The sequence below is a fragment of the Pinus tabuliformis genome, chromosome 3_2 (genome assembly GCF_031772625.1).
Source record: "Pinus tabuliformis cultivar Carrire ecotype Pingquan chromosome 3_2, CPIR1, whole genome shotgun sequence".
NCBI lineage: Eukaryota > Viridiplantae > Streptophyta > Pinopsida > Pinales > Pinaceae > Pinus > Pinus tabuliformis.
The window spans coordinates 274,476,394-274,548,482 of record NC_142302.1 but is presented as its reverse complement, the minus strand read 5'-3'; positions in this window follow the sequence as shown (position 1 = coordinate 274,548,482).

The following is a 72,089-nucleotide window of genomic DNA, read 5'->3' as shown; positions in this document are numbered from 1 at the left end:
TAAGGTTGGAATCACTACCAGTAAGGATAATATCATCAACATAAAGAACAAGAATGATAAGAGACTTGCCCACTTTCTTGGTGTAGATAGTATTGTTAGAATGACACCTAGAAAAGGCAGTTTCTAAAAGAAAGCTATCCATTTTGGCATACCAAGCCTGAGGGGCTTGCTTGAGACCATAAAGGGATTTCTTAAGCCAACATACAAGGCTAGAGTCTGTTTGTATAAAGCCAATAGGTTGTTCCATATAGATTTCTTCATGCAAGTCCCCATGCAAGAAGGCAGATTTAACATCCATCTGATGGACTTCCCATTTGAAAGAGGCAGCAAGGGAAATAACAAGGCGGATAGAGTTCATTTTGGCAACAGGGGAGAAGATTTCAATATATTCAATGCCTGTGAAAAACCCTTAGAAACAAGATGAGCTTTATGTTTATCAACTTTGCCATCTGGTCCATACTTGGTTTTGTAAACCCATTTGCATCTAACAAGTTTTCATCCCTTTGGAAGAGGAATAAGATCCCATGTATCATTTTCCAATAATGAATGATATTATTCATTCATAGCTGCATCCCAGTCTGGATGGCCTGAAGCTTCTGTAAAGGTGTCAAGATCATAATTCGCTGAAGCTTGAGTCAGTAAAGAAGAGGCTCTATCAAACTGAGAACGTGTATGTCGTTGATCTGTAGGATCACTGGTAAGAGCACCTGCTGCATCCCGAGTAGCACAGACCCATTTTGGAAGCCGAGGAGATGAAGGAGAATCCTAAGAAGGTGGGGGAGGATTGTCATCCTCACTGTCATCATCTAAAGAAGAAATATTTTTAGAAGTAGAAGGGATAGAGAGAGGTGGCACATCTGTCGAACTAGGCTCGTAGGCTGATATATTTTCAACAAACTTTACATCACTTCTAATGATAATATTTTTGGACTTAAGTGGAATAAGTCTATATCCTTTGACATCTTCAAAATATCCAACAAAAATACATTTTTCACTCTTAGGTTCTAAAGTTTTATGTTTCTCATCTAGACTATGGGCCCATGCTTCACTTCCAAAAAAATGAAAGTGACTTACTTCTGGTTTAATTGAGCTCCATGCTTCTTCTGGAGTGATATTCTTTAAAACCTTAGTAGGAGTGTGATTTACTATGTAATTTGCACAGTTAATTGCTTCTGCCCAAAAATTAATACTAATTCCTTTATATTGAAGCATACAATTAGCCATTTCCTTTAAGGTGCGATTCTTCCTTTCAGCTACACCATTTTGTTGTGGAGTATATGGAACAGTATGTTTCATTTGAATTTCATTCTGAGTGCAAAAGTTGATGAATTTGTTGTTAACATATTCTCTGCCATTATCATATCTTAGCTTAAGAATTTAATGTCCAGATTGTTTTTCAACAAAGGCCTTAAAGGCCAAGAACATGTTAAATACTTCACTCTTGAGTTTTAAGAAGGATACCCAAGTGCGTCTGGAGAAATCATCAATGAAAGTTAAGAAATACTTGTAGCCATAGAATGACACAATTGGAAGTGGACCACATAAATCACTATGCACAAGCTATAAAGGGGCTGAGGCGTGCTAAGAGGCATGTTTTTCAAAACTATCCCGATGATGTTTTCCGAGTACACATCCAGAACAAACATCATCTCTGCAAGATACCATTGGAAGACCTGTCACCATATTTTCTTTACATAGATTCTGAAGGGAGCAATAGTTTAAGTGACCAAATCTCTCATGCCAAAGTTTGCTCACTTCATCATTATGAGCAACAAATACCGAGGGAAGATTTGATGACCCAAAGTTGTTAAACTTATACAACCTTATAGAATCATCAACAATGCCAATAGATAAAATCTGTCTAGGATCTCTAAGGTCCTTAATTACAACATTGTGAGATGAAAATTCAATGATTTTACCTTCACCTGAATGAGTTATCTGATATATAGATAGAAGGTTGTAGGATAAGGTTGGAACACATAATACGTCATTAACTTGACCATTTTCTAGATGAACACTTCCAATCCTTACAACACTAAGAGATCTATCATCACCAACATATATATTTTTGGTGTTACAATCATTTAAAGAAGAAAACATGGCTTTGTTTTTGACCATGTGATAAGAAGCTCCAAAATCAATGAGCCACTCATGAGAATGAGAAGAAGAAGATACATTTAGTGCATAATGAGACCGAGATGCTTGACAACCACATGTAGAAAGTGTTATTCCTGAAGATGAAGTTGAAGTTGAAGAGTGCTCCAAATGGATGTTATGCTTCTTCATTGCTACTTCCAAGGCTTCCAACTTCTTAAATCATTTGGATTCTAAGTGTCCATCACAATTGCAAAAGTGGAAATGTCTATCAGTCTTCTTCCCTTTGTTTTTATTTGCCTTATCATTTTGTTGAAATGATTTTTCATTTTGAGACTGAAATTGCTTAGGACCCTTGTTTGGTTTAGGACCATTCTTTTTAGGATACTGATTCTTAGGATTCTTTGAATTTGGTTGCTGCCGGGCGGCTAAGGCTTTCTTAGAAGAGTTTCCAAGATTAATAAGACCAAGATATAAGAGATTTTTTTGTTCTCTTATTAAAGAATCACAAAAGGCATCAAAAGAGGGGGACTTGCAGTCTTCTCCTTGAGAAATAAAGGCTTCTCTAGTAAAATGGAAGGTGGAAACAAACACTGAGTAGGCTGGTCCCAACTTAGTAAGGATGGAATAGATAAATCTACCATCTTCTTTCTTAACCTTAACACCTTCCAAGAGAAGTCTAAGGGTCTTGAACTTGGACAAAAAATCTTCAATGGAAGAAAAATTATTGGGGTCCAATGTAAGCAACTCATTTTCGAGTTGATGGGCTCTGATTTCATTTTTAATTCCAAAAACTTTAGTGAGTTGTTTCATTGCTTCATTAGGAGTATCAAGTTCTACAATATGGAATCTAAGGTCTGGAGAAATAGGCATCCCTATCAACCCTTGTGCTTGATATTTCCTATTTTCCCATTTCGCTGCCTTATCTTCATCTTGAGGTTTGGTTTCTTGGCCTGGGGCTATTCTGTAAAGACCTTTACTTCTAAGTAAATCCACAATGTAGGACCATCATTGGAAGAATGGTGTTGTCAAGAATAACTTGGCATGGAATTTCCATTTTAACAAAAATTTAAGGTGTAGATGATGAAACTATGTGTTCTAATGGAGATATCTCGAAAAATTAGGTTGATTAAAATAAAACGGCTCTGAAAACGGCTTCTAGATGAAGAAGTTATGACTTTTTGAAAAAAAATTGTTGAAGATGTCGATGACAGACGAAGTGCGTGAATGTGCAAAAATGAATGATAATGTTATATTTAAAAAAAATCCCCCCCCCTCCCTTTCCAAACTTAATCTAATTAGCTCACTTTAAAAAAAAAATTATGTTACTCACTTTTATAAATAAGTGAAAGTCACTTTTACAATGGTACTTTATGAGCTACCCACTAAATTGTAACTTAAATAAAAGATAAAGAGACTTTAGAATTATAAGTGACTCACTTTTTATAATGGATGAGAACACTTTTACATAAAGTAACTTTAAAACGTAAGTTACATGTGCTTTTTGAAAAAGTAACTCAACAAAAAGAAAGACTTGAACTCAAGACCTCTATTCTCATAAAGTAACTTTGGACCAAGTGAGCTAGTTTAAAAGGTTCGTAATTTTTGGACAAGAGGAATGTTTTTTTTTTGTAAGTCACTGAAGCTTTGGGGTGCATGCTTACTTGAAAAAGCTATTTTTTCCTACAAAAAAAAAAACCACACAACCCAACATGGACACACAGTAAAAACAAACCTTACAGCTTGAAGTTAGCTTTCACCAAAAACTAAATATTTTCCTCAATGTTTCTGATTTTCCAAGATCACACTAAGGCGCGCACAAAAGAGCATACGCATGAGAAAAATCCTTCCTTTCACTTTCTGATTTTCCCAGATCACATAGAGTCGCGGGGCAAAGAGCATACACAGAAATGAAAGGTATAGATCCAGTAATAAAAAACAGAGAGATAAATAAACCAAAACAAATAGAGAGATAAATAGCTAAAACTACAAATAAAGATTGTATACCTCCATATCTTAAAAATGACGTAGCTAGGGCTCCCGGAAACCTTTTCGCGTGAAACCAAAGGGGTTCCTCACTGGAACAGATGCTCTTAACACAATAGACCAGTCTTCTCGGCCTGAAAACAGTCGGAAACAATAGATCTAGGAAACAACAGTCAGATGCATTTGTACCGACTTTCGATTTGGATCACCAATGGATGCGACTCTAAAATAGCTATGATACCATGTAGGAATTTACAGGGTAAGTTACTCAGATAGAACACCAAAGGACATCGCTCACAAATAGATCACGTATCAATACACTAGTATGCTTGACGTGGTTAAAACCCTCAAAGAGGGAAACAGTCCACGGCCTGAGCCAACGTGGCCACTTCAGGTAATTTATTAATAAAAGAATGAAAATTTACACAAGCTTCTCTCATGAATGGTTACCCTACAAATGACCCTCCATGCTCTTTAAATAGAGATCATGGACCAATTGGGTGTTAATCCATGGATCAAGTGTCGATAATACCGAGGAAAGAATGAACCGTCGGATCATTTCATGTCTAGAACATATTGTGACCATTGGATTGTAAGTTACAAAAGTACATAGTAAAGAAACACACTTTACCTAACTCTACACTAGACCAAGTTATACTTAACTATTTCCTATGTGTCGAAATATCCTAACATCTTTCAACCCCCACATGAGTCTAAAGCTTACGAATTTCCTTCCTTGTATTTGGTGGAATAACATTGAAGTAAGTGACAACCAAATCATGAGAGAAGAGTCTCACTCATCTCTAACCCTATGGAGCAGTGCCACCTTCCCCCTATCTACACCACATTCTCTATGTCAATGGAATACCTAAGACCTCGGGGGGTACACCTAGAAAAAATGTTGTGAATACCTATACCGACAAAGAAACAAGTAAAAATACTAGACCCACCTTTTAAAAGACTAGGGTACCAACCCACAATATCATCACTGAAAGTCGAAACACAAAACTTGGGCTCGATAAAATCCCCTGCGAGAGACAAAGGGCATACTAGCCTAAATAGACACCAATAAACATGACAAAATGAGAAAAATAACATACACCAATAAAAATGGAGACCACAAACACTTATGGGATGCGACCAACCACTTATTCAACCCACAAGGGTTTTTCCAGCCATCAAAAGGTCTCACACACCAACACCCAAAGAACTTAAACCAGAAAAAACCTGCCTAAAAAAACTTAAACCAATTTAATAAGCCCCAAAGTAATAACACTAGAATAGATGGTAAACCATCTGAATTCCAAACCATAGACTGAGATTGAAATTAGAAACACAACAACATAAACCCTAACACCTCAAACCTAGACACAATGATACAACGAAAGAAAGAAACTAGACATAGTGAGAAAGAAACCTAGACCACTACACTATAAGAAGAAATTGATGCCCTCACCAACCCATTAGAGTTTTGAATTCCAAGTGACCATGCATGGACCAAGGCAACGAAAAAACCTTGTTGTTTCATCCACCTCTTACATAGGCCAACACAAACCTTGCTCAACACCTTAATTACGGAAACAAAACTCAGCATAATGCTCCTCACAAATACGACTTGATCAGAGTGCATGCAGCAAGAGGCCAAGGAAAAACCCTCTCCTCTGCTCAAACCATAACTAGTTGGACCCAATATTGCCATAAGACCAATATATATTAAAATCAATTACTAGAGAGTCTGCATGCAGATGCATGTGAGGCCAAGCCATGTCCCCTGTTACATAGTATTTTATCACACTTCTTGTCCCATATCTTGAAGCATCAAAATGATGAAATCTACCAGTGTATTCACCATGAAACACATACAGAAGCATCCTTGAAGAAGAGAAGGAAAGTTTCCCTGAGAGAATTCTGAAGAAGCTTGCCTAAAAAACTATTTTTCAGGATCAACATACAAATTCATCTGTTTGAATGTTTGGGGACAATATCCTCCGCCCTACATGCCTCTTTCTTCTAGTGGAAGCTATATAGCCCATCTAGGGGCAAGTCAACCCATTGGCGTTGTTTCTAACCTAGGTGGAATATTAATTCCATCTATATCAAGAAACGTTATAGGTACCCGTTTACAAGGTCATCAAGTCCCTTTGACTCCAACCTTCCTAAAAGTAGCCTTATTCTCCTATAGGCTCTCAACAACTCCAAACTTCATATCAATAGGCAGGTCCTCAAATGCAGTATGGTCCTCAAATGAAATATATTTATGGGACTGGTAATCCTCCTCTGCGGCCACAAATTCCCATTCAGCCACAACAAGGGCCCTACTCGCATCCATAACCGTAGGTGTCCTACCCGTAGGTTTCTTACCCACATCCATAGCTGCAGGTGTCTTACCCATAGCCATAGCCGCAGGTATCTTACCAATCCCAACAGGGACCTTGTTAGCAACCTTGACAACAAATTCCTATTCAACCCCAGCAAGGACCTTACTCATAGCCACAACAATAGATTCCTTACCAATCCCAACAGGGATCTTACCAACAACCATTTCCACAGTCACAGTAGATGCAACAAGGACCTTACCAATAGTAGTATGGTCAACCTATTTATGGTTAACCTATTTATGGTCAACCTCCTTATGGTCAACCTCCATATAGCCAAACTCCATATGGTCAACCTCCATATGGTCAACCACCTTATGGACAAAATCCACCACAATGGGGGCAGGCCCAAACTTAGCAAGGTTGGAATGCTTAGTTTGGCACATACCAGAGACCCCATACTCCATACAACCCACAACTATCATTTTTGGAAACATTGGAATTACCAGATGTGTCAAGGCTTATGAATGACCCAATACTTCACTCACTGTATTGGCCTCTGGTATGAACCAAAATTCTTAGTGATTTCCCCAAATTCAAAGCTAAATATGGAGAAGACCCCCAAGCACACGTTATGACTTACCACTTAGGGTATTCTTCTAACTCTTGGGTCAATGATTCTATCCGATTACATCTTTTCCAACGTACTTTAAAGGGTGTTGCTGCCAAATGGTTCATTGAACTCCCTTGCAGTTTCTTTTTAAGACTTCAATACTTTAGCCATGGGTTTCTTCTCCCACTTTCAATTGCTTGTCTAGTATGAGACTGGAATCCACCTCCTAACATCTTTGCAATAGACGAATTCTACTCATGTCTCTGATAATATCCATGAATGGAGGCGTAGGCATCGTCTCATCAAATTCCATATCCCAGATCATATTTTGACTGAATTGTTCACTAAATCATTCATCCATCCTATTGCTAAAGACCTAGCCATGGATGGTTGTGTGACTGAGGAACAAGCAATTGTCCATTCCCGGTATTTGGATCTAGTTTATTCACAATCTGGCACATTATATGAACTCTTACCTAGTGCCCAACGACCTTTGACTAGCCCTGCATCTTCTAAACCCGTAGATTCACTACCTATCGATGGCATCATTGGATCTATGGTTCAACGGTCTAGCAGTACTCTAGCTACTTATTTGAAATCTAAATCTACTTCGATTACTGCAACTTCCTATATTATTGATAATCTCGAGAATGCTAGTAAAGCCTTAGAGGTAAATGCTATCCAGTCTACCATAGCAGATAAGTATTGAAAAGGAAAGAAGAAGGGTAAAGGAAAAACTAAATAAGATACCCCTAAACAAGATTCCCAAAAACTATCAGCTGATGACACACCCAAACGAAAACCTAAATATCCTTACCTTATTTGTGATGAAGATCATTACACTAAGGAGTTTCCGCAACGTGATGAAGTAAGTTGTCTTCTGAAAGGCACTATAGGGATCAGAGTTGTGCTAAAGGAACCCTTCCCATCTCAATAGACACAATTCGTAGACCAACCCCATGCTCAAACTTTTTGAAGATCTCAAGTGCTTATGAGCTTCTCAGAACATATTTTCGTAGCCACGAGATCAAAATATTATCCACCTCCTAAGAAACCTGAGGTGGAGAAAGATACCACTGATGTACCCTCTTCCTCTACTCCACCCAGTTTCGATCCTCTCCATATCAAGAAACCTAGCACCGATTCCATAATCCAACCACCCCTAAAGGTGTTCTTCGGAAATCATCCTATAATCTGAATACGCGAGCTGCCCAACACTGCAGAATTGTAGAAGACTTGGCTCAAGCACCCTCGATGACGTGGTTTTTCGAAGTCCTTCAAACATGTCCATCACAAAGGAAGGCTTTGCTATCTACTGTTGGAGGAATTGATCCCACATATTCCAGTATGAATACTTTTGATCTTGAAAACCATGTTGTCCCCTTTTGTACTTTCTCCCCCAGTACAAGAACCAGATACCTGAATTTATTGTCCCCTGATGGAAAAACCTATAATGAAATAGATGTTTGCAATATCTATCTTGAATTCTTGGTCTCCTATAATAAATAGTTGGCAATCTACATCCCACCGTCTAACCAAATGTTGCAATAACTCAATCTGGGTCCTAATCCTTGGGATAAGGAAGAATTTAAGTAGTCCATAATCCCGAAGAGCCCTTATGTAATTTGGATCTTGGGATGTCTGCTGATATTCTACTTCACACCCTCTTTCCTTCCATTCAATCACCATTTTTCAGTGGATAACCTATGGAACATCCATAAACAAAGATTTTATTAGCTTCTATGAAATAAAATTTGAGAAATAATCATTAATATTGGACGATTTTTATAAACTTTCATGTCTCTATGCCAGCACAACTGTTTCCCAATTTTTTCGTGCTTCTTACACGATGGCATTGTTGAGCTCAGGGTGAGTAGTGCGGGTTCAATGGGTAAAACTCGTACTGATCGCCATCAACATAAAAAAAATTCCATCCCTCCTTACCATCTACTTTATGGATTAAAACACTTAACAACACAACCAAAATGCAGAGGAAGGACAAATATCTTACCTGCAACAAACATATCGTCGAACGGTGTCCTAGATTGGTCGCACTCCTTGACTGAAGATCGAGGAAAATTGGGGTAAAAGTGCTCTCCAAAATATCAAATGTCAAATGGTAAATGTGTTTTTACTTTTTGAGTTTTTATAAGTTTTTTGACATATTTTTATGATTTAGGGCACATTTTTTCTTATATTCTCGAAACAGGTAATGTGCGTTCACTTGTGCAGTGACAGGTCATGGATAAATGGAGACGGTGATTAATTTTGACCGAAATAATGAGTTTCATTTGATCCCTTTTTCAAACTTGTCAAAAATAAACAAAAAGGAACCCCTTTGAGTCATATTTCAGCTCATTTCTGACTCGCGAAATATAAAAAGATTTTCAAGTACTTGTCATTTCGAACTTATTAAAGTAAATAAAATTACATCTACTCAGTATAATTTTAACCCTTTTCCGGACTGAGATAGACTATTGTATGAAAAATGAATACCTTGGTCACATGTGGCTAAGAGGTTCTCTTGAATATTGCTTTCTACCTTTTCAGATTCGAGAGACTATCTACGAAAAGGGACCTTTGGAGTTTCCTTTTTGCCTCTTTTTCAAAATCTCTAAACATGGAAAATATATCAAGTTACCCATCCGTCAAACTCGTAAAACATAAACGCTGCAAGACTTGTCACCATGACGAGACCAAGTTACTACTTGCTAGGGTTCGTTAAAACTTACTAGGATTGATTCATCCAAAGGATGAACTTATATGACAAGCATATGCTATCCTCTTCAAGCTTGCGATAAAAAATAATGAGGTACTCACTAAACAAAGTGGGAAAAAATGAAAGTGAACACGTATTGTATTTTGTATATAGGAAGCATGTCACTCTTGAACATGACACTTATCTGTCATTCATGTCGGGTTTGGGTTATCCTCATTTCATCACTTTCCTTCCTGGATTTTTGGAATCCATTTGCGTTTCATCTGATTATACCCTATTATCATCATGACCTCTGATCGTATGTTGAGTCAAATGTTTCCAAACTCTAGAGTTGTGTCGTCGACATGTTCAAGAGAAGTTCCATCTACAAATTTTACCACTTATACCCCGTTTGACTTTTTTGCAACAATCCTGAATCACTCTTACCTACTCTATTCCATATTTTGTTTCATGTCAATGATGTGGGAAACATTATGGCCCCCCTTTGATAGATCACTTTATGTTGACTTCAGCTCATTGTCCAGGAAGATGATCTAGAAACTTCCTTTTAGCACATTGGAGCTTGCATGCCTCAATGGCAAGTTCTTCACATTCGACGATAGGTTCACATCATTGGCCTTTGATTGGGTGATTCTGCAGGTGTTCGACTTCAACTTCCTTATTCACACTCATCGATTGTGTTGTTGTACCTTGAGAGCCATTTTCATTATTGGTGGTTTCTCTCGTTCCTGTTAATGTTTCACATCATTGACCGGTAATTAGGTGATTTTTATCATGTTCGACTCTGACACATCTATGCACATGGTATAATTTGTACTTTGGATTGGATCGAGACAAAGACGAAGACCCTGGGTTTTGTCTGATAAATCCAGGCTGCGTGGAGTTATTAGTTGTTCACGATTGTACACATGATTCTTTCTATATGAATGGTTGCGACCGTGCAATGGTTCCATACATATGATCCTTTCTATTCGGATGGCTGGGTCCATGCCGTGGATCCATACACATGATCCCTTCTATTCAGATTGTTGCGTCCATGCCATGGATTCATGTACTATTATATGCCTATTCAAAGATGTTAGATATATTGTATCATGCTTGATTTGGAGGTCTCATGATGGTGTTTTTCTGGGTCCTTGCCTTGACTTGTAAAGCATTTCATCCATAACTCCCTATTCTACCTTCATGATTTAGGGGGGCATATGTTACAAAATATTTTGTCACACTTCCTGTCCCATATCCTGAAGTGTCAAAATGATGAAAGCTATGAGTGCATTCACCATGAAACACATACAAAATCTTCCCTAAAGAAGAGAAGAAACGTTGCCCCTAAGAGAATTCTGAAGAATCTTGCCTAAAAACCTAGTTTTTAGGATCAATGCTTTTTGCACCACTGTTGGCCCGTACCGATCACTTGTTGTAGCATACTGACCTAGCACTGCTAGCATGACTTTTGATAGGAAATCCTGTGTTGAAACTCTTCTGGAAGCTTTTCCTAAAGTGGAGGAGAAACTTCTCTTACTAGAAGCCCCGAGAACGATGAGTTGGATATTGTTGAATAAGGATATGGTCAAGTTCTCCTATTTTGATTCCTTGATCCTACCTTTAGGGGTCTTCCCATTAATATTTGGACCTTTTTCCTCATTTTGTGAATCCCTAACTCCCTCTCATTTCCTATAAATGAAATACCTTCTATCCCCAACTGGTTGGTCATTGCTTGGTTTCATTCCTATGCTAAAACTATGCCTAAATGCTCCCTATCTTACTAAGGAGAAGGAGTGCTTGAAGTTATTTGATTGGACTTGGAAATCCACCATAAAGGAGGCTTCCAACATCAAGGTTCATATGGTTGTATTCTTTCCTCATTTTCTATTAATAAATACATCAGGTGTTTACTTTCCATAAGTGTATAAATCATTATTCATTTAGTATGATATTCCTTGATCTGTCATATAGTTTATGTTAGAATGAATTATGCTATGTATGCTCTTGTCTTTTTTTTTTTTATCTTCCTTACAGGTACTCATCCATAATGGTGTAAAGAGGATTGAACTTGGAAGCGAGAAGACCGAGGATGACATCAACAAGTGCTTAGGATCAGAGTGAAGTAGGCCATATGTCTTACTTTGTATTTTTCAGCATGCACTAGGAAATTATACACGTGTTTGTCTAGTTTGTTGCTAGATCCTCTTATAGGACTAGAGAGATCGCTTCTTTCACAGAAGGGATTGTCTTCACAACACCCCCCTCCTAAAATGCCTATAATGTCCTAGAGCTGGCGAGAACTGTCTCCAAGGCCCCCATATCAACCAAATTGACACCCCCATTAGGGTACACCATGTCATTCTCAATATAACCTTTAGAGACTCTACCTAGATGAGTTGCGAAGGAGTGGGCCAACTGGAAACAATATCAACTTCTCTATTTTGACAACCCAAGTTGGCCATGAAATCTGTCATCCTATTTCCTACATTCCTAGTATGATGGACAATGACATACTCTAGCTATCTGATTAGGCCACGAATATTTCCAAGTATCCCTTCAAGCCTCCAACTCCTTGCTAATTTATCTGGGGTATTACCATTGATCGAATTTTTGACTCAATTGATTACTAACAAAGAGCCCCCATGAACTTAGATTGAGAATAATCCTTCCCTATAGTGATTTGAAGGCCACACTCCAATTCCTAGAACTCTACCATGTTATTGTCGGTGGATCCACAACTTTGAGAAAAGACCCCCAGGACACTAGAATTACAGCCTTTGAACTCCCCTCCATCCTTGAACATCCTAGATTACATTTCGACATGTCATCAGAGTCAAATTTGATGAATCCTCATGGAGGAGGGTTAAAGTGGTCCACCATTTACTTAATCATATCGTGGGCACTTATTTATGTGGTATCTATATTCCCTACTCTAAGTCCAATATCTTCATTATTTAAACCTCCATGTTGCCCACCTTCCAATCCTCTACCAATTAAATACTAGCCAAGAACGATTCCATAATATTATGTTTAATCACTTTACATAGCTCCTATGGATTCCTTTTCATGTTCTTGAATATCCTTGCATTTCTTTCTTTCCATATTGTACACAAAAACAAAAACTCAATCTAGAGACCAAGCATGATTCGCTGTGGGATTCAAATACATCTTCACGTTCCATTGTTTAAGTACTTCCACTGTATCTTCGCTATTTTGACTAAATTTTCCAGAGAAAGATGGGACAAAAGACCATATCTCCTTTTTGAATGAACAAGAGTTCAAAATATTCTCCATAGCTTCCTCTTGAGATTGAAATAATTAATATAAGGAAGGGTTTGGACTCCTTCCCTCCTAGTTTAATCCTAGGTTAAAATTTTCCTTCTCCCTCCTAGCTAGCGAAAGTGCATAATTTTGGGCCAAAGCTTAGCAGTCCATTTATTTTCCAAATTGGATCTTTCACTAAATCCTTATGACCGACCAATAGCGAAAACACTTCCTTTAGGGTAAACATACCAGCTTATTTTATCCACATATTATCTTATCAGGGTCTAGGCTATCTAAATTCTCCTTTCTAGTAACTCCTCCTTAAACCTTTCCTAAGGAAGATCTAGTTGATTTTCTATCTACTCCTCCTTGTATTTCCAAGATATCCATAGATCTGAACCTTGGTCTTCTTTCTATAAGTCCACCAACCTATAACCTCCCAAACCAGTGGTCAAGATTTTAATATCCCTTGGCTCTTCCATATCGTTCAATCTTGGGAGTTGTTGCCAAGCATCTTCCTAGAATAAAGTAATATCTCCTCACTTTATTTCCCAGAAAGCATGTTCTTTCACTAAGTTTCTATTCACTTGTTCCCACATCCAAATGGCTAACCATGGAATTCTTGAGATATCATGGAAATGATCCACTTGAGATCCCATGGGGGGATATTTCCATTTCCATATTTGTATCTACAACTCATTTCCACCAAGCACCCATATCCACCATAATTTGGATCCTAGAGCTCTGCAGGGTGTCTATGTCTCTCAACCCCAAAATCCCTACAAACTTGGGAAGGAAGAATTTTTCCCATGCCACCAATGATCATTTCTTCACCTTGTTCTCTCCTCGCCATAAACAATCCCTTCATTTGAAGGTGATATCATTAGAAATTGATTTTATTGAAGGTATAACTTCCATTTGATATAACGGAATAACCTGAAGCCCCAATTTCATTAAAATTACTATTCCTGCCAAATTTATAGCTTTTAATGCCCAATTATTGAATTTATTGGAGATTTTTTGTAAAGCCTCCCGCTAACACAAAGGTCTCTTTGGATTCAAGACTAGGGGCACCCCCAGATACTTCGAGGGGAGAATAACTATCTGAAACTCTAGCATTAATCTAGCCAAATGGCACTAGATTGAATCCTTGCAATTAAGGAATAAAATATTTGTTTTTTTCATTATTTATAATAGTACCTGAGGCTTCCATAAGGGCTTACAAAAGTGAATGGATATCTTTAGTTTCCCTTAGGTTCAACTATCCAAATAAATAAACATCATCCACAAATTTTTGGTGCGTCACATGGAGATCATTGCCAAAAATGTGCAAACCTTTAAATTGTCCCCTAGAACATGCACTTTTAAGCAATGTTCCCAACCCCTCTGCTGCCAAAATGAAAATAAAAGGAGATATGGGATATCCTTATCTTATTCCTCTTGATGGGTTAAAAGTACATGACAGAGATATGTTAATCAAGATGGAAAAGAAATGGGAAGAAATGAGTTTTTTGATCCATGAAATCCATTGATGGGAGAAGTCGAATGCATCTAATACCTATAACAAGTAGGCCTATCTCAGCCTATCATAATCCTTCGGAAGATTGAGTTTTATTAGCATGCCTAGTTTGTTGTGGGAAATAAGAGTATGGATAATCTCATGAGATTTTATTATTCCATAAATGATTTATCTACCTTCCATGAAGCCTATTTTTTGGTTGTAATTAGGTCCTTTAACAAGGGCTTTAACCTATTCACAATTATAGAGGAAATTATCTTATAAATGACATTACATAATGCAATGGGTGTGAATCCATTCAAATCTCCTTTTTTACCATATTTGGGGATTAACGTTTAAGGAATGTGGCATTCATCCATAACTAAACCTTTTGGAATTTCCTTGATTCCTCCACTATGATGTGAACGTCCTTGCCAAAGAAACTCCAACATGCTTTGAAAAATCTGAAGTGTATCCAACTAGGCTTAGTGCTTTGTTTCGAGGAATGTAAGACACTACCTCCTCAACCTCCTTCAACGAAATCTCCCTCATCAAAGTTTCATTTCGTTCTTTACTAAGTAACCTGGGGATGCATTTTGTAACCCTGTTTATAACATGTCTCCTATTTTGAGATGGTTCAGATAGAACAATCCAATAGAAATCCACCAACTCCTCTTCAATATCTTCATAATGGATCTTCCTTTGATCATCCCTTCCTAAAAGTGAGAATATTATGTTGTGATGTTTGTGTTTAATTTAGACTTATGAAAGAAACTTATATTATAATATCCTTCCATTAACCATTGAATTCTCAATTTTTGTCTCCATAGAAACTCTTCTTATTTCTTTCTCTATTATAGTTTGTTCAGAGTGCTAACTCCCTCCAAAATAAAGTCATATAAACTCCTATCTGTGATCATTCACTATTGGATTTCCTGCATCTGGCCTTCTAAAATTTGTTTTTCTTATAGGATATGCAAAAATTCCTTTTTTTTCCATAACCTAATCTTAGATTTTACCTCTTTTAATTTCATTTGCAGGGTGTGCATTTTATTCTATATTTTACCTTGATGTCCTTCCACCAAGATCCTGTTTTCTCCACATGATATGTATCTTGAAGCTAAAAACCTTAGAATCTAAAGGGCCTATTCTTCCGGGCTTCCTTTAAGTCTATCTCAAGATGTACATGCTAGTGCTATGAGATGAGACAAGGAAGGATTGTTGCTTCGAAAAAAATATATTTTTCCATTACCTCCTCTAAAACTAAGGATTTTTCTAATATATTGGTGACATGGTGTTTCCCACCCCTGTGATTATTCCAGGTGAGAATATTGTTGATATTTTGGATGTCAACTAACCCAAAATTCTGAATAGACTCCACAAAGGAATTAGAATCCAGGTATAATCTCCTTATGCTACCCTTTTTTTCTTTGAATTACCTAATAAAGTTGAAATTTGTGCCAAAAATCCAAAATGGGTCATGGGTGAACCTCTTATGGGACATCATATTTTAGAAGAGTGCCTCCTTCTCTCTAGAGACGTGGGGGCCATAGACAACCATTAGGATGACTTTCTCCTTTGAGCCAATTTACCTAAAGCTTTTGGACAAAATCCTAGAACTAGACATCAAGTCCTAGAATTTCAATTCTAGTGGGTTCCATAATATTTCTAATCCCCTTGCACTGCCCCTAGTTTTTGGGGCCATAACTTCACAACCTATCTAGAATTTGTTTCTTATCTCCTAGATTTTCTACATCAAAACCTTAGCTTCCTAGAAAATAAATAAATTTTGTTTCTTCATCTAATCGTTTCTTTCAATTATATTTTCTTCTCTTTTCTATTAATCCCTCTTATATTCCATGATACAATCTTCATTGATTTGGATTTTGGGAGGAGGGATAGATATTTGATATGGTCGTTACCTATCTAGAGTTGATCAAATGTTCAACCATGCTTTGTAGTACTTCTCTCATCATCCTTCCTCCCTTCATTTTGACATCCTTTACCATTGGTTCTTTACCTTTGTGTTTCACATCCTTTAAAACACTTGTACCATTACCTCCGACTTCATGTGAACCTCCTTGAATTTTCCAGTGTAAACAGACCTATGTGTATAACTCCTAATCTGGTGGAAGCTCTAACAAGTCCTATTGCACCTAGTTGTTGATGAGGGTCACTAGAAATTTCTCCTCTTCTCCAAAATATTTGAAGTCCTCCCCCATCAAACTCATGACTTTGCCAATCCACAATAATTTGCTGAAGCATTCTGGCTTTGGATCCTCTTTTGGTATCTTTCCCTTTGGGGCTTGCTTATCACCCAATTTTTCCAAATTAGTTTCCATCATTGTGATATCCTTTGGAAAAGAGAAATCTTAAGCCATATATTCCATAATCATGAAATAATTTTCTCCCTCCATTTGCTTCTACTTCACCTCAGGTTTTTACGCTCTAGGGTTCCTACACTTGTTTTCCACTCTGGTGAAACCATCCATCAACCCTTGTGGCCTCATCCCCTATATCCATATTTCCCTCATAATACAATGCTCGAACATAATATGTCCATGTTCGTGTCACCAACAACATCTAAATAGGACATGCTCATAGTCTAAAGGCTACAACCACACTTCAACCTAGTACACTAAATCAATGGATTCTAGGCGGGGCAGAGAGATATTCATATACACACACATCCTAATGTATGACATATTTCACCCTCTTTCAGTTACCTCCAACAATTTCATGAAATTCCCTATGGAGTTGTCGATACCCTCCAAAATTTCTAGAATCCAGAAGTCTTTTGGAAGATAGTAAAGTCTGGCCCAAACTAGGGTTGGGTTGAAACAATCTTCCCAATGTATCATGTACATGCCTATGTTATTTTGAAAATATGGTCCTCCCTCTAGCACCCTATTTTTACCCTTCAGGTTAGAAAAAATAACCGTAAAGAACCCTTTTCGACCTAGTCTTAGGTCCAAAACCCCTTTCAGATGTCACTTTTGTTGAATGCATTTCTCAATTTCCTTCTTCGTTGACCACCCTCCCACCAACTTACATATGAAGGCATGGTCCTTCATCTATTTTTGATTCTCCTCCAAACTTTTTGGGAGGATTACAAATTTCATGTTCTTTGCCACCTTGGGAATGCATCTTCCTCTTAGTCTCATTTGCCACTGAGCTCCTAAAATTGGGGTTTCCTTGATGTCCCCGCCACCACCCAGAATACCAAAACCCTTAAAATTCCTTTGTTGGTTTCTAGTAGCCACATTTTTGTAGAAGGGATTTTCACACTTAGCCCTCACGGAATTGATTTCCTTCTCACAGTATCCTAAGAATATTTCCATCCCCGCAAAATTCAAATCAAAACATCTCCACCTAGAATTGAACGTAGTAATGAAAAATCTCAAACCTTATTATAACCCATAATAGGTGCAAACATATAAATCAAGTGATTGATACTTATAGGCATCAATTCATAATATACATAAAAATACTTCATTATACATTTCACATTGCTAAAAGAAAAAATATCATAAAACTAACAAAATTATAACTTTGTTGTTGTTGTTTTTATTTATGAAAAAAATTAATTTATACATTAAACATATATAAATTAAAAAAACGTAGAACAAGATTATTAATCATGGATATTTAACCCCACTTTACAATAGAGATTTGTAATCTCTCAATTGAATTTATTACAATACTATGGACCAATATCAGGGCTTATGAATACCACATGACCAATAAACCATAACTCATTTTATATGACACTTGTTGATATGATTTTTTTTAATTAATCAATTTGATTAAAAGTACAAAAAGAGCATAACTACTTTGAAGATAAATTTCAACCTTAATCAATTTAATTAAAAAAAAAACCATAACTATTTTGAAGATAAATCTAAATCTTTAACTTATATATACTACCATGAACATTCTAAAATAAATCATAGAGATTAAATCTTTATCATTCACTTAATAATTATTAACAATTAAATTAAAATATTTCAAAATAAAAATGTTGTAATTATAATACTGGAAAAGTATAACACTGTAGAACTAGTATAATGTTTAAAAATACATATAGATGGTAATATAGATCTTTTGATAGTAATTACAAAACACTAACTTGAGAGTGGAACTTGACCTTATTACGGAGTAAATTATGTATTACAACTTGTTTTCCCTTATTTTTTTCTTAAATAATACTTAAAGACTGATGTATGACAACATGTTTTCCCTAAATTAAACTTATTAAAAGTGTATATATATTATGACATAACGCTCCGCATGACATTGTTAGGGTTTTTAATGTTAACCTGATTTTTAATATTAAGAAGCTTCATTGTAAATAAATGTGAATAAATTAAATGTTTTTTATAATATTATTTTTATATTAGAAATAAAACTATTATGGCTAAAATAAATTTTATAAGTATAAAAGTTGTTGTGAATGGTGTGTAAATAAATTAAATAATGATGGTGGATGTGGGGGATTTTTAAATGGAGATGTTAACACGTTTGTGATGGCTTATGTTTTGTGTAGGTTTTTCCTCTTCCCTTACATTTTTTACATAATTTTGTAATGCTTAGTTTTAGTTATGGAGGAGATGTTTGTTAAATATTGTTAATTAACACTTGTTTATCTTTCATGATTTTATATACATACAAAGAGTTATTAGAGATTAATTAAGATTAACTCCAATGATTTTATGGTTAGAGTTCAACTTCCTCTTATTCAAGGAATAACTTACAAGATGGTTGGTGTTTTAAGAAATACTAATATCTTTGCTACCTTCAAACTCCTCGACATTATTAATTCTTCTCTCAAGTCTATCAAAAACCCCATTGACCCCTCAAACACAAAAGGTGTTTATATCATCCCTTTTTTTTGTGGGAAACCTTATGGAGGTGAAACTTTGTGCTTTATTAATTTTATAATTTAGGAACACTTTGCTGACATTAAACATAATTACTTTCATTTATCATCCCTAGCTAAACATTCTAAGAAGACAAAACACCACATTTGTATTGAGGAAGCTAGCGTCCTTGCTAAGATTCCTTACTAGCATCATAGAGATTTTAGGGAAGCCATAAGGATTGAGAAGGGGACCAAAAATCTAAATAAATAGGGATGATGGTTGGAAAATCTACAAAAACTAGATTCTGACTCTTTCCTCTAATTTTTTCTCTTCTTAATTCCCCCAATTTTCCCTTGTCTTGTCCTCTCCCCTTCCTCTCCTCCTCCCAACCTACCCTGTTCTTTTTTATGTTTCTCTGATCTTTTTTTTTTCCTTCATATTCTTTTGATTTTCATCTTTAGATATTAATAAATTTTTTCTATCTTTTTTTACCCTAATATTACTACTATCCTTTAATAGTTAGTATGATTATTCCCTTATCGTTTTTAATTATGTCATATTTAGTCATAGCAATTTGATAATGTTTTGCAATATTAACCTCATAATACATTCCATCATGTATACTATGCATTATTAATCTTATAGGTTAATATATGATTTTTGTAGTTATTAATAACTATTAATTAGTTTTATTAATAATACTAAGCAAAAGTACTATGACCATTAAACATACAATTATTTTAATCTCTTTTCTTCTTGGGCCTAGAAAGAGGATGGAGGTTGCGTAGGATATTAGGGTTTTTGGCTTCTCACTTTGCCTAAACCCCACCGAGATACTATGGCCTGTGTGCTACATTTTTTCCATGGATGGGAGACTCATGTCCTAGAAACTTGATGATTACATACATAGGGACCTATTGGGATCATCTTTCATTGGAAAGAGTGATTTTCTATAGCCTATCAACTATGGTATTGGTTGACAAAGCTAGTCTTTGTAATGTTGCTTTCAACCATGTGTGGGTCGGTGTCATGGTCAAACCTGAGATGTGCAGTCTCATTATAGGACTCAAAATGGATTGGTTGATATTTTTTTTGTCTTCCATATGTTGGATATAGAGTGAGACAATATTAGGGTTGAGTTACCTTTATACTTAATTTTGTTTCTCTATTCATGCATTTACTGTGTGCACCTTTTTGGGTGTGACAATGTCAGTGTAGACTTGATTCTTTTATTACATAAAGGATTTCAGCTCACAGACAGAGGTCACACACCCTTCCTACCTCATGTGTCTCGATCCTCAGGCAAGGGGGAATCTTTTTCTTTCCATATTTTTGTAAAGAATGGACTCACGCAATCTTCCCTTTTATAAAAAAATGCCCTAGACTCTATTATTCTTCTGAAATAGAGTATTGAGTATAAGCGGGGTATTCTTGTAGAGCTTCAAATTATAATTTATGAAGGGAAGATGCTCCAGGATTGTTCACTGATCAAAACATATGGAATCATCAACAATTCATCCATAGTTTTGAATTTGAAATTGTGTGGAGGTGCTCCTAGATCTAGGTCACAAAATGGATCAATTTTGTACAAGGATGCAACAAAAGGAAAGGCTCCCCTTGCTCTTGAATAACCCCAAAAAATTCCTGGATGATAGGTCCAGAACAATCCTAATCCCTACATTGCTGAAAAATGGAGAAAATTCCTTCCCTGAAAGTAAATCTTTCTGAGGTAAACTCTCTCGTTTTTGCACTCAAATCAAAGGTTCTCATTTGTAGGTTTAATGGTTTTTAGCCCAAACCTAAATCATTTAATTATTGGATCTTTTCTCTTTGGATGCCAAATTGCGATATTTATTTATGCTCCAATTTTTTTTTCATTTTTCAATTTGACATCCAAATGAACTGGATTTTTTCCTTAATGAAGGGTCATGGTTTTTGGGTAATGATGGGAATTTCATCACACCATGGTTCCTAGAATTTTATGCTACAACTATGGTGGTTTCTACTATGCCAGTATGGGTAAGAATTCTAATTTTTCCCCTACCTTTTTCACACCATAGGTTCCTATAAGACATTGGGAATACTCTTGGAAAATACAAGAAGATTGACTATGAAAGGGAAAAGAAAAGTCTTTTCACTTTTGCCATAATATGTGTAGAGATATACCTTAGTAAAGGGCTACCTATCCATACTCAAATGAAACACAAAAACTTTAGTTGGACCCAAGATTATGAGAATATGGATTTCAGGTGCCAAACATGTTTCCAAACTGGACACTTACTGAGCACGTCCTCTAGAAAAAAAACGAAAAACAAGTAGGGCTATAAACAAAAAACATGGAAATTTATAGAGCCACACCTATCAAATAAAGAGGAAAAAGAAAATATGGATAGTAAACCAACCCAAGCAAGTGCAGATGCACATGATCATTATGGAAACCACACAATTGGGGAATATGTGGTGCACACCATTGCTTCCATTAATTGGGATAAGGAATATATAAAATCAATCTTGGGATTAGATGAACAGACAAAAGAGACACTCATGGAGGAAAAATTGGTTGGAAAAAAATGTGTCCATGATTGAGAAAGATTAGATTTGGGAAAAGAATATCCTGTAGATATATATGCGAGTGAGTTGGCTTTCATTCAATTTGGCCCTAATCAAGGGGAATGGCAGTAGGTCCAAGAAACAAAGGAATGAAAGGGAAGATAAGTGATTTCTATATTGCTTTATCTTTCCCGTTATATTATATTTTTGTTTTTTTTTTCTCTCTTCGTTTGATATTTATCTTCAAGGTTGCTCTAGCCAGATTTCACTTAATGCTTTTAGCATATGTTCAATTACTATGTATGTCAGCTAAGGATTTGGGCAGATCCATGGTGAATTCACAACATCTAGCATGTATACAAAATGTATTTTCTTTCAATATTATTATCACCTAAAAAATGATCACCTAGCCATTTTTAATTAGGTGGATCGAAATACACCATGAAAATTAATTTTACCATAGTAAAATCACTTCCACCATAGGAAATAATTTAGTAAACCATTTTTATAAAATTATTTCTATTTAAAATTAAAAAAACTCCATGAGAATAATTGAAAAAATAATTATTTATTTAACTTTCTCTAGAAATAATTATTTAATAATTATTTCTTAACACGTTTTACTAAATCACCCTGGAATAATTAAATAAATCTCTATTTATCTATATTTCCTTATTCTTAGTTTTGGAATAATTGTTAAACCATTATTTAAGAATTATTTCAATTTCACGCTTTTCTTAATCTTTGCAAAGTGATTAATAAATAATTTTTTTTGTTAATTACTTCAACCATTTTCTAAATAAATATATTTGAGCATTTTGAATATATTTTCCCTCTCCAAAAAATATAATAAAGTATTCCTAATAGTTAGATCTTGATTTCAAATTTTATTATTTTCCAAATCAAGATCTAACAATGAGGAATACTTTATTATTAAACAAAGTGTTTCGGTAGAAATCACATGAGAAATTTTTTTGGTCGACACGTTCCGAACCAACAAGTGTGGTTCATCCTTAGGACCAGATGAACCACACTTGTTGGTTTGAAACGCGTCGGCCAAAAAAATTTCTCATGTGATTTCTACTGAAAGACTTTGTTTAATTCATTATGGATCACAAAAGATTGAATATAGAAAATACTTTATTATATTTTTTGGAGAGGGAAATTATATTCAAAATGGTTAAATATATTTATTTAGAAAATGGTTGAAGTAATTAAAAATAAAATGATTTATTAATCACTTTGCAAGGATTGAGAAAAGTGCGAATTTGAAATAATTATTAAATAATGGTTTAACAATTATTCCAAAAATAAGAATAATAAATAATAAATAAATAATGATTTATTTAATTATTCCAAGGTGATTTAGTCAAATGTGTTAAGAAATAATTATTTCTAGAGAAAATTAAATAAATAATTATTTATTCAATTATTCTCATGGGTTTTTTTTATTATTATTTTAAACTGAAATAATTTAATAAAAATGGTTTACTAAACTATTTCCTATGGTAAAAGTGATTTTACTATGGTAAAATTAATCCCACATGGAGCATTTGGATCCACATAGTTAGAAATTGCTAGGCGATAATTTTTTAGGTGATAACAAATATGAATATAAGTAAAGTTTTCTTTTCGTAGGAAAAGCAAAAAATACAATTATCTATATTAATAATATGTATTATGATAATTAATGTTAATTAATGAATTTTATGATCATTTTAAATACAATTATTATTATTATTATTTATTAATTTGTTTTCGTTAATAATAATACTAGGAATAAATACTATTAGCATTATTAGCATTAATAAGTTACAAGAATACTAACAATATTAATAATTAGTACTATTGTTACCAATATATATTAATAATAAGGTTTCATCCTTAATATTTTTTGTTTATTAATATAACACTATACATTTTTACCTTAATATAAATTTTTAATTAAACATCAATAGATAAATTAATAATTATTATTTATTAGTAAAATGGCAATTCTATTATTATTATTCCTTCTTGAATATTACTCCTATTAACATATTGTTATTCTCTTTTGAATTTTTACTATTAATTATTAAATTTTCTATTCTATTTTAATGTTCTTCTTCTTATTAGTCTCTGCCTCGCTAGGGACTATATCATCTACCTCGTGGTTAAAGTGCATTGATTAGTTGTATTATTTCACTGAGTTTTTGCAATGTTAACCAAAGTTTTTGGAAAATGTTGAATATTTCCATTTTCAAGTAAATTCAAAACTATTTTTATAATTTCTAGAAATCTTATTTTAATTTTCCATTGGTTGAGCGAGCCTTGATGCGACATAATTCCCTTGGTGGAGGGTGCTTTATTTTTAGTAGTTGTTAGTGCCTCACAAATCATTTTTGTAATAAAAAAGGTTAATTTTGTGAGTGTTCATTCCATTGGTGAATACTCTAACAATGACATTGACAAAATTCTCTGACCAATTCCTTTAAGTAAGTGGTGGGTGGGGCATTTCTTTGGTTAGTGCTCTAACACTAACAATAGGACATGTATTACTAGCATGTTTAAAACTCTTTTCCATTTAAAACTTTTACAGATTTAGTTGTGTAGAAGAACTATTGCATATAGTTGTGAATTTGTTTGGAATGAAGAATGTGTGGAGGACGGGGTACATGCAGGAGAATGGGGGTACAAAGGGACCTTTATTTTCTAGACACGAAATTATTTTTAAACTCTTTTCCATTTATTTATTTTTACAGATTTAGTTGTGCGAGAGAATAGTTGCACAGAGTTGTGAATCTATGCAGAATGAATGATGTGTAGAGGATGGGGTATGTGTAGGATAACAAGGGTGAAAACGAAATTTTATTCTATAGACATGAAATAAATTTAACTAGGAACATAAATTTTAATTCATAATGTAATAGGCACAACTTGAAAGAGTAGTTTGTAAACTAGAAATAATGAATCTTGATATTCAAGGTTTTCAAATACTATGTGCATTTATGATTTCACATTTTTTGTTAAATACTTATTATTATTATGCAATATTAAATCAAGTGTATTATTATTATTATTCCTTGTCTCTCCAAGTAATTTCACATTCACCTCACAGTCAAAGTGTGTTGACTCTATATTATTTTGCTGAGTTTTTGAATTTTTATACAAAGATTTTAGAAAATGATGAATATGCGGTGTGTGAACAAGTAGTGTTGTGTGGGAGAAAAGGCGTGAAAAGAGAGGAAAAAAAACTTTAATTATTAGTGCAACATAACTTTCATTTATGATGTTTCAGTCTTCCACATGAATTTCCCATCAAAAAATTTCTTTTGCACACCCATTTTGACTTCTTACATTTGTGAATTAAACAATAATTATTGAATATTCAATTAAGTGTGTTTTTAATGGGTGTGAGGAAGAGGTGTTGTGTAGGATAATAGTGTTCAAAACAAGGAAAGAAAACATTGATAGATTGTGCAACCCCATTAATTCATCTACACCTGAATACATTACTATTATTAAATAAATAATACTGCAATTGGGTAAGTTCTGGCATCATAAAGAGAGTGGTGGGGCGTTCCTTCAGTTAGTGCTCTGACACTAACAATAAGACAAATATTACTAGTGTTTTTATATTTTATTATTTCATTTTAAGTTCTTTTCCATTTATTTTTTTACATATTTAGCTACATGAGAGAATAATTTCATAGAGCTATGAATTTGTGCGGAATGAAGGATTTGCAGAGGATGGGGTATGTGTGCAAGAACAGGGTGCAAGGGAAACTTTATTTCATAGACATGAATTTTTTTTAACTAGCAACAAAAACTTTAATTTGTAATGTAATGGGAACTCATTATAAGGATGGTAAGTTTGACAATAGAAAGAGTGTTTTGTAAACTAACAATAATGAATCTTGGTATTCAAGGTTTCTGAATACTATGTGCATTTTTTATTTCAAATTTTTGGATTAAATATTTATTGTTGTTATGCACTATTAAATTGTAATTTTAATGTGTGTGAACAAGTAGTGTTGTACGGGAGAATGGGTGTGCAGAGAAAGGAATAGAAACTTTCATTCATAGTGTAATAAAAACTTTCATCCACATTGTTGTGGTATTTCACATAATTTTCTTGTCGATTTTTTTTTCCACACATTTTTTCTTACTTCATACTTTTGTGAATAGAATAATAATTATCGAATATCCAATTAAGTGTCTTTTTAATGTATGTGAGGAAGAAAGGGTGTGCGGAGAAAGGAGAAAAACTTTAATTTGTAGTGCAACAGAGACTTTCATCCGCAATGTTGTGTTCTTCCACATAATTTTCTCGTTGGCAAATTTATTTCGAAAACCCTTTATGACTTCTTACATTTGTGAATTAAATAATAATTATCAAATATTCAATTAAGTGTCTTTTTAATGCGTGTGAGGAAGAGGTGTTGTGTGGGTGAAAAAGTGTGCTAAGCAAGGATATAAAACATTGATACATTTTTTAGCCCCTTCACTTCGTCTGCACCTCGGTACTCAATACAATGTATCAACTATAGAAACTTACTATTATTGAACCAATAATAATAATGCAACTACATAAGTTCTGGCATCATTGGGAAGAACAATTGCATAATATTTATACAATGTGAACGATATGTAAGGGGATAGTGTGTGCACGTGCATAGTTAGTGAATTGAATGTTGAAAAGGATTGATATTTACCCACAATGGTGTTTTTTTATTAATAAGAGGATAGACCTTGGGATGATAAAATAATCTGGATGCCAGATTTATCTCTGATACAAATATTTTGTAACATGTTTCAGATGCAAAATAGTAGTATGTGTTTACTTCTATGGAACAAGTCAAAAATCATTTGAAATGGATAGGAGAGTGAGGAAATAATATTTTTGAAGTGATACAAATAACTGATTTTCTCATATTGATAGGAACTTTCACTGATCAACTACGTATTTCGAATAATAGAGTATGTAATGTTTTCTCTTGGTAGAATTCGTTTAAAAGCTAGGAGTATTTTCGGAGCTTCTTTTTCCTTACATAAGTTGTTATCTCTGAAGCTAAGGACGCATAAAATCACATCATCGACTTTCAATAATGTTTGAATGGCCTCTCTAATTATCATATGAAAAGTATGAAATTCTGAACATAAGGTCATCAGGAGATAATATTAATTCACTATTGATGACAAATCAGGGTTCAGGAAGTGGCATGTCATTACAAAGGGATAAGTCTATCTTAGAGCAATGTAGTGTGATGTTCCTTGTTATCAATAGCTAGTACAAGTTGGAGATGTCATTTAAGCTTAATTGGAAATCGAGATGTGATTTTATTCGATGCTAGCTCTAGCATAAACTATTAATTCATGGCTGGTGGTGTTAGTTGGAGAATACTTTAGTGCATGGAGATAAATTTTTCTCTAGTATTTAGTATTATTTTGTATTGTGTCAAATATTTTGGTTTTTTGTTACATTGTATATTATGGTTAACTAATCGAGGTAATATATGTGGAGGTATAGAATATCCAAAAAGACAGTTTATGTTCCTTGACTTGTGTAGCTCGTTTGAAGTGTTGGGTTTTTATTTCCATTGTGTCTGATGTTAACATTTCTGTTACCAAAATCAATTGACTTGAACATATTGAACATAAATATAATGTCATAAACTATTAATTTGTGGTTAGTGGCATTAGTGCATGAATACTAAAGCTCCAACAATACTTCTAGCTGTTAAACACATTCTCCTTGCGTAGTTTTCTATTCACAATTATTATTGACAATCTCTTAGCTAATTATCATGATCACCGATCATTTATGTTTATTATATATCATAAATTTATGTTTCTTATGACATGTATATTAATGATATTAAAGAAGAGCCAAAGTGTGGAGTAAATGGACAGGATGGTTTTGGAATTTCAAGATTTATTTCCATTACTTCGCATAAACATTGGATTTGGTATCTAGTGAGCCCCGGTCTTGTACCAATAATGTTGCAACTCCCAAGGGCTCGCCAACTCAAATTATCAACACGAAGTTCATACAAAATTCTAGGTGACAGTGTTATATGCAAAGTAGACAGGATTCCACTCATGCCATCCTTAGTTATGATATTTAATCAAAAATTGCTTAGAGACCCTTCCTCCTACTAAATTAGAATGATAGCTTGATAAAAGGACAATTGGAAATTTCTTCTAGCCACGAAAATAGAAATTCCATTGACTCAACTTGTAAAAACGTAACTAATCAATTCATGAAAGGACAAAGGCTAACCTACTTGCAGAAATAAAGCTATGTTATCTTGCAGAATTTGTCAAATTACCTCATCTACATGGAGAAAGGAAACTAACTTATCTTCCATAGTTCATCAAACTATGAATCATAATTTCATGTACCATCTACCTAGTTCACACTTTCACATAAATCAATAACCTATTTGCATGATAAAGAAGCTAACTCTACTTTGTTTTTGCAGTGAAGAAAAGGAAGGTTTGGAGTAGCCTAGGAGCCTTCCTTGATCACATTATCATAGCTAGGTATCATTGTGCACCAATTCTAAGTCAAAGTTGCAGTGGGGATCAAAACTGATGAAGGAAAAGGCTACTATAGGTTTTCTACAGGTGATTTCTACAGGAGGCCTGTAATGCTACACGAGGTCATCTGGGTGGTTTTTGAAGGTGAAAAAGTTGGCTAGCGGGTATGGAGAGGTGGATATTACTTCAAGAAAATGAAATGAGGCTGATTTGAGCCCCTAGCTAAGCTCAACACCTCTCGGAGGCTTGTCCTTCACTAGGATGAGTGCTCTCGGTGACCTAGGCAAAATAGCTTATAAAGTAGGGTTTTGGGATAGAGTTTGGAAGTGGAAGGAGAAGATGAGAGATATTAGGATGGAAGTGGTGAAGTTTCCCTTCCCTAAAGATAAACCAAGCCCATAATCAATCACATGCATGCATCCATTTATCATTAACAAAATGAAATAAATTATGATGGAAAATATGAGTTGAATTTAAATGACATCTAATTCATGAAATAATACTGATATAATCACTAAAATAACTTCCAATCTACATAAAAAAAATGTGAAATAGGACAAATAACACTAATATATTTCCAAGAAATCATAAACACAATCTTTTTGGGTTTTGGTTGTGAATCCTTCCACTCATTCTCTCATAAGGGAGGTGATGTAGAGGCTGCAACGAAAGGATTTTATAGGTTAATTTCTACTGAAATTAAAGAAACCATGAACTTCTTGGAATCAAGAAGAAACATAAGTACAATAAGATGGATTCTAAAGCCATCCGTTGCATATCTCCCAATCTTGAATTGGGATCCCAAAAATTCATATTAATCAAAGTGAGGTTTTTCATGTAAAATTCAACCAATTTTTGCTTTGTCTTCCATGTTAATTTTCCTGCAACATTCAATGAAGTGTTTGTAGTCCTGAAAGGGAATATATCCATGTTGTGCAAAAGTTTTTATTTGGAACTGTAACCATTGTTCTTTGAGAAAGAGGGAATAAGAATTTTATGGTTGTCTACATTGCAGTGCTTCCATGGAGAGACTTTCCATGGTGGAAAGTTGTGTTTCTTTCTCTTGCAACCTCTCTCTCAACCTCATGTTTTCTACCTATAGTTTCTCCTTCATTATAGACTCTCTCATTCTCAACTCACTTAATTCTTTGCTCATTTCAATGACCTTTTCTTCCATGAGGCCTACATCCTCTACCTTCTTAGATTTAGCAATTTTCATCCACCTGTGGGTTCTACCTCTCTCTATCTCCAGCTCATAAAGGAGTGGGATTACAATTATTTTAGGGATAATCCTTGCTCCTTAAATTAATTTTTTGTAGGAGCTCAATCTAGGTTGTGTGCTAGGTTCTTGGAGCTCTTGTAGGTCTTTCTCAATGGTATTTGAGGTGTTGGATTCCTCTTATGAGACTTTCTTGGGCTCCTGTAGCTTCCCCTGTCCTACCTGTAGCAGACTCTACCCCTCCTGTAGCAAACCATGTCTCTCCTGTAGCAAACCCCGATCCTCCTATAACTTCTCTTTTTCCTCTTCCTCAAAGGTAGATTGTATCCTTGGCTTCTTGAAGGTGATAGACCTATTGGTAGGCCTACTCACAGGTGCTATGGGTGACTTGGTTTTGGTTTTAGGAGGAGTGACCTCCTCAATTTTCCCCTCCTTGGGTCCTATTTCTTCCCTTTTTCTTGGTGACTTATCAATAACTATAGGAATCTGTTTAGGAGTTTGTGGCTTCCCTTATGTGATTCTAGTGCTCTTCCTTGTTCTAAAATACATTTGACTTGGTCTTGATTGCTTCCTATTGGGCTTGATAGGAGTTCCCATTGTAGCTAAGGTTGTCGCTACTTCCTGTTCATTTTCCTATGCTCCATGGGGTGGAGAAGTCTTCTTAGGGCTTATTATTTCTTCTCCTTTCATCTCTTCATCTCCTTCCTCTATCTTTGCTCCATCGTTTCTCTATATTTTTCCTTCTTCTTCTTCTGTTCTTGTTACCTCTTCCTCCTTTGTCTTTCTTTCTTGATCTAGGTGGATATTGGTGGCCACCCACCAATTCCACTTGGGCCCCCAACATTGTTTCTTTCAGTTTTTCAGTTTCCTTAATTGTAGCACAATTTACTATTTTTGGTAGTTTTTGAGGTTCTAAACTTCTGGAGCCATTTTGAGGCCCTAAACGACGTTTTTTTGGAAAAAAATGGGAGCAACATTAGTCTATGGACCCATGTTTCTCTTCCCAAAGTTGTAGTCCTCATATAGATCTTTCTAACAAGGTATTGTGCTCGTCAAATGGAGATCGTATGCCAAAGTTACGACCCCGGGAAGTTGATGTACCAATTTACCCAAAACGAGGCCCATAGTTTGGCACTTCATCTCCTAGGGTTAGGGTTTTAGATGTTTAGGGTTTTCCATTATTTCTAAACAATAAATAGGCCTTTGATCCTCATTGTAAGATAGTTCAGAGGCATGTACTTGCCACATCTCTCCTCAGAGATGAGCTACCATTGCCCGAGCTAGTTTATTTCCATTTCTGTTTGTAAGCATATTTCAGTATTTTACATTAATGAAATGAAGTATTATTTCTATTGTATCTCTGTATTTATGGTTATCTTTGTAATTTTTTGTGTTCCCATTTAAATCCGGATCAGTGGTACCAGAGCGGTCTGCTTTTTCTTTTTTTTTCTTTGCATGTCCCCAACGAGGTCGGGATATAAGGAGTTAGGGCTTGAACTGGTCGAACCTTTGCAAGACCAGCCTCACAAATCCTGATGACCTCCCATGGCAGATGAAAAGAAAGATGAGGGGGTAGGTGATCCTATCAAAATATTGATCGAAGAGGCCCTCAAGCGACAAAGGAACACGATGATGGACAACTTTGCCCAGATCCTTCAACGGCTACCTAGGGGTGACACATCTACTTCCAGCAACTACTCTAGAAGTGCCACACCCTTTAAGGTATAGGTTAACTTTGAAATTCCCATATTTGAGGGTCAGATAGATGCAGACGTTGTAGATAAATGGTTAAATCTACTAGAACGATATTTTTCTGTTCATGATTTTTTCGGCCGAGAAAAGATTGCTTTCGCTCTTCTCAAAGCCGCCCCCAACTGGTGGGAAACCTACTGCGAGTAGAAGGATGAAAGTATGACCTCACTCTTTTTAGCCTCACCCACTTGGAATTCATTCTGGAATTCCATCAAGGAGAAGTACTACCCTGTCAAAATCTATGAGGATAAATACATAAAGTGGACTAGGCTGCGGCAAGGAAGGGACCAAGATGTGCCGGAGTTCATCAATATTTTTCATACCCTTCACACAAAGTTGGGTATCAAGGATTCTGAGCTTCATTTGGTACTAAAATACCATGGCTACCTACATAGGTACATCAAGGACGAGATGGAGTTCCTGGACATCTCCTCGCTCAGCACGACATACCGATACACAGTCAAGATCGAGCAGAAGCTTAAACAGAACAAGCGAGACTTTGGATCTGCAAATCCAAAGCAAGGGAAAGGCACCCCCAAACTGCTAAACAAAGGAAAAATTCAAGGTGGGGTGGCCCAGGACAACCTACCAATGCCACAAACAAAGAACAACACCATAACTGAAGAAGGACACGGGAAAGTGGTGTGAGTTCCATAAGAGCTCCACTTACAATACAAGTGAGTGTCGGGCCAAGCAGTCACTAGTGGATGAGTTAAAGTATTCAGAATTAGATGCATGTTCAAACTCTGAGTCAAAACCCAATAAGGGGAATGACAAGGGGAAGCAAATTATTGATGTGGAGCCCAGCGCCACCATTTCCACCACAAAGATCCAGAAGGAGGAACCCGCAGATCCAGAGGAGGAGGAGCGCCTCTTCCACTCCTACATGTGGGTAAAGGGCTCCCTACTATAGTTCATTGTCGATAGTGGGAGCCAAAAGAACCTCATTTCGGTAGAGGTCATGAAGCAGCTGGGCTTATCTACCACAACACATCCACAACCATACACCATCGGGTGGCTTCACCAAGGACGGGATCTTCGCATGAGCCAGCAGTATCACCTTCCATACAACATCAAGCCCTTCACGAATGAGGTATTATGTGACATTGCTCCCCTTGATGTTTGTGATGTATTATTAGGCCAACCGTACTTGTGGAAGCGACATGTTATATATGATTCAAGGCCTTGTGCTATTATTGTTACTTTGGGAAATAAGTTATACAGGATACCAGAGGTAGCACCGCCTATCGCAATCTCTTTGGTTACTGCAAAACAATGCGTAAGTTCATTTCCAAAATCGGGAAATTTGTTTTCCTGATGATACGCCCTCAACGAAAAAAGAAGATGGTGGCCACGACCTCTAGATAGGGCCCCTCTGCATGACAACTACAAATGGACAAGGTCATGGAGGACTACAAGGACATCTTCACCTGCCCCGCAGGGATTCCTTTGCACTGTCAGGTCAAGCACTCCATCGATCTGTCCCCACGTGCGCCGCTACCTAATGGATCAATCTATCGGTGCTTCGTTTTGGAGAACGATGAAATCAAGAGGTAGATTCAGGAGTTGCTGCATAAAGGTCACATCTGATCGAGTTCATCGCCCTGTGGAAGCTTGATCATGTGGGTATAGAAGAAGGATGGGACTTGGAGACTTTGTATTGACTATCGAGCACTGAACAAGATCATTGTTCGGAATAGGTACCCGATCCCATGAATTGATGACCTTCTGGACCAACTAAAGGGGGAAAACTATTTTAGTATGATCGATTTTAAGTCAAGATATCACCAGGTACCAATCAAACCCTCCAATGTGTGGAAGACTGCTTCAAATCCAAGGAGGGCCTTTTTGAATGGTTGGTTATGCATTTCGGGTTGACGAATGCTTCTGCAACCTTCATGAGGCTAATGGATGACATCTTGTGGCCATTCACCAACACATTTGTAGTGGTATACTTAGATGACATCTTTATCTTCAGCCAGAGTTAGGAAGAGCACCTCCACCTCATCCGATAGGTTCTCCAAACACTGCGATAACACAAGTTATGTGCCAATTTGGAGAAATGCACTTTAGGCATGACCCAAGTTCAGTATCTGGGATACATTATTGATGAATAGGGGGTGCATGTGGATCCAAACAAGATCCAAGTCATTTCGGATTGGCCATCTCCAACCACTCTAATAGAGCTCTGCAACTTTCTGGGTCTTGCTAACTTCTACCACAGGTTCATGTTGGGATTTTCTCATTTCACTTGGCCCTTGAGTCAAGTCACCGAGGAAGGAGTGAAAGAAAATTTATTTTGGTATGAATATCAACAAAATACATTCACAGAGTTGAAACATTACCTATGCTCGACACCGGTGCTCCTATTACCAAACTTGCAACAACCATTTGAGATTGAGACAAATGCCTCTAACTATGATATTGGGGCAATCCTTACCCAACGCAGGCATCCGGTGGCATATCATAGTTAGAAACTTTCAGACACAGTTCGAAAGTATCCCACTTATGAAAAAGAGATGTATTCCATTGTGCAGGCCTACGGACAATGGAAGCATTACATTTTTCGAAAGGAAATGGTCATCCACACAGACCACCGGCCCCTACAGCTCATACAAACGCAAGGGAAGTTGCAGAATGATTGCCATCAGAAGTGGTCCACATACCTGTAACAATTCCATTTGAATATCATATATAAGAAGGGCAGCGCCAATAATGATGCAGATTGTCTCAGTCGACCACCGATCATGGCATTAACCACCGTGATCAACTCTTGTGGGCATGAGAATTCTGATTGGCCACTTCTCTACAAAAGCGACACAAAATTCGGCCACACATACCAGACACCCTTGGAGGGTTAGCATGTTCCAGATTTTCACCTCCAGGATGCCCTGTTATGCCACTTGGGTCACCTTTGAGTTCCTTCAAGCGAGCGTGCCAAGATGATTTGGGAAGCACATTACAGTCGAGCTGTTGGGAATTTTGGGGTCGAGAAAACGGTAGCAGTACTACAGAAGTATTTCTATTGGTCGAATCTTCGATAGGATTCCAAAAAGTAAATCAAATCCTGCACTTCTCGTGCCATTGCCAAACCGACCATCAAGAAGCAAGGCCTCTATACCCCGCTGCTTACCCCTAGTCGACCTTGGGAATCCATCTCCATGGATTACATGTCGGACCTTCCTTCTACTAAGCATGGCAACGATTGTGCTTTTGTGGTCGTCGACAGGTTCTCAAAGATGGCCATTATGGTGGCCTGCAAGAAGAATATCACAACAGAAGCCACTGCTAAAATATTCTTTGAACGAGTGTGGGTACACTTTGGGATCCCACAGCCTATCATCTCATATCGAGACAGCAAGTTCCTCAGTACCTTTTGGTCCAGTCTCTAGTCGATGCTGGACACCAAACTCACTAAGTCCACAGCTTTCCATCCCCAAACTGATGGCTAGACAGAGGTTGTCAACAGGATGATCGTACACATTCTGCGCATGTACAACTCAAATCATCCACGCACATGGGATGAGAGCCTCCCCTGTGTTCAACACAGCTATAACCGGGCTCTCCACAGCTCGATTGGCCACAACCCTTTTTAAGTGGGCTTGAGATTCTAGCCATAATGTCCCATTTATGTAACCATGCCATTTGCAGCTACTCAGGTAGATTCGGCCCATGTCCAATCTGAAACAGATAAGGCAAATAGCTTCATTAAGCACATCCAAGATATCTGCCAGCAGGTCCATGACGTTCGGGAGAAATCAAATACCAAGTACAAGCGGTGACATGATCAACATCAGGTGCCACACAAGTTTTAGGTGGGCAACAATGTGTGGTTGCATTTGCAAAGGAACGCCTTACTAGAACCTATCAGAAACTCAGACCACTCTGATATGGTCCTTAAACCATTACCAAGGCTGTGGGAGACAATGCATTTGAGCTCAACATTCCCCATTTCCTTGGCCTGCACCTAGTGTTCAATGTGGACCGCCTTCAGCCATACTTTCAAACATTACTAGACACATCTAACATTGCAGAACAACTCACACCAACAGAGTTAAATCCAGATTGAATGGAACAAGTTGCAACTAATTGGATCATGGAAAAAAAGATCAAGAACACTCACCAAAAAAAGATCCAACTATATTGAATTGTCAAAGCAGGCCAACTCCTTCACCAGGGCAAGTGGCTCACCAGGGACCAAGTTCAGCAGAAGTTTCCTCATCTCATGGAGGAACTCAACGCAATGGGGACCATTGCTTCCTAAGGGGGGAGGAATGATCCAGGTGGATATTGTTGGTTGCCTAACAATTCCACTTGGGCCCCCACCATTTTTTCTTTCATTTTTTCAGTTTCCTTAATTGTAGCACAGTTTACTATTTTTGGCAATTTTTCAGGTCTCGAACTTCCAGAGCTGTTTTGACACCCTAAACAACGTTTTTTGGGAAAACTGGGAGCAATATGGGTCCATGGATCAATGTTTCTCTTCCCAAAGTTGTATTCCTCATATAGATATTTCTAACGAGGTATTGTGCACACCAAACGAAGATCGTATGCCAAAGTTATGACCCCGGGAAGTTGATGTACCAATTTACCCACAATGAGGCCCATAGGTTAGCGCTTCATCTCCTAGGGTTAGGGTTTTGGATGTTTAGGGCTTTCCATTGTTTCTCAATAATAAATAGGCCTTCGAGCCTAATTTTAGGACAGTTTAGAGGCATGTAGCTGCCACATCTCTCCTTAGAGATGAGCTACCATCGCTCGAGCTAGTTTATTTCCATTTTTGTTTGTAAGCATATTTCAGTATTTTACATTAATTAAATGAAGTATTATTTCTGTTGTATCTCTATATTTATGGTTATCTCTATAATTTGTTGCATTCCCGTTTAAATCCGAATCATTTCTTCTTCTTTTGTTCTGCTGGCACTTCCTCCTCTATCTTTCTTTCATCTTCTTCTGATCTTACTACCTCGTCCTCCTCTATTTTTTCTCCTTCTTTTTCCTTTGTTTTTCCCTCTCTTTCTCCAACACTAGAGTTTGGAGTCTCTCCTGGTGTGAGGGCTTTTGTTTCTATGAAGGTATCCCTATCCATCTCTACAAATTTGTTCCATACGACATGGATTCTCAAGTGGTTTAGAGCATATACCACTATCAATTTGATGAGTCCATGGTGAGCTAAATGTTGGTGTTTTCCTTCCCTTACCTTCTGACTCATATCCATGATTGACAGTAGAAGAAAATAAGGGACACTAAGTCTTTGGGAAAGGGGTAATTTTTCCTTGAGTCTTAGCTCTTGGAGTAAGCTAAAGTGGTAGGCATAAACCACACTTAATCTCCCTTCACAAGATATGTACTTAAGAATATGGTAAGATACCTCATCCTAAGGGTAAGAACAATTTCTCTTCTCACTCCATTCTTGTCTTCTATAGGCTTCTCTTTTGAAAGGAAGAATTTTTTCCTGACTGTGACACTTACTTGCTTGTTTTCTTTGATCGATCTATTTCCTAGAGGCAAGGTGGTCACTCTGCTGATAATTTCATGACTGAGAGAGATGGCCAACCTTCTGACAATAGTTATGGCATTGTCTTCCCCTTTTGAAGATGTCAGCTACAAGAGGGTGTTGGTGAATTCTGTTGGTGTTTGAGGATTCCATTTTGTTAAATCTTCCCCCCATCTCTTCTCTATTACTCCTTAATACTATGAAGGTATGGAATTAAAAAATTCAAGCAGCCTTAGTGGTGAAATAGTGGCATAAAAAGTGGTGAAATAGTGGAACGATGCTTGGTGATAGTGAGGAAGAAGGGTGCTCAAATTGATATCAACCAAACTATTTATTTTATCTTAACCACAACAACTTCCAAAAGGATCCTCTAGTGATCAATTGACTATTGTAGGCTCTTAATTTCAAGCAGAATACCTATGAAATTGTGTGTAGAAACAAAGAAGGAGGGTATCACTTACTTCTTATCAGAGAAATTATGGGTGTTCATGAAGGTTTTGAGACAATATCTAGCCACTATGACTCCTTTTTATCCTCTCAACTCCTACTATAGTTCTTCTTGGCCCTCCTGTAGAAATTTCGGGCCTACCTGTAGCTTTTTCATATAGCACTATGTAGGTAGGGTTCAAAAATCCTCTGTGGAAATCTATGCTTCTCGATGCACTATCTCCTCCTTCCTCCACTGGATTTTGGAATGTGTGAAGGTGCAAATGAAATTAAGCCAACACATAATATCCTTTTTTGGTTAAAATATTGGAGCGCTATAGAGACTTGGCATTAACACGAGTTTCCTCTTTTGGACCATTGTCCCCACTAATTGTAATCATCTCTCCCTCCTCGTGATTATCACCCCAATATTAGAGGACACCACTTAATTTTGAGTTGATATTTCCACATTGCATGGGTGACTTAACTCACACTTGAGTTTACTAGTCGAGGGTGGCTAAGTTCACTAGCCACCTCCAATCTATTAAAACACCTTTACTCTCTTAAAACACATTTTTGTCATTTTTATGTAGAGGGAGGAGGTTAACATTTCCATGCCTGAGCCTATGTGTTGAACTAACCATTCTAGAGCTAGACCACACATCATTGTAATCAAGGGAGTTGACCTCTTCAATTTATTTCCTGTGCATGTCTTCATTTTTTATGCTATCTTGACTATTGTTGTTGCTGTGTGTTTTCAGGTGCCTCTTCTGATATCCAATTTATTGTTTCTGGTGGAAAGCCTTCTTGAGAACAAGGTGTATCTTCATAGGTGCAAACAAAGCTTCATTATCCCTTCTGGTGGTGGGAAAAAAGGTAATATTAATGATTACTAAGTGGATGTACAAGTTTCTATAGGAGGAGATTCTTCATATAGCAGTCTTTTTTTCTCCCTTTGAAGTCTTCAGTTTGCATGAGGGAGATTATTATGAGCTACGAGGATAGGGTTAGAGTCATGGAGAAGTGTAGGCATTGTAGAGATAGAAAATGTTAGCTTCTGTGTTTTTTCTTAAGGTAGGACATACTGGAGAATTTTGAGCAAAGCTTTGGTGAAATGAGTCGATGGATGATGGATGTGTGTTGGAAAAGTAATAGGAGGACCTTCTTTATCATTTCTCAAAGTTAGGATGGTCTTTTGGATTATTTTCCTCCTTGGATCTCCCTCATGTAGCTACACAGGTTCCTCCTGTAGCATTACAGGACCTTCCTCTAGCAATACAGGTCCTTCTTGTAGCATCACAAAGGGGAGGTGAATTTTGGATTTCTTGATGATGGGATGGTGGAGAGAGATAATAATGTCAATGGATAGGATGGATATTAGGTGTATGGAAAGGGGAATGGATGATAGCTTGTAGGTCTTGGCCTCTAGCCATGAAATCTACCATTGTGTACAGTTCTGCAAAAAAAAGAAAGGTTAGCAAATATGATATCTTCTTCTTCCTTTATTTTTTTCCTTTTTTTTGAGACACACAGGTTGCCTCAAAGGAGGTTTTCAACCTGGATGCCAACCCTAGGTACTTCAAGGGATGTTTTCACCTAGGGATCTTTATTATTTTGCTCTGTTTTTTTTTTTTGCTCTTAGGATGCCTCAGAGAGGTTTTCAACCTTGGAGTTGGCCTCAGATGCCTTATAGAGGTTCTCATCCAGACCTTTTATTTTTTATTTTTATCTTTTAATTTCTACGAGTGTTGTGGAATGGAAGCTATGAAACTCCCAACCACATTCAATTCTTTGCTAACTAAACTTATAAATTCCTCCTTAGACATAGGTATTTTATATAACTTCAACCTATAACCATTTACAAGCAAGGGAATTCCTTCCTCATCAATGGTTCTGATCTCGACAGATCCATTTTATTGACACTTTTCCACTAGGTATGGGCCCAACCATCTTTTCATTATATTCCCTTTAAAATATTTGAACCTATAATCATATAACAGGCCCCAATCCCCTTTTTGAAAAGTATTTTCCTTGATATGCTTGTCATTCCAGACCTTCCTTTGTAGCTGTATGACTTTAGTGTGTAAGAGAGATTGCATTCTAACCTGATCTAAGACATTCAGTTATATCAACCTTTCTTGTTGTGTTGTGGTGACATCTAAGTCCAACTGAGTTGCCATTCTCAAAGTGTTATATTCAAACTCAATAGAAAACAAATCTTTCTTCCCATAAACCAAATCATATGGAGTGAATCCATTGGTGGGTTGCCAAGTGGTATTGTAGGCCCAAATGACCTCTACTAGTCTCTTTTCCCAATATTTCCTACTGCTACTAAGAACCTTGGTGAGGATTCTCTCCAGTGCTTGGTTTGTGACCTCTACTTGCCCATTTTCTTAAGGATGATAGGCAGTGGATGTCTTGTGCTTGATATGGTGCTTCCTCATGAGATCCTCAATAAAATTGGGTGTGAATTTTCCTTCTTGATCATTGACTACCTCCCTTGGATACCCAAACTTGTAGAAGATGTTTTCTCCTAAAAATTCTGCCACTTTCTGCTCAATTGTTGCTTTGACTTCCTTTGTCTCAGCCCAATTTTTCAAGTTGTCAGTGCACACAATGATGTACTTTTTCTGCCCTAATGGTGGACCAATTCGCCCAATGAAATCCATATCCCAGTTTTCAAATGGCTCTAAGGCCGCTTGAGGTTGTAGGGGCATTTCATCCTTGGGTGTGGGTTTTCCCATCCTTTGGCATTGATCACATCTAGTGGTATATCTCCTTGCATCTTGATGTAACGTGGGCCAATAGTAACCAACCTAGAAAAATTTAAGGGTTGTCCTTTTTGCAGAAAAATGACCTCCACAAGGACCATCATGTTATGCTAAGAGGATTTCAAACAAATCCTCCTCTCTTACACATCTCCTCAAGATTTTATTTGGTCCCAATCTAAAAAGATTTCCCCCAATCAAAGTGAAAGGAGAGATTTTCCTTACAATTTTTGCTCTTCTCCCTAGATGACAAATTAGGAGGGAACCTCCTAGAAGCCAAGTAGTTTGCTATGTTAGAAAACCAAGGATAAATCACCGAGATGCCAAAGAAGTTCTGATCTGGAATTTCATCATCCACGATCTCTTCATTAACTGTAGGCCAGGTTAACCTGGACAAAAAATCTGCAAAAATGTTTTCGTTTCCTAGTTTGTCAATAATAGTCAAATCAAATTGTTGTAACAATAATAAAAACCTAATTATACTAGCATTAACATCAAGAATTCCATCAGATATTTAATGGTTGCATGATCAGTATGAACAAAATTTTGTTACCCAGTGATATAGTTCCTAAATTTGTTTAAATAATGTACTACAACCAAGACCTCTTTTTCAATGATAGTATAATTCAGCGCAAATTTAGACAAATTCTTACTAATGAAGTAAATAGCATAAATAAATATATCTGATACTTGTCCCAAGGCTCCCACAGAGCTTGATATGATGCATCAGTATGGATATCGAAAGGCAATTCCCAATTCAGACCTCTCAGGATGGGTACAATGGTCAACTTTTCTTTCAACACTTCAAGGGCCTCTTAACAATTGTTGGTCCAACAGAAATCCAAATCTTTGGCCAGGAAACCAAACAAAGGTGAAGCCACTTTACTGATGTCTTGGATGAATCTCCTATAATACCCCACTAGTCCCAAGAAGCTCCTCACATCGCTCTGCTACTGAGGGGTAGGGACCCTTTTTATGATGGAAATTTTATTTGGGTCTACCGATATCCCTTCCTTGGATATGGAATGGCCAAGGAAAGTCCCCTCATTCATAAAGAACTCACATTTCTCAGGGCTTAGAGAGAGATTCATTTAAATGCATTTTTTCAAAACCTTTCACATATTGGAGAGAGCTTCATGGAAGTCACATCCATAAGGAGTGAAATCATCCATGTATATTTCGACAGAGTCATGAACCAATTCAGAAAAATTACTCAAAACGACCCTTTGTAAAGTAGCAAGGGCATTGAACAAACCAAATGGAATAATCCTATAAGAAAACGTACCCCAAGGACATGTGAATGTGGTCTTGTCTTGGTCTTCGGGGCTAATCTGGATTTGATTATATCCACTAAATCCATTTAGAAGGAGAAAACTTTCTTCCGTGCAAGGCCATATAGGACTTGGTCAATGAAGGGAAAGGAAAAATGGACCTTATTGGTAGCCTTGTTGAGTTCCCGGTAATCCACATAGATTCTCCACTTCCCATTCTTATTAGTAACTAGCACAAGAGGTGACACCCACTCACTATCTGAAATGGGGTATATGAACCCTTCATCCAGTAGTTTTTGCAGTTCTTCTTTCACAATGTACTTAAGAGTTGGGTTCATGCTCCTCTACGGTTGGAGCGCAGGGTTTCATCCCTTCTTGATGTAAATATGGTTAATACAGGCCAAGGGATGCACCCCATTCATTTCCTTATATTCCCAAGAAAAAGCATCCATGTGTTGCCTCAACACTTTGCACAATTGTTCTTCTTTTTTGGCCAAGAGAGAAGGGTTGATCTTAAGATTTTGGATGGGAAAAACACTACAATCTTGACATGGTATGAACTTGAGTCAATAGGGCATAAGTTAGCCTAAGGATTACTCTCATATTCTTTCATCAACTCATCAATTAGTATGGGAGTGGGAGGTTGATTCAAGGATATGGTCAATGAGATCATCTTCATCAGGTTGCCCCTCTCCTATAATGATGTCCAGAGTGCATATTGGGTGGGGGGTGGTGTGATATAGTTCATCTTCTCTCTCCTCTTATAACCACAAGGGTAAGTCAAGCTCAATAGAAGGCTGATTAGGAGGATACAATGCCAATTGTTTAGAAAAATTTCCATTCTTAATGTTCATGTTTCCAACCGTACAACTAATGTAAGATTCAATAGTGGCTAACCATGGCCTTCCCAAGATGAGAGGATAGCCATTAAACTTGGTTTTGGGCTAGAGAAGTAGGAAATTGGGCAGAGCAAGTAGCCCAACCTTGCTCTGGAAAATTGCACAGATCCACCGAGTGAGCTGAGGCTAAAAACTACGTTGACCCAGTAGGTAGCCAGCCTTGCTCTGGGAAACTACACAAAACTAAGAGACAACCTGAGCCACTCAACCTAGAAACAACGCAGAAGATTTTCCCACAGTGACTGTCCATTGCATGTTCCGGTAGGTTTCTCGGTCCCCTCCAGAATTGCGTAATCCTTCCTTGCATGTTGGGCAACTTTTCCTAAAAAGGAAAAAATAAAAAAGCGAAAAAGCATCCCTAGCTTTCAGGGATCTATTTTTAGTAGTGGGAGTTACATGCAAAGTCGATTTTAGAAACTTCCAGCCAAGTGTCGCTTTTTCCTAAATTTGTTGCATGCACGTCATAAACCCTAAGTTCACTAGATCTATTTAATGGACACCTCAGAGCTCATTCTTCACATTGGATCTTGGAGCTCTGGCATTCCCAAGGCATCTAATAACCTTTGGCACGGTGAGCAAAACTTTTTCGGGTAAGTGTTTCTTTTCATGTCTTTTGCCGCTTTTTTATTGCTTTTTATTCCTTTTCTTGTGCGAGTGTTGTTTTCCTTATTTTATTGAATGATCACTAGCGTTTCAATGTATTTTAACTTGTAGAAGTGTTGTTTCAAGTTTCGCATTTCATTTCCTTAGTGTCGCATGCATAAAACTGTTTCTACACTTATAGTCACCATTACGGTGACTCTCTTCATAAGCTTCATTGTTTTGCCATTTGATTGATTTTTGTACTGCTCAAATTGCATGCATGTCTTTTCACCTAGATCTACACCATCTTTGCACACACATTCATTCCTTCCCATTTCCAAGTTTCCCTTGGGAAGATCTGGGTTGCCTTGGCCTAGATCTTGCTTCTCCTGGCATGCACTGCACATTCCTAGAATTCAAGGCTCTTCCTTGCCTCCAGGAATTGCACAAAGGCTACCCACATTGGCATCCAACTGTGCTCTGTGCAATCCTGGGAGGCAGTGTCCTAGTCCTTCCCAATGGATCTGCATAATGCGTAGTTCCAACCAACAACCCAGCCTGATTGATCTATGCATTGCGCAGTTCCATTCAGCAGTCAGCCTTTCTAGATTATCGTCTGCGAAGTTCCAGTCAACAGAAGGCCTCACTGGCAGTTGAGACAACACAATGTGCAGTTCTAGCTAACAATCTCCTAACCTCCCAGAGTCAATGATGTGCAATCTTGCCCAACATTCACCGAGATTGTTTCCTAATTGATTCTTGAGTTTATTTATGTCTTTTTTAGCTAACATTGCCTTACCGTGAGTGTCTTCTTTGTCTCCAGGTACCACAGGATTTTGAGGATCTTCTTAGCAGTACAGGTATCATGGCCTCCAAGAGAGTTGGATCAAAAGGCACACTTGAAATCAGTAATGGAGATGTGGTTGAGAAGGTGTCTATGAGCTTTCTCGTGTACATAGACACACACCTGTTCATTGAGAAAGACATCAAGATCACATGGAAAGACATCAATAACACATCTGCAGGGAGCTTTGAGAAGAATCTGGAGGACCGACAAGTTTATGTCAACATTCATAAGTCAATATTGTATAAGGTCGCATGCAGTACTTATCGCATATTCCCATTCATGGATGTGATCCACTGGATTATCTCACATGTTGATCCTGAGACGATAATATTAAGCAGAGTCAGTGGAGTACAGAAGATTTTCAACAGATGTATCATTTTCCATAGTCAGTGAATATAATGGATACACCATTCTACACTCCCAACAGAAGTGTGAACACAAGAGACATCTTGAAGCATTGGGTAAGGGAGCCATTAAAGTTCAGGATGACACCCAACCAGATCTATAAGACAAATACACTCACGAAGGCTTACCAACTCTTGGTCATCTTTGCATGTCGCTTGTATGGCCAAGAGAGTACGGAGACCTTCCCACAGAGTTGGGTTGTTCCATTGGATTAGTTGGAAAGCGAAGGAAAACCTTTCAATTGTTCCAACATGTTGGCTCTCCAGCTGAAAGTGCATGTCTCAAATTCCTGGAGTCCACCCAAGGATCAACAAGCAAGATTCTTCATGTCTTCCTATCTGGTCAATGCAATCTATTCCTGTCAACAATTTCCTCACACAGGTTTGGCATGGACACCTTTAGAGAATGTTGTGAACATATATTGCAAGTTTCTCTCAAAGTTAGCTATTGAGGAGTCATGGCTAGAATTTTGGACCACTTTGTTGCCCCTTTATACATGATAATCTTTGAACAAGATCTACCTTTCATGTCCCAAGAAAAAATTGAGGCGTTGGTGAACATTGTAGATTGATACACCTCACCCAATGGAACCTTCATCAGGATGTATAGCATGAAGAAGGCTCCACATTTGTTGCCGAAGTTTTCCACTAACGATTTGGTCATGTAGGAGGTTGAATACCACATCTCAACAGGGTTATGAATTGGATTGCATAGGAAGAAGAAGACACCATGCCCTATCCTTCCTTTGAATATTGGGTTGCATGTGATCCCGAGTTTGAAAGAAGAGGATGTTGAGGTCGAGGACTTCAAGAAGTTTCATTTCGGCACTAGGAGTTTCAATCCGTATGATCCATATGGATTATGCAGGGACCACTATTCGAGAGTGTACTATCCTTAGATCAATGGGGCATGCCATTGGCTAGAGGAAGACCCATGGAGATGTTTCCATAACTCCTCTAGGCTCAATGAACCTGTTAGCATGGCAATAGAGTGGATAGCAATGCCAAAGGGAGTAGAACAAATAGCAGCAAAAAGCAGCAAACCTTCGCAAAACAAAGGCAAGAGGAAGATTGTCGAGAGCATAGAGGTGGAGTAAAGTTACAAGTTCAAGGAATATCCACTTTTTGAGAGAGTATCTTTGGAGATAGAATCGAAGAGGCGAAAACATGACAGGAGAGGAGTGCAAAAAAGGAGAGATAAGAAATGATTGGAAGAGATGGAGAGGAAGTTGCATGAAGTAGAGAAGAATCTCAAAGAAGAATAAGAGTTGCACAGAAGAGAGAAGGAAGTGCAACATGAACATGAACAGGAATAGGATCAGGAATAGGATCGGGAATAGGAGGAAGTGCAAGGTGCACAGACAATGCAAACTACACCGATATAGGTTGAAGACTAAGATCCACCAGCAACAGATGAGGAACAATGTGAGTAGCCACACGAATAGGAACTTGCTTAGCAGGATGAACCGATAGTAGAATAGATGGACATGGAGATGGAGAAGATAGAATAAGATCATGAAACTAACTTCATGCCAAAATAAACCGAGGTCACCCCACAAGATTCACCAACTCCAGAAGTAGAGCAAGTCCCGAGTAGACAAGGGGATATTGTTCTCCTTGATAATAATTTGGGAACAGATGTGTACAACATAGCCTTTTACGAGTCACAATACAGAGTTGTACAAGTGTTGGCTTAGGGGGTCCTGATCTAGGTTCATAGTTAGTTGCGCCAAACAAATCCCTACACTAATGGCTCTTTTGGCATCAATCTGCGGTGCGCAGATTGAAGTCTCACCAGAAGTAGTATGGGGAGATGCTGGAACCAAATTTCCACACCGAGAGTTCATTGTGATGTCTCTTTGGTGACCTAGATGTGCCTTCGCACAGAACTCTATGCTCCTGCGGCCTATTGCTATAACTTCCTTCAATCAACCTCTAGACCTCCATGAAGGTCTAGGATTGGCTTTCACGGACCCTACGTTGGACAATTAGCTACTTATGTGTGCTTTAGATTACCCTTAGATCAATAGTTACTCGGAATTACCTAAGTGTGCGATAAATTTAACATAAAGCATTATGATCATCATGTAATCATTTAACATTAATTGTGTTTAGAGAACAATATAGATTAAGTAAAGTCGCACATCAATACATCATTATTTTATAAAACCATCATTCATCACAACATATAGCACATTCATACATAACAGAAGTAAAGAGACTAACACAGGAATTTCTATAACAAACCTCTTTATTGATATTCAACACGGGTTTACAGACTCAAAACTTCCCTACACACTCAGATGCAGGGATCCATGCACTCAGCTACGGACACTACTCTAGGCCTCTACACACTCAACTGCAGATCCTTTCCCTCCTCTAAGACTTCTATCTCTACGCTAGAATTCTTCGCTCACACCCATAGACTTCTTCTTTTTTATTTGCCTTAGACTCTCTAAGACACATCTATTTATACAATCCCATGGTCTACAGACCATGGGTAGATCTTCAAAGGCTGACTCTAGTTACATAAAAGAAGGGTGTTGATAATGTTGGACCCACCAACATTTAGGGGACCACCCCAGTATGAAGTCCCAACTAGACCTCACACCATTTCGTGTGGGAGTCCCATCCGGTATGATGGCCCGGTTGCCATTGTCTTAAGGATTTGCCTCAACTCTTGCTTATCAGCACAGGAGAGTGGTTTTCTTTGTCTTCGAGAAGTGAGGTTCGCATTCCTAGTGAGTGTAAGTATCACTTGTGTCAATGGTTCTTTCACTGTCGAGGGAGAGGGTGAGAGTGAGTTACAAATTGATTGGGAGTAGTCCCAACACTGATAGGAACACACAACACAACAAGACATGCACAACTTCTGAAGGAGCAATCCACACGGATGCGTCAATCACAACATACAAGGTAAGATAACACGTACAACACTCAGTGGATCAGTTCGAACAAGTGCAATGGTTGCTACAACAAGCTTCATGTGAAAGGTCTGTTTGATGTCTAGGAGAGCAGTCTACACGGGCGAGACAACGTTAACGGCATATACAACACATTTCCATTAATAGATTATGCATTACAACAAATGAAGCAGTTCAGATGTAGAACACTGGTTAAATGCATTATAAGTGTTAAAGATCATCCTTACAACAGATACAATACATGTGTGAAAATGTGATGGCCTGTCAGCAGGCTTCTGAATTAAGCGAAAGTTCCAAGACACATCGTTACACCATGCATCACTAACCCTGACTGCAGGGCATTGGAGCCACTACTTACTCCTCAAATAAAATATTACAGACTCTCTTGGCTATGTGGGAGGAGCTGAGGTGAAAAGTCCTTTACATGTGCAAATGAGGGGGTATTTATTGCCAAGGGTGAAACTAACCCTTGTAGCTATTCAACTACCATCATGACCATTTGACTTCCATGAATTTTCGACTTACATGACTCTTTGTTCAAAAAGTGGGTCTCTTGGACTTCACATTACATCACATTGATTGACAACATAGTCCATAGTGGAGATGTGGGCGACACGACTCATGACATGACTCGACATGACTTGACATGACTATGCTGGTACATTTGTGCTGTTGCTGGGGTGCATGTCAAGCTACAATGCTACTGGGTGATGGATGTCTTCATGGTGTATCATAGCTTCACCTCTGCATGGTGAAGTTCGTGCAGTCTTCGATGATCTTTGGTTCACTTGATGAAGATTTAGCATGTTGTTCCTTTCTTGCACATTGGAAGGCTTGACATGCTCATCTGTTCACGAAGGTGCATGCTCGTTGTATTCGTCCATTTCTCATGCATCATTCGTTCATCCATTGGTGAACCTGTCCTTCTGCATGTGCTCCTTTCGTTCATCCCATTCGTTGTCTTGCCATGTTTTCTGGTGTACCTAAACCTATAGTCACTCATGATGAGATGACATCAAATCCAAAACCTCCTATTCTACCATGAAAAGATCATTTGGAATATGGGATGACCACTCCGTGCACTTGTAATGAAAATTGCGTAAGAATCACTGAGTGATGAAGATGGGAAATCTGAGTCGACAGTGACTATCTTCGAGGTCTGGCTCGGCTCGGAGGAAAAATTGCACAAATTTTGGGAGGGACAGTCTAGCCTATAGGAAGGCAAGGCATGCATGCTCTGTGCATTTTTCGGAACAGATGAGTAGTGAGGGTTGGACAGTGAGATTTGCACAATTTCCATAGGAACGGGCCAGGCTACATGAAGGGTCAACACGTAGAAATTGCCAAGTTTTTGGGAGGAACTGCCCGGGAGATTGGTAGCCAAAACTGCACAATTCCCAAATGAAACTGGTAGTTGGATGCTAGGGTCACTGGCAACCAAAACTATGCAATTCCCAGAGGGAACTGACAGTTGGCTGCTCAATCATTGGTAGCAGAAACTACGCAATTCCTGGAGGCAACTGGAAGTCTGCTGCTAGGAGCTGCCGGCGGGGAAATTGCATTGAAGTTGGGAAGTCAGTCTACTGATCATCTATGCAATTTCTGAGCTGAGTAGACTACTAGATGGTAGAAGGCCTACTCATGAAAATTGCACAAGTTCTTGGATGAGCAGCCGGTCGACTATCTTGATGACTGACTGGGAAAACTGCACAATTTTCTGAAGAAGACAAGGAGGGGAACTTGGTGTTTATCTGGCCTATCTGCGCAATTTCCTCAGTCAGTTGAGCAAGTGAGGTCAGTGGCCTCTATGCAATTTTGAAGGGATTCAGTCCCAGGGTGACTGTCGGGTCTGACTGTCTGGGCGGTCAGCATGGAAGTTGATTTGATTTCTTTGCGAGAAGCGTAGCTTGAAAATACTAGTTTCATGCTTCTACGTTGTTCTGGTTGACAGTTTATCGATTGGAAAGCAGGGTGATGGTCCAGCTGTGAAAAGGGAGTCTGGTCATCAGAACTTCAGCAAAAATGACTAAGTGTGTGAATGATCGAAAGATTCATAGGTGATCATACAAACACACATTCACATGACTCGCCGATGAAATGACCCAAACCATCTAGACACACATGCTCAACATGACTAACTGATAGTGCAAGTGACAAGAACCACACTTGTGATTAAGAATTCGTTGATCAATATGACACTCGCATGATAGCGAATGTGACTCCGTGTGTGAGTGCGACAGATGCTTTCATTGTGAACACAACAAGCACATACAAAGTGAGGACTTTGAGCATAACGAAAACATGGTCACAAGCATGACTTAGACATCAGCATGCAAAAAATTAAATGCAATGAACAAGCAAGGTGGATGTAAAGACTCACACGAGCGAGATCGAGTGTGTGCAGCCATCAAGTGAAAGTCTTCAAGGGAGGCTCCGAAATGGTGCAGGCCAAAATTTTGGAGGGTGGTTGTAGCTACTACAACACTTGGCGACACATTGGTAGAACTCCAGCTTCTCTATTTCGGTTCATTGCTAGCACAGGGCCTTGGTCTTTTGAGGAGTATTGAATTGTTGTGTGGGTTACTTCAGTTTCCCCATTTACCCCATGGACATATGTAGTTCACCCTTTCCCAACTCAGTCAAACACAATCAAAATTTCAGCTTAGATCTCAGTGTTTTGAATCCAGGAAGGGTAGTTTAGCTCGTGAGTTGAAGATTTTCAAAGTATAAGTTTTCATCTCTGGTGTTGCTCCACTGCCAGTAGGCCTGGATAGTACCCTGATGGAGTCATGCAGGAACACACACATTTCTCCACTGCCAGTGATCCTGGTCAGTACCCCGGTGGAGTTTCATGCTTCACCTCTCTGCGCAGGAAGCCTTTCTCTTCTTTTGCCTTTGTATTTTTCAAGAGGACTGTGCATAGGCACTTATTTATTTTTGGGGTGGAAGAGGGATCCCGACTTATTAAGAGCAGAAGAGGTTGTTCCTTCAGAGAAGCATGTAAGACCTCTGACATAGGTTTTCTTGTTTATATTTTCCCCTTCTCTATTTCTACTAGTTGGATGAGCTTGAACACATAGAGCAGAAGGTTGAGTATAGGCATGGGGCTTCCTAGTGTGGACACAAGTTCATGGTTGGACCAAAAATTCCCTTACAGACGGTTCATATTTTCCATCAAGACTTCATCAGCCAAAGGTTACAACCAAGCAAAGAGAAGGCGGACACAAGATTGGCCAAGTGCTATAGTGTCACAAGTTTCTTCCAATTTCAGCCACATACTCTATTCAAAAGCCAGAACGTAGTAGTCGACAGAACTTATTTCTAGAAACAAAAATAGTAATATATTAAACAAACAAAATGAACGTGAACAAAAAAATTAATCAGAATCAAACAAAGAAAAATTAAATATAATAAGCAAAGAAAACATGATGAAAACAACAAACAATAAGCAGACTATGTACCAGGCACGAGTGTGGCCCGACCTACTGAAAATAATGTTTTAGATCTTGGCCATTGGTAGGAAGGTTGTTAATCCTCCTGCCCAATGATTGCAAATGATACGTGTGTGGGCCAAGCTTCTCATGGACCAATGCAAGTCCACTGGGTTCCGCTACTGGAACCTGGTGGCATTCCAGAAGACCTTCAAGTGAAGACAACACCACTGTTTCAGGTACTACGTGCAACATGGGCTCAGATGATGGCACAGGGTAGTTGTTTTTATTCTGGGAAGGGTTCAAGTTTTTGAATTCAATGCATAAGAAGATTTTCCCATATTTCTTACGTGCGGGATTTAAATTAGAAAACCAAGTATGATGATGAACTTTGCAAGTAGTCCAATCACTTAAAATGTTAGTCAATTTTTTCTGTAAAAGGAGTGAAAACAACATGTATGTGTTACCTGGTCTTTGTTGTAATGGCTTGTCTCCTCCTTTACCTAGAATCTCATGTTGGATTGCTCGCATGTAGTGTGTACTCAGGTCATCATCTACCCATGCAAACCCATCCTAGTACTATTTGGTCAAGCAGCCAAAGATTTGTTGTTGTTGTGGTGTGTAGTTTGCACCGAGATTGGCCATCTTCGGATCATGATAGGTTCCCAAGATGCTTTGTTTTTTCGTAGCGATGGTCCTTTGTATGTTTAGCATGATATCTTCATACTCAACATTGTTTTTTGTGCATTTGAACTTCAAATAGCTCGAAATCATGCATTTTCTGTTGTTTCGGACGACTGAGATACACTCGGTCCTTGAGCCATCATGTGTTTCAAATTCATCAAGACTCATGGCCCACAACTCATCTGTACATGGACCATTTGGTGTGCTAGTACTACTACTTCTGTTGTTGCTACTACTACTGCTACTATCAGAAAAATAAACTGTACAAGTTTCATTACCATCAGTTGGGCAAGGAAGGAGTCCCAACTGTGTGTCTGATGAGGTTGGAGTTGGCCGTGCAGGATAACACTCCAATTTTGTTTCCAGGAGGTAGTTGCCAAACATGAGTTCTGCGAAGGCCAATGGTTCATTCTCCCTGTTAAGGGAAGTGACATTCAGTTTCATATACCTCTCGGATAGCACCTGGATTTGGTTGCATCTTCCCTTGTATGGAAGCCACATGTGAGACCATTCTATAGCAAAATATCCGTCTAGCTTGCTGGACCAGTCTCTACTGAGTAGTAGACCATATGCTTTAGGTATTTCCACAACAACTATGTTGATGCATTGGTGGAATCGAGTGTCATGAGATAGTCAAATGATCACGTCTTGCAGTTCACCAATGGTTGGTATTGATGTTCCATCAAGCTGGATGATTCTTGTGGATGTTTTGATCCATTGTGCATTGATCTTCTTAGCAATGGAGAGTGGCATGACGTTGACTGCTATGACAGAATCAACCAAGTAGTTGTGAACATTGTAGTTGAAAACTTCAAATGAAAGCAGGAATGGGGGGGGGAACCTAAGTTTACTTCTTCCATCCATAGTGTATTGAGCACAGTGGATAGTGATCAGGGAGGTGTGCATGCTCCCTTGCTAGTAGAGGTTGCATTGTTTGTTTCCATCTATCCCAACACACACAGCAGGATATCTCGCTAACTCTAGACTTTAGCTAACTCGAAAAAACTGATGTTCACTCGATTTTTCTTCATGTCATCAACTATGTTGTATTCCAGAGGTGGTAGACTCACTGAGGTGTCCGGGGTGGAATGGATGTTCGTGCTATCCGGCGGAGTGTTTCGTAACTTTTTGCTCATGGTTGTACTCTTGTCCATCGTTGTCTTCCCAAACTTGCTTTATGTTTGTTTCTTTGAGGTAGCTGGTGGATCGACCTTCTTTATCAGTTGCCTCACCTTCTCTTGCATTTCCCTAAGTGTAGGGGGAGCCCATTTACTCCTAAGATTGTAACGATCATTTTTCTTTTGGGGTTGCTTATTGGTGTTCGACTTCGAGATTACTTGTGAGCATTAATATGTGTTCACCACATGCCTAGAACTTGGTGTTTCATTAGGTGCAACCTCTTCATTATCATCAGTGTCTTCTAGCTACTCTTGCATATCACCTTCCACATCAAGTGTATGATTGCAGATAGAGCTAATGACCTGCTTCCAACCTAAACGAGAGTTCTCAGGGTGAAACTCTTTGTGGAAGGAACAGAAATTAGGATCAACACACTGATCGAGTTGGAACACAGGCTTCTGTGCAAATTTGGAAGCGAGTTGGTTGTTACTTGATGACCCAGTTGATGAACTGTTTTCCTATCTCTGTCTGGGCGGATGACTGCTTGCGAATGTGTCTATTTTCCGTTGCTTGAGTTCGGACATTTCGGTGGTCAAGTTCTTGACAAGGTGAGTGAGGGTCTCAATATCAGTTGCTTCCTTGTCTTTACCCTTGACCATCGTTGCTCAGGGCTTTCTAGTCACAGCTTTGGAGTCTTTTGTTGATTCGTCATCCTTGATCACTCTGATTGCGTGCAAGTCCTTCTCAACATCAATAGCCTCTTTGCAACTTTCTAAAAGTGTTGGCTTCGCAGCTTGCTTAACAAACTGCACAATGGTGGTTGGTAGTGTATACATGTAATAGCCGACAGTGATGGAGTCATGAAGTTTAGTGTTTGCTGCAAATTTGTTCAAAATACGCATAAACCTCTTATTGAAATCTTTCACTTTCTCTTTTCCCTCCATCTTGAGGCTTCCCAATTCTTTAAGCAGTATCGCTAGGGTCTTTTCATTAGTAAACTTTTCACGGAACATACGTTTGAAAGAACCCTAGTTCTGTATGGAGTTGGGTGAAAGGCTGTGATACCAAGTAGTTGCGTAGCTGTCCAAGGTACATGGGAACAATCTACATGCTACGTCATCATAACGTACCTCAAATGTCTACAGTTGTAGGTAGAATTTGTCTAAGTGGTCCTCTACATTCACCGTGTTGTCAGGGTTGAACTTGATGTTCATTCTCTCCACTCGCTTTGACATCTTGTGCAGAACAACCAGGATAGCTAATGGTCCCTGAGTCACCCATTCAATATTTGGGTCATCCATCTCTTCTTCTTCTTCATCCTCGTTGTCTTCTTCGTCCTCTTCCTCTTCTTCCTCTCCTTCAGATATAATGGTTCTGAATCTGAGTCTGTCGGTTCATCTCCACCTCCACCTCCTCTGTTGCCTTCCCCTCTGCCTCCTATGCCGGAGTTTGATCCCAAGATCACAAGGGTTCCCTGTTCGTCTTCAAGGAAGATTAGAGGTTCCTCTTTGTCTTCAATAGCTTCCTCTAGATCTTCAAGCGTGGCAAGGATCACTTCTTCCACTGATGATACAAAAACTCCCATGGGAGTGGCTTTTGGCTTCCTAGATGTTGTATGTCTGGGATCATTCCAACTACTTTCGTAAACTGGCGAGTGATGGGACGGATGGAGAGAATGTGTTGATATGAAATCACATGTTCAATCCTCGGAGGTGAGGACTAACCAACTGTAGAGTCGCGTGTAGGTGAGAGGGAGTACAAGTTACTGCCTTGACCAGATGGTTGATGAATAAGTGTGAGGGGAATTTCAGCCATGTACAACTGGCTACCCTCCTTCTAGTTCCAGAAATGTTGATGGCGTTGGACCCGCCAACATTCAGGAGATCACACTAGTATGAAGTCCAAACTAGACCTCACACCATTTGGCGTGGGAGTCCCATCGATATGATGCCTAGGTTTCCATTGTCTTAAGGATTTTCCTCAACTCTTTCTTGTCAACACGTGAGAGTGGTTTTCTTTGTCTTCGAGAAGTGAGTTTCGCGTGCCTAGTGAGTGTAAGTGTCACTTGTGTCAATGGTTGTTTCACTGTCGAGGGAGCAGTCCCAAGATTGATAGGAACACATAACACAACAGGACATGCACAGCTTTCGGAGGAGAAGTCCACACTGATCCAAGATTCACAACATACAAGGTAAGATAACACGTACAACACTCAACAGATCAGTCCAAACAAGTGCAATGATTGTTACAAAAAGCTTCCTGTGAAAGGTTTGTCTGATGTCCAGGAGAGCAGTCTACACGAGCGAGACAACGTTAACAACATATACAACACATTTCCATAAATAGATTATGCATTACAAGAAATGAAGCAATTCAGATGTAGAACATAGGTTAAAGAAACATGCATTACAAGTGTTAAAGATCAGTCTTACAAAAAATACAATACATGTGTGAAAATGTGTTGGCCCGTTAGCAGGCTTCTGAATTAAGCGAAAGTTCCAAGACACATCATTACACCATACATCGCTAACCCTGAGTGCGAGGCATTGGAGCCACTACTTCTCAAAGAAAAGATTACAGACTCTCTTGGCTATGTGGGAGGAGCTGAGGTGAAAAGTCCTTTACATGTGCAAATGAGGGGGTATTTATAGCCAAGGGTGAAACTGAACCTTGTGGTTGTTCAACTACCCTCATGACCGTTTTACTTCCATGAATTTTCGACTTACATGACTCTTTGTTCAACAAGTGGGTCTCATGGACTTCCACATTACATCACATTAATTGAAAACATAGTCCATAGTGGAGATGTGGGCGACATGACTCATGACATGACTTGACATGACCGTGCTAGTACATTCATGCTACTGCTGGAGTGCATGTCGAGCTATAGTGCTGCTGGGTGATGGATGCTTTCATGGTGTATCATAGCTTCACCTCTACATGGTGAAGTGTGTGGAGTCCTTGATGGTGCTTAGTTCACTTGATGAAGCTTTAGCATGTTGTTCCTTGCTTGCATGTTGGAAGGCTTGACACGCTCTTCTGTTCGCGAAGGTGCATGTTAGTTGCATTCATCTATTTCACATGCATCATTCATTTGTGCGTTGGTGAACTTGTCCTTTTTCATGTGCTCCCTTCATTCATCCCATTTGTCATCTTGCCATGTTTGTTGGTGTACCTATACCTGCAGTCACTCATGATGATATGACATCAAATCCAAAACCTCCTAGTCTACCATGACATATGATCATTTTGGATGTGAGTGACCGGGAGAGGCAACAAGGTTGCGAAGCAGGATGATGGCTCTGGGCACTGCTGATGAAAAATGCATAAGAGTCATCGAGTGATGAATACATGCAATCTGAGTTGACAGTGACTATCTACAAGGTCTGGCTTGTCTGGGAGGCAAAATTGCACAAATTTTGGGAGGGACAGTCCGAGTTACAGGAAGGCAAGGTAGGCATTCTCTACGCATTTTTTTGAATGAATGGGTAGCGGGGGCTGGACAACCATATTTGCACAATTTTCTAGAGGAACAGGCCGAGCTACATAAAGGGTTAGTAGGCAAAAATTACGCAGTTGTTGGGAGGAACTACCCAGGAGACTGGTAGCCAAAACTGCACAATTCCTAGAGGGAACTGGCAGTTGGTTGTTCGGGTCACTGGAAGCCAAAACTGGCCAATTCTCAGAGGGAACTGGCAGTTGGCTGCTCAGTGAATGGCAGTAGGAACTGTGCAATTCCTAGAGGGAAATGACAGTCTGCTGCTAGGAGCTGCTACCAAGGAAATTTCACTAAAGCTGGGAAGTTGGCCTACTGATCATCTCTGTGTAATTTCTAAGCTAAGCAGACTACTCAAAAGTAGAAGTCATGCTTATGAAAACTACATAAGTTTTTGGATGAGCAACCGATCGATTGTCTGGATGACTGACTGGGAAAACTACACAATTTTCTGAAGGAGACAAGGATGGGCACTTGGTGTTTTTTCGGCCTGTCTGCGCAATTTTGAAGGGAGTCAGTCCTAGGGTGTTTACCGGGTCCGACTGTCCGGGTGGTCACCATGGAAGTTGATTTGATTTCTATGCGGGCAATGCAGCTTAAAAAAACTAGCTCCGTGCTTCTGCGTTATTCTGGTTGACAGTCAATTGAGTCGAAAGTGGGGTGAGGGTTCAACTGTTAGAGCGCAGTCTGGTCATCAAAGCTTCAGCAAAAATGACTAAGTGTGTGAACGATCGAAAGACGCATAGGTGATCATACAAACACACACTCACATGACTCTACGATGAAACGACCCAAACCATCCAGACACACATGTTCAACATGACTGACCGACGGTGCAAGTGATAAGTGCGAAAATCATGATTAAGCGTTCATTGATTGAGATGATGCTCGCGTGACAATAAACGTGACTCCATGTGTGAGTGTGACAGATTCTTTCATAGTGAACACAACAAGCACATACGAAGCAAGGACTTTGAGCATAACCAGAATGTGGTCGCAAGCATGACTTAGACATCAGCATGTAGAAACTTAAATGTAATGAAAAAGAAAGGCAAATGTAAAGACTCACATGAGCTCATGGAGCGAACCCAAATCTGTGCATTCATCAAGTGACACTCTTCAAGGGAGGCTCCGAAATTGGTGTAGGCCAAAATTTTGGAGGGTGGTTGTAGTCGATACAATAAAGGGTAAAACCCTTTTTGACTCTTAACTAGCTATGTGCTCCGTGACCATAATTTGCGGAGACTTTACATATTTTTACATCAAAGCTTGGGCTTTTGCCCTAAAACTGACCCAACGGCCCCCATCCCAACAAGCCCCCAACACAAAGATAGTGACTCGCCCTTGAGTCACGAAGCCAGCACAGAGATGTTGCTGTGAAGATCCCCCAGCTCCACCTACACCATTCCTACTTCAGCCGCACTCTGTGTGGCTACCTACTTCACCTGTTCGACCAGTTGTTTTGTTGCTGGTCCCTCACTGTCTTGCTTGATCTTATGTTGTGTAAGTTGTATGTTTGCCAGCTTTTATTGTATGTTGGTGAAGACTTAGTTGGATTCTTCAAACCAAGGATCCAACAGTGCCTTAAGGATTGCCTCTTTCTTCTACGTTGCTTCCACTTGTGGAAGGAGTTTCTTCCCCTCATGTAACTTTGTAAGGCGTTGCACTATAGCCACTGAGAGCACCATCACTCGCACTTCATCGTACTACTACTAAAGCTTGCGGGTCTCTATTTTTAATCTCTACAGGTTGGGATCTTCCTGCAGGGCAGTCACTACTTCCATGGCCTTCTCAAACAACATTTTGCAGTCCATAACCGCAACATCCACATTGGCTATTGCATCCTTAATAGCAGCTTCACGATATTTCCTAACTTCTGGCAGGGTCGAAGGCTGTGAATTGAGCTCCAGTTCTGTGATTTTTAGGCTGTGATCAAACTTAACTCAGGCCACCTCTATCTTAGCATTGCAGACACTCACTACAATTTTCTTGATCTTGGCCTCAAGCGATGCCTCCTCAGGTATGTGCAACTCTGGCACTATCCTGCAAGACTCTGCAATTGTGGCTACCAGCAGGGTGCTCTGTGCTTGGATCGTCTCTTTTTCCTTCAGGGCCTCCATCTTTTCGGCAAATATTTTCTCATTGTTCACTCGATATTCACTTATGAGGTTAAGAGTGCAATGCTCCCGTTCTCATAACTCGACTGTCACACCTATCTACAGCGTGTGAAGATACTCATTGGGAAGCGTTGCGAGGTTGAAGCTGATGTTTTTCAGAGTGCTCACAATGATTTTGTCATCGGACGATTCTGCGCTCAAGGACCCTTCTGGTAGTGCAACTACTTGGAGATCCACTAACTTGACCATCTTGGCAGCCTGATTGGTCCGAGGTGCCAAAATCATTTGTGCAACGCTCACCTGCCCTGCGCCCACCTGGATCCTGCCAGTCTGGATCTGTAGTTCACGTAGATCCTTCTTAAGAGTGCCTAGTGACTGTAGGTGCTTTTGTTTGAACTGCTGCAATAGTTCTATTGTGGTGTCACACACTTTATCTCCAATCTTGTCGAGATCGCCTTCTGTGAGCATAATGGGGTCGAGCAGTAGCTTCATCGCTTCTGACTTCTTTTGGGGCCCCTCCTTCTATTGTTCACTATACCGCTTTACCTGAAATGGGGTGCTTTGTCCTTCGTCCCCACCACCGCCCTACTCTGATTGTTCTTCTTTGTCATTCTAGGGTGAAGGGGATTTACCACTTCAATCGGATTCACGTTATTCATGTTCAACCTACTGCTTTGTAGTGTGGTCCTTTTCCAGCTGGGCCTTCTCCTCGGCCTCCTTCCTTCACTTCTCGGCTAACTGCTGGACCGCTTGCTTTTCTTCCTCCTTCTTCTTCTTCTTTGTGGAACTCCTAGTGCCTTTGTTGGTACTCACGTCAGATCAGACAGACAGTGCCAATATGTCAGCCAATGCTTGATGACTCCTTGGATGGCATCATCCATGGCAAGATATGGTAGATCAAACAACTTCTACTACAGATCCTTCCTCACCCTGATATACACGTGGTGAAAATATGCCTTGAACTCCATGTAATCTAACAACTAATCATACACAGTTGGGGATAACCATGGTTGCTGTTTGATGGCCATGTGAATGCTTGCCTCCATCGGAACCTAGAAAATTTTAGTCTCCGTGACCCACGCGGAGTCCTTCGTGGCCCACGGCGAGGAAAATTGGGTAGCCTCTGGTAATCCTTTCTCCAAGGGAGGAAACTGACTGTCCTCCAGCAACTCCCAAGTGACTAGCACAATGGAGAGTAGCAACCACACATAGTGGAAGGTCTTGCTCTTGTCCTGAGCCTCACGACAATTTGCAAGGAACTCACTGCAGAGGTAGTGTGACCAATTAAACTGCACGCCCTCCATGCACTATGCAGCTAATGAGATTACGGGCACCAGAACCTCGTCCATGTGGCATTTCCTCATGACTTTACTGGCTAAGATCTGCGTGGCTATTTTTACCATGGGGTCATTGATGGACGTGATGGAGTACCCATGCAACTTCTTGACTAGGTCAAATTTCTTCTTCATCTTTTCTGCCAAGTCGCGCTCACTGGTCTTTCCGCCAAACTTGTTGGCCAGATTCAAGCCTGAATGTGGCAGGAGCATGATCCGATGGATCAACATGTCCATGATGGGGATATGCACGCTCAAACATAAAAACCCATCATGTACCAGAGTCAACAATTTCTTTATGCAGGTGATATTGATGTTGGAGTGGTGATAATGGGGCAGCCACAGCAGTTTCAGCAACCCTAATTGATTTACTCCGCGAATCCACTCCACTGGCTCCAATGCAGTGTCACCAGATTCTTTATAATATACGCGCTTCATGTAGTTCTCCGTTGCGAGGTGGGGAAACCTCTCATGGTTTACCAAATCCTAGTCTTCCATTTTTAAATTAGGAGTCCGCGCTAGGTGCTAAGCTTCAAAGGTGATGCTTTCTGGTAGCAGGGGTGTATTAATGACGAATTTTTCCACGTCTGGGTCCTTAGTGACCTTCACCTTTCCCTTTCGTAGAGGGATATAATTCGGAAACTTGGATATGGGCTCCATGCCCTCTACATCTACATCCTTCACGCCCTCATCGACCTCTAAATCTATGACCTTATCCTTATCCTTCACTAGCGCCTTATCTTTCTTCTAGGCCTGGGTAGCAGAGTGCTTTCTCGGTGACTTGCACACTGGCATCAAGAGCTTCTGCTTGTCTTTCTTTGGCTTGTTTTCACTCATTGATGTAGGCTTCGACCTAGGAGACCTTGACGCCATAGGCTCAGGATCCAGAGCCTCCATGCTCACAACTTATGGAGTCACTCCTTCGGAGGTAACAATTCCTCCGTTGGTCGCAGTGTCACTTGGTTCGGACATATTGCTGAGAATAAAATGTTGGGTATCCTTAGGTAAAGTATCAAACAGAGAGCTTGCAACCAAATCTGTGAAAAACTGAGGATTCGTAAACGACGGACAACACAACTCAATAATTCTATGGATGCAAAGTGTTCTCTGGTGGATGGCCACACATAATTGATAGGCGAATTTGAATTCAAACCCAACTATTCTCCCAAAAATCCGTTCAAAATGTTGATTTCGCGGCAGATCTTCAAAGATTTCAACCTTAAATTTCGCCCCCCCCCCCGCTCCTCTCAACCATCTCCTGGCTATCAAATCATGAACAATGACTGTAACAGTCACTTTTTGGTTGTGCTGCACATAATTCCCCTCATAACATAGCTCCCTTCACACACCTTCTCATACTATGACATCACCCTTTTTCGCGCAGCTCCTCTGTCGTGTAGTTCCACCAACCGGGCAGTGTAGTTTATAGTCCTATGCTCCCTTGCAATTGCCTGGAGCGCTAAGACTATTTTGTCATCATGTAGTCATTAAGCTGAATCCCCTGTGTATTGTTGATCTAAAGATGATCTAAGGTGTTAGCTCCTAAATTTGCCTTAGGCTGAAGGAAGGAAAAATTCAGGGTAACCACAAACCACGCTCAGTCTGGTAGCTAGCCCTACCAAAACAGGAGAGGGCTCTCTCCGGGTCACGCTCAGGAAAATAAACAATAGGGTCTGAGATGACACAAAGATGGATACTGATTTTAGGCTAGGTAAACAAATATGATGGAGGTAATTTGAAGAATGACTGAGTTTTCTGGGATGTGTGGAACCAAGGAATAGCATGAGCAGAGAATTTAACTCAAAGACGCATATTATTTCGTGAGGCAAGATAGGCAGAAAGTCTAGAAATTAGATTCGAAATAACATGAAGTTGAGAGATTGTTTAAGAGTGTGAAAAGGGCATAAATACATGAATCCTTTTCAACAGAAGAAAACATAGAACGTGAAAACTATCCCAAGGCAGAGCAGTACACTGAATTCTACCTTTTTACTTAGAAAGCTTTCACTGGAAATGAATATGAATGAAAATATGAAACATAACGAAATACATATGAAACATAAAGAAGATACATTTTCTAAACTCACGCCACAGGAATCTCATGAACCAGAGTTGCAATCTTTCATTAATTCTCTGTCAAAATGTACAGTGAGTGACTGGGTTTATCTCCCACAGTTTCCCAGAAATTCCAACCCTTTACAAAATGACTCTCAATACAATAAATAAGCTTTGCCATGAGAAGGTCGATCAACCCAGGCAATGAAGAGCCAACCATTAGCAGTTACATTTAATTTTCTATGAAGACCAATTAGAAAAAAGCAAATATGAGCATAGATTTTGTGGGTGGCTGTTCGCCTTCATTTGGCCACTTGGATAGAAGCCAAAAATGTTTTTTAAACTTTGAATTTTAATGCTGGGAAAAAATTATTGTAAATGAGTGGGCCCACTTGGAGAAAATTGCGAATCGAAATTTCACGAAGCGGGAGCAATTTTGGCCTTTGGGTCTCTGTGTGCCGCGCCAAAAACTGTATGCATCGTGCTACTTTGGAGCTGGTTTTGAGGCACCTTCTGAAGTCCAAATTGAGCCCAAGTGTGCTTTTTGGAAAGCCCTACCTGTCTACTTTCCAACCCAAGTGGAATTTCTGAATTTGGTGCCCATTTTCCCCTCCAAAAATTCAATCTCCCAAGACTGCTTCCTATGTGTGAAATTAGGGGCAGAGAGGTCATTTTTAGGGTGTTTTTGACCTCCTGAGGACTCAAAATTGGCCCAAACTTCTTGGCCATGCACCAACAGTCATGATTTTCCATGGAAAATCCAAAAATTCAAACCTTCTGTCATTTGGAGCTCCCTAACGTGAGCGCACGCCAGGTGGCACGGTGCACAGGGAGAAAAACCTTGTTTTTTGCACAAATATTTCCAAAAACACCAAAAATGCCCCAAATTTCTTGAAACTTGGGCTGGAGCTTCCTTATCAAGTGTTATGCTGGGCCAAAGAGGCTTTGGCCAATATCTAAAGTCGATCGAGCTCCATTTTCCTCTTTTGCTTCTTGATTTCCTTCCTCAATTTCGCCTTCAAATTCCTGATTCGGGCCTTGCACACTTTGTTTCGCACCATGTAGTGGAAAGCCATGTGTCTCAGAAATGCATGGCCCTTGTCAGCCTTGTCAATAAGCCTCTCTAAGTGCATGTTAACTCTCTCGAGATTGGCCTCACCTGGCAAATTCAAGGGATTGAAGGCGATTGGTTGCAAATTCTGAGCAAAATCGGGCTTTTGTGTATATGCGCCGCGCTAAGAACCCAGTGCGCCGCGCTCTCTGTGTGTGTCATGCCTGTTCAAATTAAAACTAGGTGGATATCCCCAGTGCACTGCGTGCTCTATGTGCACCGCGCTACTCCACCTATGCGCCGCGCTCCAACTCTTAACACAGTCACGGCCTTTTCGAACTGTAGTTTGCTCTTCAACCTCCAAATTCGATTTTGCTATAAGATTTATGAATGTAGCTTGACACAAATGATTTATATAAATTGGAGAAATATGTTGCAAGAGTTGGATTTGATTTTTTCTTCCTCCAAAACCCATTTTATAATGTTTTCACTTTGGCACCTTTTCACAATTAATACAACTCTGCTTTTCACACTTCCTTTTGATTTCTTTGACTAAAATGATGAAATTTTTGACAATTTTTTGCAGGGGTAGCCGACATGGAATTTGGCTAAGGAGAACAGGGCTATAATTGGAGAAATCCACTGAGAAACTTTTGAAAATTATTGCAAATGATAAACTGTTGAATTTTCTTCAAAACAGAGTTTTGAAGAACAGTCGTAATCTATCAACATGACGATGAAAATCTGTGAATCACAACTTTATGAGAGCCTCCCTCTGGCCTTGCTGGCTTTATTGGATATTGTTTGAAGACCCAATGACTAATCCTTAGACTTAATGACCGAAATGACTTTCGTCCATTAAAAAAAATCAAACCTTGACTGTCATGGACTTTAATAAACATTGATGAAAAGACCTAAATCAGCTGGTACAAGACATGAGGGGAATGAATGGTAAGGCCCTTCCATCAGGTTATGGCATGCCCCTAGCGGAATGTAGCTCAGTGAATGGAGTGAGACACCTAAAAATGAAATGCAGAAAGAGTTTTGATCTCTGACGGAGGACTGACAAGACCGACTCTAACATGAGGTTGTCATTGATGTCAACCCAAGTAGCACTGGGGGCTACCCTGATCTTGCAAGGGAGTTTTTACTTGAAAACTTACTCTATTTTGAGTCAAGGATCTGCTAAATATATTCTACTCATCGAGATGTTTCCATTGATATATGGCATGCCAAGTAATTCTTCACAGTTTGAGAGATATTCATGTTTGAAGTTAGTAACCCCAATTAGTGGGCTAAAACGCTATGGGGTTGTGGCATGGCACTCATAATTGGTTTTGGTCATTGAATAGTCATTAATTAATAATTTTTTAAGCTCCTAAAATCCCTCCAACATTCTCTATAGAAGCCCCTCTCAACTCTATAAAAAGAAATCTCATATATCCTCTAAATGTAGTGATCATGGCAGTTTCGCTATAACATCATTTCTGCGAAGTCTTAGATTCTAAAATTAAAACCCATTTGATTCACAATCCTGATGAATGTCATTACAAAATTTCAGATCTTGGTTCACTATATTTTTAGAGATATGATTTGTGGAAGTTAGAGTAATTGCAGGTTGCCGAATTTCATCTCAAAGAAGTGACCTTGGGAAAATCATCATAACTCTCTCTCAGAGAAGAGGATTGGAATTCTGTAAAAAGTGGTGGATAGTGCATCAAATGTAGTTTTATGTGTATCAATTTCAGAGCTGAAGGAGGAAATAGTGACACATGGTGTGTCGTATAAGTTCTCTCTACCGAACTAGTCCATAATTAGGTCATTGTGAGTCCAAATTGGGTCAGACATGTGTCATTGGAAAGAAGAATCAAAGGGATTATACAGCACCGGAGATCACATGTTGGGGATCTGCAATTATATAGATACATCAAATTAAATATCGTGCTACTAGAAGGCAAGAAAAACTAGATCAAGTGTTGTCGAGGGGTGCAAAGGACCAGACTTTCTAGGGCAGCAAAGAGCAAGGTGCAGCAAAATGATGTAGTAGAGGTAAGCTACAGGTAAATATCTTCTGTATATGCATGTTCATCTCTTAATTACATTAGTTTCTTTGTATTCTAATTTGTTGTTTTTGTTTAGCACTGACATATGTTCTACAGGATGAGGTAAGTTTTTCTATTATCATGTCATGGGTATTTCTTTGAAGACCTTTTGTAGGTATTATATATTCATCAAGAGAAGACTCAATGCATAATCTAATGTTCTGAAGAGTGAGAAAGGGTAGCATGACAAGAGCAACAATCAAGGTGCAGAACAACAGCAAGAAGTTCACCACATGAAGTCTTCAAGTGGGAAGCAATGCATACAATCATTGTAAAAGTATCGTTGTACAGAGTCATTGTAAAAGCATCATTGTAAAAGTTGTACAAGTGTCTATCTGCCAAGAGTTGAAGAGGCAGTGTTAGGAGGTCTAGGATCATCATTAGGTGGTTGTGTCATAGTTGGGGTTATGGTCTAGTGTGTCTTCTTCTTCTGCATCATTCTATATCATTGTAAAGTGGACCATTTTCCATGATACGAGATTCCATTCTTCTTTTATTCTTCTATAGGGTGGTAGGGTGGTGCTAGGCTGGTGCATGAATTCACCAATAGGTTCAAGCCTGTGAAAATTTCAGGGTGGTAGGGTGGTGCTAGGGTGAGTTGTAGCTCATTGGGTGTCAGGGCATCCGTTCAGCTAACTACTAAAGAATCTTGGGCATTGGAGTGTCCATCCTGTGGGAGCTGGAGAAGAATTCTTTTCTAGATTCTAGGAATTCAGAGCTTTCTTTTCAATTGGATTTGAAGATTAAAGAATTATTAGAAAAGCGTTCAGTGGTTTTTGACCTGGAGGGGGTTTTACACCTAAATTTTTTGTGCCTCCTGTGTTCTTTTATTCACTGTTGTTACTGCATAAGAATTAATGATAACTGAATATTAAGTAATGCTCTGAAGATATTTAAAAGTGCTAATTGCTAAGGAATACTGATTCACCCCCTCCCCTCAGCATTTTCCAACATGTATGGCTTCAACCGGCTTCCATTTACCCTTCCCGAAAATGGTTCTCCATTCAAATTTGCGAGCAGAACCGTGCCACCATCTGTAATTTCTTTGACGACATATGGCCCCAGCCAACGCATCTGAAACTTTCCCAGAAGCTTATCAAACTTGCTATCATATAATAAAACCAAGTCATTTACCTTGAAGGTGCACAGTTTGATGTGTCGATCATTCCCAGATTTTCCGCGTTACTTTTGAACCTGCTGATGGAATCTAGCCAAAAAACTATCTTCTTCAAGCTCCATTAGTTGTGTGATCCGTTCTTCTAAGGCTCCGCAGTCTGCCATTCCTGTGAAATCTGCTATGCATAGACTAGGCATGATATATTCCATATGCATTACAGCCTCTACACCATAAACCAATCGGAAAGGCATCTGAGCTGTTAGCTTTTTCCAAGTAGTCTTGTATGCCCATAATACTGCCAGTATGCGCACGTCCCAATCATTCCGCTGTGTGCATTTTCCAATATCTTATTGGAAGCCTTAACTGTTCCATTGGCCTAAGGATGGTATGGTGCACTTTTCTTATGGTAAACCTGGAACTTTTCTTTCAATGCATTGATCATTTCGTTAAGAAAATGTGTATCGCGGTCACTCATCAATACCTTCAAGCAATCAAACCTAGTCAACACATAGTCAAACAAAAATTTACTGTTGTTTCCCCTGTACAGTCCTTCACAGGTTGTGCCTCCACCCACCAGGTCAAATATTCTATCATGGTGATGATGTAGCGTGCCCCTATTTTCTTTCCTGGGGGTTGAATCAATCCTACGAAATCAATTGCCCATTTCTCAAATGGTTGCAATGACAACTCCGGATTTGGAGGAATCTCATCCTTCCATGATGGCTTGCCCATTCTTTGACATGCATCACATTCCTTACAATATGCTTTAGAATCTTTACACTGCGTCAGCCACCACAACCCAGTGAGCAAAATTTTCTGTGTTGTTTCCTGTTGTTGTGGGGAAAAGTATCCGATGCGGATGACACTAACCCTTTCTAAAGGTGACAGTCTTTAGCAACAACTGAATGACAAAGTTTTCATGTTCATCTTTATGAAAGCACAGAGAGAATGGAAAGAGGGTCAACCAACCTGGTGTCTTGCGCTTAGTCGATCCTTGTCCTTCTCACTTTGTATCCTGTTCCCAGCTCTTTACTCTCCAAGCCGATCCAGCTACACACAGAATCTGCACAACAAAAGGGAGCAAACTACGAGATACAAGCAATCATAATTGAAGCATGGATTAGGCTGCATCAAATATACATGTAAACACAAAAGCATCTATGTAAAACAAGTATATGGAAGAACATGCAAACTTTATTGATAGAAAGTAACAGGGTTCCAGAGGAAGTTACAACCAATGATGTTGGCTCCAATCCAGCAGCACCTCCTCGGCAGCAAGAACTCTCTTCTTCACCTCTAGTAAAACAATCACCCAATAATCCTGGCAGTATACCAACAGCACCTCCTTGCTTAAACAAAATTCTCGCCTCCTTAGACCTCATAGAAGAGCTCTATATATAGGAGGGAAGAGGAAAGGATGAGTCAGCTGGAGGCTGGCATATAGCTGACTAGTGTCCTCTCCATCTTCAGTTAATCTTCAGTTCCTGTGTCCACTTGGAGATCCTTGCTTACACATGGTGATCAAGTACCTCTTACTCATCACAGGGCGAATCTCATGACCCAAGTGTCAGTTTGGAAGCTTCCTGGGCAAATGACACCTTGCAGGATGACTGTGCCACTTGGCCAATCTCGCCCAGCGCAGGTAGCCTTCATTGTTTTTGACTTCCAGTGCAGGTACAGAGTGGGACAATTGCAATACAGCGCAGAAGCTCAGTTAAGCAGCTGACATGATCCAAAATAAGCCTGTTCTGAAGTGTTTTCAGGTGGAGAACTGATTGGAAGTGCTGTTGATTGATGACCTTGTTCTTTTAGGGGTAAGAACAACATGTTTAGGGACTGAGGATCCCTGTAAATATCGACATTCCCTGCTCCTTGACGCGAGGCACAAAAATGTCTATAACACCTGTCCTTCATAGTGCCCTCCCGCAACTCCTCCATGAGCTTCATTGATGATACTATTTCAGTCAAAATCAGGCACATATCGTCAATGTATCTCGTATGATCCCATTTTATACAAATGTCCGGTAATTACAGAGAAATCAACCACGTGCACTACCAACTCCTTTTTTTGTTGACTGGTGTAGCCTTCTAGAGTTGTTCATGTGGTCAAAAAATGGATAATGTCTACAAAGTGGTTGTCCGCTACACACACCACAAAGCTCTTCACGTCGGGCAACCCTTCCTCCAAATTAGTAGGCTCCTCTCCTATCTCAATACGTGACAGATGGTTAGGTCCTGAATTCAACCTTCTTGGTTTCACAATTACCTAAAAATCATATTCTTAGAATAACAACAACCATTTGCATATTCCCCCCCCCCCCCCCCAACACAGGCTTATTGATTATATACTTCAATGCAGAATGGTCTGTGTACATCTTGAAATGTCCGCCCAACAGATAGTGTCTGAATTTTTGGAGCATGTACACCATAGCCAATCCTTCGCGCTCTGTTGTCGAATAATTCTTTTCAGCCTTTGACAACATTTTCCTCACAAATGTTATAGGATGATCCATCTGCCCTTCACCAGACTATGTCAGTACTGCTCCCAATGCAATACATGAGGCATCAACGTGCACATGGAATTCCTTCTTCCAATCTGGGAAGACCAACATTAGTGCAGTGACCATCTTTTCCTTCAAGACATCCAGACTGCGTTGACATTTTTCATCCCAATAGAATGTAGTGTCCTTCTTTAGCAACTTCTCCGTGGGCACGGTAATCTGAGCATAAGCCTTGATGAACTTTTGTTAATACCCAGTATGGCCCAACATTGCGTGTAGCTATTTGACACTCCTTGGAGCTTCCAAATTGATTATTACCGCGATCTTGGTAGGGTCCACCATGAGTCCTTGATTGCATACCACATGACCCAGCAAAATCCCAAAGGCGACAAAAAACAAGCATTTCTTTAGGTTCAACGTGATTTGATACCTTTGGCACTTATCCAACATCAAGCATAGACTGGCTACATGGCACTTTACTAGCCAAAACATTGTCTAGTCATCAAAATATACCTCCAATAATTTGTGAAAAATTTCTTTGAATGCCACGATGACTACGTGAGAGAATATCGTCGGCACATTCTTTAGTCCAAAGGGCATCACTGTGTACTGAAAACACCCCCATTCTGTTGTGAAGGTTGTTTTACTCATGTATTCTCGTGCAATCTTGATCTAATGGTACCCAGACAACCCATCAGTAAATGAGTAGGCCTCCTGCCCTCCCATATTGTCTAGTACCTCATCAGTAAATGGTGTCAGGAAAGGATCATGAACGCAGGAATCATTAAGCTTTCTTAGATCTATGTAAATCCTTATTTCTCCCTTTTGCTTCTTTTCTTGAACTACCATTGGGCTCACCCAATCAGATTCCTCCACTAGTTCAATAATACCCGCCTCAAGCATTTTTTCCAATTCCAAGAATACCTTTTCCTTGTATTTGGAATTAAGGCGATATGGCCTCTGCTTAACGGCTTCACTTCTAGTTTCAGAGTTATTTTCATCACTCTCAAATCACCTATGATGCCTTTCAAGTCTGAAATGTTTTTAGGAAAAATATCTTGGTACTCGCAGAGTAACTCAACAACTTTATCCACTGTGGCATTATCCCAATAATCTTAGATCTTCGCGAATTTAGGCTTCGCTTCAGTACCAATGTTTACCTACCTAGTTTTCAGCAGCGGTGATATCTGAATTCTCTATCTATGGACCTTCAACCTCGCAGTGGCCTTCCACTTCTAGAATATTGATATTCCTTGGATCCACATCCTCTGCTTCAACAGTCATTTTATAGCATTCCAGTGCATGGTGCAACTAGGTGCTCCAATCTAGTTGAACCAATTCCAAAAGGTCTTTTGAGATTCAGAAGATTGTTGCCTTAACCTCCTGCAGCGCCTCATCAATGCTTTCAAACCCATATTCAAAGTTGAATGTCCTCACGAAATCTTCTCTTAAGACATTCCACTCCACGGTGTCATGGTGGAGCTTCGTTTCCAAACACCAATTCATAGGGATTATGTCTAGAGTGTGACAGAATAAATGCACCCATTATGGCTATGGCTTCGTTCCATATACCTTAGTCCATTTGGCCAAATCATTACATGAATCATTCCTCCCATCATACTTCTCAGTTACCCATACTTTAGGATGACCAAATCGCATTCTCATCGTCCTTCCGTAATCACGCCACTCATCAAAGTTGTCTTTCTGTGTACCCCACCATCGAGCGAGCGTAGCACGTAGTGCCCTTTCTAATGCCTGAAAGCGGTAATCCTCTAGAACTTATCTTTCAAAAGCATAAATTTTTTTATCTACATCAGTTAAACCATCGTAATAAGGTAAATTTCTTACCTCTGATGACACACAGCGCAACAATTTAGTCATCATATTGCAGCGTAGTGTAGATACTTCGTGTAGCTTGTTTTTCTAATGTTCCAACTCTGCTTTTGAATCCAAGGTATAGGAACATTCACGGTCCCATGCAATTCGTCCATCAGCTATCGAATTAACCTAGTCTTGGTATTGAGATTTTATTTTATAGATCTGATCCAAATCATCATCACTTTCCTCATAGTTGCGGACCGGTTCAGTGTAGTGCGGTCCTTCGGTAGGGTCCAAGGGTACTACGACGAGGAGGGATTTCATTTCAAATGACATTGTCAGCTTCTTCAAATTGATGACCCCATTCATGTCGATAGCCCAATCAATTTCTAGGAGCACAGGGTATGGATTGCTATCATCAAAAATATCTATTACATCAAAATCATCCAGCGCACTCGCACCTTCTATATCTACGGTAACTCCCTGCAATCATCCCATAGGGATAATCTTTTGTTGGTTCACCATCCTCAGTTGAATCAGAGACCACTGCAGCGTAGGTCTCCCATTCTCTCCCAGGTTTTCTTAGGCAATACGTTCGCATCATACCCCAAATCCAAAATAACCTGGTCCATGTCATAGTCTCCAATTTGTGCGGTAAGCCTTGTCTCATGCCCTGTTCTTGCCTTATGTTTACCAATATTTCTGACTACACGGGGTCCATTAGAAGTATTATCCTTACCGGCACACTTGTTTATCAACTCCTGTATCCCTTTCACATCCTTGCTATCACGTAGTAGTTTCATACAAGTCTCCAAGAAGGTAGTAAGCACAAAGGGGTCAATCTCTGCAAGCAGTTTGCCCTGACTACTTGAGGTAGAGGCCTCAGCAAAGCTTTTCTTCACTTCCATGAAAGTCTCCTTCACACGCTCTAGATCAAACCCAACCTCCTTTTCTCGATCCTTGTGGATCCATCCGCTTTCTTCAGGCTGCTTTCCCTTATTGTAACCAATTGTGATCCCGCTTCGCAGTACGATATTCACAATCGAGTCCTCTTCGTGGGGCTTGCCCCCCATCATCTATAAGTTCTGGGTAGGATGTTGAGGCTAGACCTTCTTCTACTTCATCTTAGCCATCAACACAAGACATTCTTCGATTGTGTGGTCAAACTGAGTGTATTATTGACATGACGGGCATGTCTAATTCATACAGTCTCGTGTGTAGTGTCCTGCCATTCCATAATTGTAACCAATAACCTGCCCCCGACCCTACCAGGTCCTCCTCCTCTTCGGCCTTGTTCGCGCTCATGATATCCTCCACGTGTTCCCCCAACGTCTTGATCCGGAGGCTGAGTTTCCTCTTGCCTTCGATACATAGGCGTCCTCTCCATCATTAATTCATAGCTTCAATAGTGGCGCTCATCGTGACCCACCAATTTGTAGAAATCACAGAACAATTGTTGTGGTGTCTGTACAGACTTTTGCAGCAAATGACAATTGTCTATTACATGTTTTTTGGCTACTTGAAAAATAGCCCACCATAGCATGGACCCCACACTTGGACCTATTGGAGCTTCCTTCCTTAGGGGCATAGGCCCCCCTCTGGTTATGTAATTTGTGAAGACAAGGAAGTGGTTTTTATCATGCCCCTATTTTTTACACTTGAGACACCAAACTTCTTTGCACACCTTCGGCTGAGCCGCTTTTTCATTTTTCAAGCTCTGCAACTCTGTATGAATCCGTTGAACTCCTAAAGAGGCATCCTAGATAGGTGTCTCATGCAACCTCATCACGATTTCCAGGGCTTCCACCTGAGTTCCTATCTTTTGTTGTGATAAAGAAATCCTTAAGTGGGGTAGGAGCACAGCTATAAACTAATCACGGTGTTGGCTATCTATGAGATTCATATTAGCTTCATAAATCCCGCACTTCAGTATTTGATCTAGTTCCCATTGGTGTTTCACCGGGCCTCATCATGATTTACTTAAATCCAATTACTGACTATGAGGCAAATTTAAGCTTACTGAATTCCTTATTCAAAGCGGTCTGAGTATCTACCAACGATTCCAACAAATTATCAGTGCAATACTTCACATACCATGTTAGTGCATGGTCCTGTATAGCGGTGACTAACTGCACCTTCTTTATATTATCATCCATAATTTGTTGTGCTTTCCAAACACCCTTCACAACAAACCAAAACTTATCCAGATCCTCACTTCCTAATCCCTTGAAAACTGACAACTTCATCGTATTCGACATGTTGACCAA